The following is a 72,089-nucleotide window of genomic DNA, read 5'->3' on the forward strand; positions in this document are numbered from 1 at the left end:
AATCTGGCAACTTTATAAATTGTTATGATGCTTCTAGTTATAAATAACAGAAACCCCAACTCTAGGTGGCATAAACAATAAAGGACATTTATTCACTCATATAATTGGAAAACATAGATACAGGTTTCAGGTAAAGCTGGATCCCATGGCTCACGGATGTCATTAAACACCAAATTTCTTCTTTGGGTTTGCAAGATGGCTTTCAGTGGCCCTTGAGGCTTCAGCTTCATTATTTGTTTTGAAGGAGGAAGAGAGAGTACCTTGCTCCTGGCACTTCCAGACTGTGATCTACTTTAAGACTGGCTTAAGCAGCTTGAGGCTTAAATATGAGCTTAAACCAATCGCTGTAGCCAGAGGGGAGGGAATATGCTAATTGCAAAGGTCATAAGTTTCACTCTTAGAAGTGAGGGGTGAAGTTGGCTTCTTTAGAACAGCATGGATTTATTTCCAAGTGGAAACTGGGAAGGGGAAAGTAGGAAAGTATGCTAGAGAGGAAACCAAGCAATGTGCGACAGTGGGCTGCTTGGGGGAATCAGAAGTGCTGATTTGGGCTGCTTCGTTTCATGTGATTAAGAGGGAAAAATACTTAGCCATCACAGTGGTGGCAAAATGCACACACCAGGAAACTATAAATTTGCTCCAGCCTGGAGTGATCTTTTATTCTGGTAGATGTTTATTTGGTAGATGGTTTGCAATCTCTCTTTGCCAGCACTTGGGCAGGTACACGGTTGGACTGAGAACAGATGCATGCAGGTGACTGTGCAATGCACTGTGTTGGAAGAATTGAACTCTAGAGCCAAGAGCTGGCACCTTGCTCAGCCACTCCTGTGGCCAGTTTCCCATTGTCCCTGTGGCAGGTGTGGCAGCATGAGTGTCTCTCCCATTACATTTCCTTGTAATCTGGACATTAATCCATGCTCTGCGAGTGTAATGCTAACCCACACAATGGACCTATAACAAATGTCTGGCCTTCTTGTTGTCACAGGTTACAGTGCACAATCCCATGTAAGAACTTGTTTACTTATATGCAGTACACAGGTTTAACTTGGTTCAATGTACTGTGTTACAACAACCTAGCAATTTGCATGTTCTTCCTGATTATCTGGTAATTAAACCCAGTAAGTACAAACATACTGTAATTATCATGTAACCGACCATCTGGACGGAGAGTTGGAAATAACTATGTATTTACGCTATAGCTCTATGATAATTATGACGTAATGGAATGATCAGCCATGAAGGGGAAAGATTTGCAAGAGTCATGATTATGCTTTAACATGTTTTTAGCATTAATTCTAGCATTAATTTTCTAGAAACAGCCGGAAATGTATGGCAACTTGACTGATGAATCCCATCCGGGTGGAGGCACTGAAGGTGTTAAGAACAGTCAATAAGGACTGATGCCTGAGCAGGAAGTAAATGTGCCCACTCATTTATTTGGATTTTGTTTACACTTCATTGGATAACACTAAGCATTTGTTTATTTGAACTGTTCTCCCTTTTGCATGAGAGTTGTCAGTGCCTGTAAGTAAATGATAATGGGTTTAGGTTTTCTTAGTATGTTTTTTTTTTATAGATCTTAGATTCTCGGAGGATGAAATAGGGTATTCGACCACAGAAAAAGTTTTAATATAGTAGCATTTGTACTGTTGTAAAATTATTTGTAAAAATGCACTTACCCCGGCCGGGCATGGTGGCTCACGCCTATAATCCCAGCACTTTGGGAGGCCGAGGCGGGTGGATCATGAGGTCAAGCGTTCGAGACCAGCCTGGCCAACATAGTGAAACCCTGTCTCTACTAAAAATACTAAAAATTAGCCGGGCATGGTGTCGGGTGCTTATAATCCCAGCTACTTGGGAGGCTGAGGCAGGAGAATGGCTTGAACCTAGGAGGCGGAGCTTGCAGTGAGCCGAGATCGCGCCACTGCACTCCAGCCCGGACGATAGTGCAAGACTCTGTCTCAAGAAAAAAAAAAAAAATGCACTTGCCCTTTTGGATAGAACCACAAACAATATCTTGGCCAGTGAATGTGCTAAACATGAAGGCTCATTGTACTTCAGCTGTGATGCATACATACGAGGATAAAAAGAAAATAGTGTTTGGTGTGTAAGAGAGTGGCCAATAGCAGCTAAAAATAACAATAGGAAATAATAATACAGTAGGGTTGCATCATGTGAGCTCTTATATTATGAGACTTGAACTACAGTGTTTATATCAAATCCAGGATGTTATCAAGGTAAGGTGATCATTTCATATACCACAAGGAAGAAAAAATATGCCCCCAAATAAGTGTCATGCTATGTTTTCCTATTATTAGAATTTTAAAATTAAGTTTATCCAAAGAGTTCTTACACTTATATTTAGACATGTATTTTATATATATAAATCCCTGTTGTACAAACATAAAGAAGAAATAAATTGATAAGGCATTTTTTATCTTCACATTCAGAAAACATCTGAATGTGAATAACATCTTCACATTCAGAGGCTACCTTTTTCAAATTACTTATGAATTGAGTTTTCCGTGCCTGTATTCTCCATACAATATTGTCCCCTATGCCAGGGTGCACTGGTAATTCAGCAATTCTTAAGAGTGCTTAGCTATTGTCTCTGGCATTTTCTTCCCAGGCAAGTACACCCATCGCACAGATTACACAGCATTATTTGTGGCTTAATCATTTGTGGCAGTTCACAAATTAAGATTTTTAAAGATTTCCTTCACTTGAAAATATTTATATAAATATTTATATGAATAAAAGGTATCTAGTAAAACATAATAACCTTTTTTTTGGTCACAATGACTCAAGATTCCTTCAATATGAGTTAGGCAACAGAATCTTGATTGAAATGGATTATAAGTTAATGAAGCATTATGAAATATATAGGATTGGTATTTTAAATATTTTCTATTACTCCTCATAATTTTACTTAGTACCATTCTTTTAGATCTTGTTTATAATTTACTGTTGATCCTAATAACTGTATTTTTGTTAAATTTGTGTAGAGGTAAGAATCTTAATCAAGGCTATCTAAACCTCTCTTCATCACCCCAAATGGGCGAGATTTGGATTTCCTTCTTCTCCACTTAAACTGGGCAAGAGTTTCCCAAGAGCTTCCCAGGAATGTTTTAGAATAAATTAATGAAAAGTTTAAAATTAACTCAAGAAAGATTAAGCAAAGAAGAAACATTTATTGAAGCCATAAGACATAGTGCACATGTGTTGGTTGCTTTTGAGATGTGTATCCCTTGCCTCCTACTCCCACCAAAAATGCCTGATTGTTCTTTGGGGACAGTTTCTCTCTCCCATCTTTAATCATATGATGTGGGAGGGATAGACTCCACCTCTGCTTCAAGGGAAAGTCCTGATTGGTTCCATCTAAACAGTATATCCTATCTCCTTATCCAGTGATTGGCTCAGAGTTGGGCAAGTAGCCTAGTTTAGACGAATGAAAGTGAATCCCAGGACTTTTGCAAAACCAACTGGAAGGGAGTCTCTCTTTGTTTGGATAATGTCGGTTATGGTGTGAGGTCTGGAGCTGATGAAACCCTTTTGCTACCACCACAGAAATGCCTAGAGTTGCAAATAACTCTGCGGTCCCTGAGAATAAATTCTACATCACAAAAGGAAGGAGAGAGGAGAGTCGAAAGAGGAGAGGAGAGGGGAGGGGGAGAGAAAGAGATAGAGAGAAACTGGGTACTTGATCGCATTATTTCAACCACCAAATCAGCGCTATCTAAAGAAAGAATTACCTCTGGACTTTTCAGCAATATGAATGACATTCATTAACATTTATGTTATATAAAGCCACCTGGGAACTTTTCTTTCACTTATAGCAAAGCTCAAAACAAAACAAAAACTTTACTCTGTTTTATATTTTAAAGAATTTATTTCATTTTAAACTTTTTAAATGTTTTACAATGTATATATATATTCTCTTATATATTTTATATATATACATTTATATATAAAAATATATACATTTATATATTTATAAATGTATATATAAGTATATATTTATATAGTTATACATATAACTTTTAAAATATATATTTATATAAAGTTATATATATAACTTAAAAAAAATCTTAAAAATATATAAGAGAATCCAAGGACAGGGATGGAGTGGGGTCCCAGGAACTGACTGGAAACAGGAACTTTGAAGCTCCAGCCTGCTGGTCCTCATGTCTGCTGCTTCTGCGTGCAGGCTTTATTCTTCTCCCTTCTCACCCTGGCATCCTCTGGTCCACACTTGGTGACTCAGTCTCTCAGCAGTGATTCTAAGTTTCCAGGAGGCAGATGCTAATTGGACCATCTCAGGTCAGGAGTCAACCTCTGATCGAACACCTCTGGCCAGAATGTCAGGGTTGCAAAGCACCAAGTTGACATCTAGGCAACCCCTGAGGGTGGGAAGGCAGCTCTGGGTGGGGAGCGTGTTGGGAGATGCTCAGGCACCCCAGAAAGTGTCCACTCCTGGTGGCTTCTGGAAGTCCCCTCATAACTTAGAGCCAAGTTTCCTTCTGTAAAATGGGGCTACCAAACCCAAGGATTGTCTTGAGTGGAAAATGAGAAAATGAATTGGAGCAGCTGCCGTTGTGGAGTGGTGAGATCATTTCAGCTGCTCTCTTGTTCGGCAGGCCCTCCAATAGCATCATTCCATTCAGCATAATTTCATTATAACTTTGATGAAAAAAGAAGATTCCTTCAGGGGCCCCTGTTTGTGTGGAGTCTGCACATGCTCCCCATGTCTGCATGGGTTTTCTGCAGGTACTGCAGTTTCCTCCCACATCCTAAAGCTGTGCATCTGAGTTTCATTGGCATGTCTACACAGTCCTAGTGTGAGCAAGTATGGGTGTATGTGTGAGTGTTCTCTGCAATGGGATGACATCCTGGCCAGCGTGTATGCTCACCACCCACAACCCTGAACCAGAATAAATAAGCAGGGCTGGATGGTACTGGTATCAAAGCAGACATATAGACCAACGGAACAGAATAGAGACCTCAGAAACAAGACCACACATCTACAACCATCTAATCTTCAACAAACCTGACAAAAACAAGCAATGGGGAAAGGATTCCCTATTTAATAAATGGTGCTGAGCAAACTGGCTAGCCATATGCAGAAAACTGAAACTGGACCCCTTCTTTATATCTTATTCAAAAGTTAAGTCAAGATGGATTAAAGACTTAAATGTAAAATCCAAAACCATAAAAACTCTAGAAGAAAACTTAGGCAATACCATTCAGGACATAGGCATGGGCAAAGGTTTTATGATGAAATCGCCAAAAGCAATTGCAGCAGAAGCTAAAGTTGACAAATGGGATCTAATTAAACTAAAGAGCTTCTGCACAGCTAAAGAAACTATCATCAAAGCAAACAGGCAACCTACAGAATGGGAGAAAATTTTTGCAAGCTACCCATCTGACAAAGGTCTAATACCTAGAATTTACAAGGAACTTAAACAAATTTACAAGAAACAAACAAACAAACCCATCAAAGAGTGGGCAAAGGATATGAAGAGACACTTCTCAAAAGAAGACATTTATGCAGCCAACAAACATATGAAGAAAAGCTCAACATCACTGATCATTACAGAAATGCAAAATAAAACCACAATGAGATACCATTTCATACCAGTCAGAATGGTGATTATTAAAAAGTCAAGAAACAACAGATCATGGCGAGGCTGTGGAGAAATAGGAATACTTTTACATTGTTGGTGGGAATGTAAATTAGTTCAACCATTGTGGAAGACAGTGTGGTGATTCCTCAAGGATCTAGAACCAGAAATACCATTTGGCCCAGCAATTCCATTACTGGGTATAAGCTAATCATTCTATTATAAAGATACACGCACATGTATGTTGATTGCAGCACTATTCACAATAGCAAAGACATGGAACCAACCCAAATGCCCATCAATGATAGACTGGATAAAGAAAATGTGGTACATACACACCATGGAATACTATGCAGCCATAAAAAGAAATGAGATCATGTCCTTTACAGGGACATGGGTGAATCTGGAAGCCATCACCCTCAGGAAATTAATACAGGAACAGAAAACCAAACACCACATGTTCTCACTCATAAGTGGGAGTTGAACAGTGAGAAGACATGGACACAGGGAGGGGAACATTACACATCAGGGGCTGCTTGGGGACGGAAAAAGGGGAAGGAGAGCATTAGGACAAATAGCTAATGCATGTGGGGCTTAAAACCTAGGTGACGGTTTATAGGTGCAGCAAACCACCATGGCACGTGTATATGTATGTTACAAACCTGCACGTTCTGCACATGTATCCCAGAATTTAAAGTAAAAAAAGAAAAAAGGAAAAGAAAAGAAAAAGTGAAAGAAAAGAAAGGGAAGTGAATGAAGACAAATTACTGTAAAATAAAAATTCGTAAAGTCTACAATAATCCTACAAATGCACACAGTAAAAGCTGTGGACGGAAGTGCCCAGCGAGCCCTCTGTATCCGTGCTTGATTTTTTAACTGCCTGGTGGCAGGAGGCAATCCTTACAATTTTTGTTTTGCGAACATTTTTTTTTTTAATTTAACCCACCACCACTACAACTGCCATCACTCACAGATGCACCAAAAATTGGGTAAATAATTTTCTTACTTGTCTTTTTCAATCTCTCTTAAAAGAATGTGGAGTTCACATTTATTAAAATGACTAATGTTAGAAGCATTTATTTAGAAGTTTGGCAATGTTTGTGTGAACAGGAATATGCTGTAGCAACTTAACTTTTGTTTGTATCAATTGGCCTGTGGTAAAATTTGTTTCATTATGTGTCGGTTTGCCTAAAGTCTCAGTTTCTGAGAAGCTACCCATGACATTAAGGAAGGACTCACTATATTCTCAGCAGTGCTGAGCATAGCAGAGAGGTTCAATAAATGCGTCACTTGTGATTATGCAGCTGCACGCCAGCTTCATGCTGGGAAACTTGCATTAGCATTATTATGAACAACTCACATTTTGATGGTGCAATTTGGTGTATAGCACTCTCACACTCACAAAGGTAATTGACACTCAGGCCATCTCATGAGCCACGGTCACTACTCCCATTTTACAGAAGAAACTGTAAATGGCTTGTTTTAAGCCAATGTGATTTTTTTTGTTTGTTTCATTTTTCTTGAGGTAGGGTGTTGCTTTGTCATCCAGGCTGGAGTGCTGTGGCACAATCACAGCCCACTGCAGCCTTCAATTCTTAGGCTCAAGCAATCCTCCTGCCTTAGCCTCCTGAGTAGCTGGAACAACAGGAGCAGGCCACCATGCTCAGTTGATTTTTTTGTTGTTGTTTTGCCACAGGGTCTTGCTTTGTCACCCAGGTTGGAGTACAGGGGCGTGATCTCTGTTCACTGCAAACTCTGCCTCCTCAGTTCAATTGATTCTCATGCCTCAGTCACCCCAGTAGCTGAGATTACAGGCACGCACCTCCACATCTGGCTAATTTTTGTATTTTTTTTAGTAGAGATGGCATTTTGCCATGTTGGCCCGTCTGGTCTTGGACTCCTGGACTCATGTGACCTGCCCGCCTTGGCCTCTCAAAGTGCTGAGATTACAGACATGAGCCACCACACCCAGCCCCAGCTGATTTTTAAAAATTTTTTTGTAAAGATGAAGTCTTGCTATGTTGCCCAGGCTGGGCTTTAACTCCTGGGCTCAAGTGACCCTCCTACCTTAGCATCCAGAGTACCTGGGACTACAGGTATGCTCCACCATGCCCAGAGACTAAAAATAAATAAATAAATGTAGTAGACACAAGATCTTGTTATGTTCCTCAGGCTGGTCTCAAACTCCTGGCCTCAAGCAATCATCTCACCTCAGTCTCCCAAAGTGTTGGGATTGCAGGCATGAGCCACTGCATCTAGACATCAGTGGTTCTTAAAGTGTGAGCATCACCTGAGAACTTGCTAGAAGGAAAACAGAAAGTTCTAAATCAGAAACTCTAAGGTGGGGTCCTGTCATCTGATTTTCACAGGACTTTCAGGTGATTCTGATGCCCACCCTAGGTGCTGTGTCTAATAAGTGAATCCATCCCTCCCAACTCCTTCAGCACTAGTTCCACATGGCAGTTTTGCAGTCTCAAAAGGCAGGGTGATTCGTGATCTCTGCATGTCTGTGGCTCCTAGTCTGTGCCAGTCAGTATCCAGGCTCTAGTGGATACCGAAGAAGTGAGTTTTAGCCAAAGGTGTTGATTTTTATTTACCAACAACACCTTCGTTCCTTGAAACTGGTTTGGCTTCCTCTTCCTCCAGTGGGCTTTCTCAGGGAAGGGCTCAGGCTGTATTTGGCAAACTTCTGTGCCCTCACACAGGTTTGTGTTTGATTCTAGTGGAGTAAACCTACTGCTGCCAGGAATATCTTGCTTTTCCTCTTTTCCTCTCATTTCTTGCTCTTCTCCAGGGAGTTTCCTCACTTCCTCTCATTTCTTGCTCTTCCCTAGGGAGTTCAGGTAGCACCCTAGAGTGGTGAGTGCTGGGCAAAGCAGACATTTCAAGATCTTTGTCACAGCCTTGGCTGCATATGGATCTGCAGACATCTGAGTAAGGGGTGGGGGGTACACCCGTTAACGCCAACTGCAAAGCCACTCGGGCTTAGTCATGGTGGAAGAGGCTTCTTTATAAGGTCAGTAATTTAACAGAATCAAAACTCAAATCCTTCCAGAACTTGGAGGAAGATTTCTGCCTTGCCTTACTGTATCGGGAAGGTTCTTAGCTGCAAGGAACAGAAAAAGATACTGGCTGCCTTACACAGGAAAGAAATGAATTCAAGAGTATGGGTGGCTGACTGCATTGTGAGGAGGGCTGGAGAGCCAGGCTCAGAGGCCACGCAGCCAGGGGGATGCCCCAGTCATCTCACAGGAAGGTCTGGTGAGGGCACTGTTGACATCATTCTTATGTGTTGGGTGCGTGTCCTCTCTCCTAGCCCTGCCATGGCTGTCCTGGGGATTTGGTCTTGCTGCAATGGCTACTGCTGCTCCATGAATGCTACCCAATCCCCAACTTTTTGTACCACAGAGATCCAATGAATAACCTGGGCTGGATGCTTCTGATTGGTGGAAGACAGTCACATGCCTCTGCTTCAGGTGCAAGGGATCCTGGGGAGATGGGTATCCCCCATTTTTATCGTCTGCTGAGGGAGGTGGACTCAGCTCCTCCCAAGACTCAGAAAGTGGAAAATTTCTTCCAAATAAGCAGGAAGTTAACAAGCTGTGTAACCAAAAGAATAACTATCCCAAACTATCTATTATAAAATCATAATCATAAAAGCTAACAATTCTATGCTCTTGTTATATGCTCTGTGCTGTTATGACTCATATATATTACCTTATCTAATCTTCACAGAAGTTCTATAAAGTCATTCTAAGTTGTTACCACTACCATATGAACAAATAAGGAAACTGAGGCCCAGAGAGCTGAGCTATTCATTCAAGATCCTGTAGCTCTAAAGTGGCAGAGCCAGGCTTTGAACACAGGGCATGAGCTGTCTCTCAAACCCTAAGGCTGAAGTGACAGCAGAACCCAGATTTCTGACCTGAGCACCTCTCAGTTCCATAAGCCAGTAAATCCCCTACTTTTATTTAAAAGACAGTGACTGGTGTGATGGACGGTGGTGGGGAGGGTGCAGTCTGAAAAATAATGATAATAATATTAATAACAGGTGATATTGATTGAGTGCCTATACTTTTTACAGTTGAGTTAAGGTTATTCCTTTTAATCATCCCATCTGTCCTGTGATTTAAGATACAACTATTATCCTCATTTTATGGATGAGGAAATGAGGCTGAAAAGGATTAAGAAATGTGACAAACTTGATACAACTTGTAGAAGACAAACAGGGTTCGAATCCAGGGCTGTTACTAGTATGGGCTATTAACTTTTGGCCAAAGTCCCTGTTTTTCCACCCTCAACTGGTGGCTGATTTTACCTGGGCCTTTATATGCAATTCTATTAGAATTGTCCTCCCTACACCATGGAAAAATGCCTAATCTATAATGACAGCAGACATTCCTAGTTGACCAGCCTGCACTCTCCTACTTAATGTAAGCATGGCCTCAGATTCCTTCTTAACACAAATGTTTTCAGCAGCATCTTCCAACTGATCAGAATTGGCATGTGGGAGGCAAATGGTATCTCCTCCATTATCTAAAGGGTTTGCGTGGATTCCAAGCGACTTGAGCCAGAGATTCCTTTATAGAGAATCAAAGAAGCAGGCACTTGGCTTTTTTCCCCCTGAACATCCATAATAAATGGTTACAAAAGAGTGTGATCACAGTAGCTATTCTCTTACAGTTTAGTTTTGTTAGAATTTATTCCTAATTGAACATAATTTAAGGTTGCTTATAATAAAAAGCACACAACCTTTAACTGGACATTTATAAAAATCATATTAAACTGAGAACTGGGAGAAGAGAGATGATTTTGCCGAGAATTTTATGCAGTATTGTTATAATGCCTTAAAATTAAAATTATCCCCGAGTTCTCTGGCACCCAGATAATAAAGGGCAAGAAGATGTATGACTTGTGTGAGTTCTCCTTGCTTGGTAAGGTGGAGGTATATATAATAGCTTGTGGGTGAATCTGGCCACAAGTATGCTTTGTTTAACTGTACATGATTTAAAATAAGGATAGTCCACTTGAAAATCCAGCCTTGCTTTAAAGATGATAAGACATGGTCACTCCATGCTCATCTCTCTCAAGTTCAACCATCAGCAGGAGCTGAGCAGTGCCTGCCCCTTTAGACCAGCAGGCCGACTCCAGCTCGCTCTTCCCTTTCTCACCTGCCTACGCTAACTCAACTCATAGATCAGATCCCCACCCCCTTATCTGTGCCTCTCAGAGCTCATCTTGGACTTTGTTCCCTTTCGCTCACTGTTCCTGCCTCTTCAGATCTTTTTTTTTTTTTTTTTTTTTTTTTCCGGACAGGGTCTCCCTCTGTCGCCCAGGCTGGAGTGCAGTGGCTCAGTCCTTGCTCACTGTAACCTCTGCCTGCGGGGTTCAAACAATTCTCCTGCCTCAGCCACCCGAGTAGCGGGGATTACAGGTGTGTGCCACCACATCTGGCTAATTTTTGTATTTTTAGTAGAGACGGGGTTTGCCATGTTGGCCAGGCCAGTCTTGAATTCCTAAGCTCAAGTGATCTGCCGTGCTCGGCCTCCCAAAGTGCTGGGATTACAGGCGTGAGCCACTGCGCCCAGCCTCTTAGGAGCTTTCTCTGCTTCTAATCCACCAAGCATGTTCCTGCCTCCAGGCCTTTGCACTTGCTGTGCCCTCTGTCTGGAACAGCGTGGCCCCTGCACAGCTGCCTGCTCAGGTCTTTGCTCAATTGTCACCTTATCAGTGAGACCTTCCCTACCCACCCCATAGAAAACAGCAGCACCCCCCACCACTCTCTACCCTCTAAACCTGCTCCATTTTTTCCATGGCATTCATTACTATCTAATCTATTTCTATTAGTACATATTTGTTGAGTTTTTTCTCTTACATCTGGCAATGTAATTCTCTGGGGAATGAAAGTGGGGACTGGGGCCGGGGTTCTCATTTGTTCCCTGCTCTATACCCAGCACTAGAGCAGTGCCTGGCACATCGGAGACATTGAATGTAGGAAATGAATGCATAAAAATCTATGTCCAGTCAACGTTAATCTGTGAGACATACATATCTAATCTTTCCAAATAAAGATATCTTTATATAAATATAAAGATTAGAGGCATAAAGATGCATTGTTTTATCTTGGGCTGTAAAGATACAATGCTATAAAGACAGCTATATTTATATCTATAGTGCTTGCAGATTAAAGGCCAAACAATGACCAGTAGTCACAGAAGGCAAAGACAATGGCAATGCTGTTTACGGTTTCCTTGCATACTGTTTCTGTGAGCTCCTTTTCTTTATAAGTGCTATTAACCCTTTGTGGGATTGTCAGATTCTTTCTTGAAATAGCCCCAGTTGGCCAACTCTTCTGACAGGTTAGAATCCAAACATGGATGTTTGGATTTACAAACCTCCCTTACAAATAGAGAGGTGAACTTGGGTTCAAGCAGCGTCTCTCCTTTCCCTAGCTGCATCTCTGTTTGGGTGGCTGGGTGGGGATAATCCAGCCTGTACATGCCTGGCCTTCTTTACTCCGTCAAAATTCCCCATAGACATGCTCTGTGTCTACCCCGTGTGTCTCCATGGCCCTATGCCACGCCATGCATTTCCTCTCCAGCTCACCCTAACCGGAGTCCTCTTGGATCCAGCAAAATCTTATTTCAACACCCGTCAACCCAGAAATGTGTCCTTCTCCAAGGCAGGGCTGGCACTGCTCACAGCTCTGGAAAGTCCACTGTGGTCAGGACACCCACTCTGATCTGAGCTCACTTTCTGTGCCTGGAGAAGCCTTTTCATTCAATGCATCCCAGCACAGGCATAGTGCAGGCACTTCAGCTCCTGGTTGTAGATGAAATGAATGGAGAGAGGGAATCTTGCTGGATCCTGGACAGTGGTGCTGAAAGAGCTGTCAGCAGGTACAGGACCACTGTGTCAGTCTTGCTACCCCCAGAAGCTCATCTCCCTTTCCCCAAGCTCCTTGTCTCCTTCCACCTGCAGCAAGATGCCTCCCAGGGGGGTCCCACTCACCTCCCACCTCCCAGGCCCTCACTCCCTCACTGGTGAAGGCCAGAAGAGGATGGAGGTGGGGTTCTCCTGTTTAGAGGCCACCCTCCAGTGCCAAGAAGTTTGGGGTATCCTTGGGCAGTGGGGTCATTTTATTCCCAAACCCTGCAAGATCCTCCTGCCAGGGAAAGGTTTCTTTTCCTCCCTTAGGAAGCCACTTCCGGAGGCAAGCTTCAGGAGAAAAGGAAAAGCAGATGTCAGCCTGTGACACAGAATAATCGATTTGCTCAGTGCTTGTATTTTCCTACCAATTTTGTATTTTTCAAAAAGGACAATAAAACAATTGTACTCTCGGCTAATTAATGACAAGCTGGTAAAAGCATCTCCTCATTGTTCCATTTATTTCTCCATTTCTCCCAGTTAACAGCCCTGTCTCTGAAATGAATCAATGTCGTTTACACAATGCTGTCACCCCATTGTTCCTTTATCATCCTCCATTTTCATAAATCGGGGTGTTAATCCCTTAATGGCTTTTCTCAGTGCTTAAAAAAAATGAAAGGAAAAAAAAAAAAAAAGGAAAGAAAAAAAGCCCAGCTCCTGCTCACTCTTAATCCGCCTGTAGACAATGGGTGTTTACACAGGCGGCCCTGTGAGGTGTTTACTCAAACAAGCAGGTCCAGTTGGGTATTTAGCCCTTTCTGTTTGTTGGCTAAACAGGAGGCCAACTGGGGATACACCCCTTCCTCAGGTAGGGTCTGCCCCAGCACCCCCCCAGGCCTTTCTGCTGGACTCTTTGAGGAGGTCTCCCACATTTGCCCTGATGGTCCAGGAAAGCCTTGATGCCAGGTGGGGGTACAGGATGGGAGAAGATGGGATAGGGACTTCCCGGTCTTCCCAATTCACAATTCCTGTGCCTTCTCACTCATCTCTCATGAGAGCAGTGGTGGTCCACTGATGCACTCAGAAATTTCAGAACAACTATACTAAGGGGTTTCATTTTAAGGTTAAAAAGTAAATATCTAGAATTAAAGCTCATTTCACTTAACAAATACGGGCTGACTTTTGGTCTTTGTTTGGCAGACTGGAATTTTAGCATTGAGTGAACTGGTGCCTGCTGCCATGAAGTTCAGTCTACTGAGCAGGCTACCCCCAGCTGGACCCCTGCCCTGACCACCTCTTCACTTCTCAGGCCCTGCACAATGACTGGCACAATAATAATAATAACAATAATAGTATTATTATTACCCAAGACTGGGGCATCAGAAACTGCCTTCTAAACAGCTCAGTGCTTGTGTGGGGGCACAGAAAGAGGGGCATGCCCATGCCAGCATGGGAGATGAGGATCAAAGGCATCCAGAAATACTGAGTCAGTAGGGGTGTGGAGGGGGCCAAGAACTCTGCCTCAGCCTGCTTTGCAGGAATCTAGGTTTTCCAGAATCTCATGTGCCCTCACTCATTGAACACATCCTGGCTGAGCTTTTTCTCTGTACCAGCCCATGTGCAAGCGGCTCGGAGGCTTTGAGGTAAATCAGAAAGTCCCTGCCCTCAAGCAGCTCACAATCTAGTGAGAGCACAGAAAATTTGCACAAACAACTTGCAAAGACCCCTGGAGAATGTTGCAATAGCCCTTCTGAAATGTCACAAAGAAGGCACGATCACCCCAGTGCAGGTGGTTGTGCTTGTCATGGAGATGGTGGTAGATATGGTGGTGCTCGTGGTAGTGGTGAAGATGGAGTTGGTGGTGATGGAGATGGTGATGGTGGTGGAGGTGATGGTGATGGTGATGGTGGTGGTGGTGATGATGATGGTGATGGTGGTGCTGGTGGTAGAGGTGGTGATGATGGTGGAGATGGTGGTGGTGGTAAAGATGGTGATAGAGATAGTTGGTAGTGATGGTGGCAGTAGTGGTAGTGGTGTTGGAGGTGGTGGTGATGGTGATGATAGTGGTGGGTGAGGTGAAGATGATGGTGGAGATGGTGATAGAGATGGTGATGATAGTGGTGGATGTGGTGGTGATGGTGGTGGTGATGTGGAGATGGTAATGAAGACGGTGGTGGTGGTACTGGTGGTGGAGGTGAAGATGGTGGTAGAGTTGGTGATGAAGATGGTGGTGGTGGTGAATGTTGTGAGGTGAAGATTGTGGTGGAGATGGTGGAAATGGTGGTGATGGTGGAGGTGATGGGATGGTGGTGGAGGTGGAGGTGGTGGTGATGGCAGTGCTGGTGTTGGAGGTGGTAATGATTGTGGTGGAGGTGGTGGTGATGGTGGTGGAGATGATAATGGAGATGGTGGTGGCAGTGGTGGTGGTGGTGTTGGAAGTGAAAATGGTTGTGGAGATGAGGTGGTGGTGATGGTGGTGAAGGTGGTAACGGAGATGCTGGCAGTAGTGGTGGTGGAGGCAAAGACGGTGGTAAACATGGTGGTGGTGATGCGGGTAGTGGTGGAAGTGGTAGAGGTGAAGACAGTCATGGAAATAGTGGTGGTGGTTGAGGTGGTGGTGGTGGCAGTGGAAATGGTGATGGAGGTGGTGGAGGTAAAGATGGTGGTGGAGATGGTGATGAAAATTGTGGTGGTGGAGGTGAAGTTGGTAGAAGTAGAGATGGTGGTGGAGGTGATGGGGGTGATGGTAGTGATGGTGATGAACAAGGAGGAGGTGGTGATTTGCTGGCAGCTTAACAGAGAAGATCCTCTCTTTGAACCTTTCAGTCTGAGACAAAGTTCCCCAGGTGGACTTGAGCTAAAGGAGAACATTCAGGGGAGAATAATAATACTGGTAGTGGGATCATGGGTAATTTTTCTTTGTTTTTCCTTTTGGCTGGGTGGCAATAGAGCAGAGACACAGAAAGACAGACCCGCATTCGAATCCTGGTTTTCCTGCTTCAAAGTTGAGGACTTGGGCTGAGCATTTTGTCCCCTCTCCACTTCAGAGTCAGCAGCTGTAAAATAGGTTTCCGCATGCCTTCCTAACATTCGCTGATTGGCATAGAGTGGTAGATGTTATTACAATTATTGCTTCTATTGGCTAGCTTAGGATGAACAGGTATCATTTCTATGAGAACCTAAGCCATCTACCCCACATGGCTTACTTTTATAATAACATGATTTTACTATTCCTGTTTTTATTAGCATAACTTTACTATTCCAGCAATATTCTTGCCCTGTCAATTAACTTTATGGTTCATTACCAGAATATCCCGGAAAAAAAAATCAATTCTCCAATATAAAGCATTCAATGCTTTACCCTCTAAGACTTTTTGAAGTAGCCCCCTCAAAACCCTCACTTTGCTGTTTCTGCCAATCCTAACCTATCATAGCATGGTACTTACCTGATTCTAACCAACTCCTCCTCCCTTTGAAAATACTCTTTAAACCAGACTTGAGAATCTCAGTAAAAATAACCTTGCCCTTCCGCATTTAAGATGCTGCCTGTCTTAGTCTGTTTGCATTGCTGTAAAGAAATACCTGAGGCTGGGTAATTTACAAAGGAAAGAGATTTATCTGGCTTACACTTCTGTAGGCTGTACAGGAAACACAGTGCCAGTATCTTCTTCTGGTGGGGACCTCAGGCTGTTTCTACTCATGGTGGAAGGCAGTTGGGAGCTGGCATGTGCAGAGATCACACAGTGAGAGAGGAAGCAAGAGAAATAGGGAGGAGGAGGGGAGATGCCAGGCTCTTTTTAACAACCAGTTCTTGCAGGAACTAATACAGTGAGAACTCATTCTTGTTGCAACAAGTGAACCAAGCCATTTATGAGGGATCCACCCCATGACCCAAACACTTCCCATTAGTCCACACCTCCCACAGTGAGGATCATATTTTGCCATGAGGTTTGGAGGCATCAAACATCCAAACTATAGCACTGCCAAAGCTCTTTTGAGGTGGTGTTCTCCCTCATTGCGGTGACCAATCAATTCAGCTTTGCTTTATCAACAGGCTGTTAGTGGTATTTGGGGAGCCAGCATTCAACACCTGTGATTAAAATGTTATAGAACGGCCAGGCATGGTGGCTCATGCCTGTAATCCCAGCACTTTGGGAGGCCGAGGCAGGTGGATCATGAGGTCAGGAGATTGAGACCATCCTGGCTAACACGATGAAACCCCGTCTCTACTAAAAAACAAAAAATTAGCTGGGTGTAGTGGTGGGCGCCTGTAGTCCCAGCTACTCAGGAGGCTGAGGCAGGAGAATGGCATGAACCCAGGAGGCAGAGCTTGCAGTGAGCCGAGATCACACCACTGCACTCCGGCCCAGGCAACAGCAAGACTCTGTCTCAAAAAAAAATGTTATAGAACAACATAACTACCTCTTCCATGATCTTATTGAGAGGGCACATGGAGGCTTTTACTACTATAGGAAACTTCACCTTGTTGATTTAGGAAATAGAAGCAGGGGAGGTGAGTTGGAAATACACTTGCTATGGGTCTTGAGAAAATTTTAAAATCTTCCCTATGACTTTAAATTATCTATTTGCTTGTGATCATTTGTTTAATGTCTTTCTCCTGCCAAAACTATAACTCCATGTAGGATAGTACTGTGTCTTCATCACCCTTTGTCTCCAGCTTCCAGTAAAGTGCCTGGCACATGGTAGGTTCAGTTGTTGAATGAATGAATGGGTGGATGTATAGAGGAAGGGATCTGGGTTACAGTCCTGGATCTGCTACTGATTTGCTATGTGCCTTTGGCCAAGTCCATTCTCTTTCTAGGCCTCAGTTTCCCCACAGGCTCAATGCTGGGTGAAATCACTCCTGGAATTCCACATTTATGTTTTAGGTCGTTATGATTCCTAGGACAGCAGCCACATCTCAGGCTTCAAAGGAGGCTAGGTAAGACAGCTGAAGACCATGCTGTTGGAAACCTGAGACTGACAGTTCCAGGATTCACGGCAATTAATTTGAAATTCTCAGATCTGGTTCTTTTCCCAACCCCTGAGACTTAGTAGGATAGGCAGAGGCCAGGATGTTTCCTATTTGTTAGCCACTGCATTTATGTGAAGTGCTGCCTTCTCCTGCTTCCCTTCCTTTCCCTTTAGGGTGTGTGTGGGTATCTGGGTGCACATTCTGGGAGTGGTTCTCTGTGGCATGTGGTACATGCCCCTTTCCTTGTTTTCCTCCTGATCATGTTAGCTGTCCTCCTCAAACCCTGGCACAGCCTGCTCTTGGCAAGGCAACACTGTCAGTCATTTACACCTCCCTGGAGACTGACATTTCTCCTTTCCCTTCCAGAGATATTTATAATTAGCATGTACCATGATGAAGCACAAGGGTTGGCTGGTTCTAACCTTATAGGTGGTTCCTGACTTACCAGTTGTGTGATGTTGGGCAAGTTATGTAACCCCTTTATGGTTTAATTTCCTAATCTGCAAAATGGATATAATGCTAGTAATCACCCCATTAGGTTGTTGAGAGGTTAAATGAGTTAGTACAGTAAAACACTAGGACAGAGCGTGGTGCACACAGCACACACATCACAGCCATTAGCCACTGTCCTCATCCTGTAAGTACCTGGTGATGCCTGACTTGAGGTCTGGGCTCTGTGATGGAATACTGCTCAGCAACAAAGAGGACTGAACTGTAGATACAGACAAGGGCTTGGATGGATCTCAAAGGCACTATGCTGAGAGAAAGAATCCAGTCTCAAAAGGTGACAAACTGTATAAACCCATTTATATGACACTCTCAAAAAACAGAGTTATTGGGGTGGAGAACAGATCAGTGGGGATTAGGGGTTAGGGACCAAGGGAAGGTTTGACTTTTTTTTTGAGGGTGGACAGGGTCTCTCTGTCACCCAGGTTGGAGTGCAGTGGTGTGATCATCATTCACTGAAGCCTCAAAGTCCTGAGCTCAAGCCATCCTCCCACCTCAGCCTCTTGAGTAGTTGGAATTACAGGTGTGCACCACCATGGCTGGCTAAATTTTTAATTTTTGTAGACATGGGGGTCTTGCTTTGTTGCCCATACTGGTCTCAAACTCCTGGGCTCAAGCAATCCACCCACCTCAGCCTCCCAAAATGTTAGGATTACAGGCATGAACTACCACCCCTGGCTGGGGGTTTACTTTTTAATGGGAGATTTGGAGGTGATGGAATTGTTCTGTATCCTGATTGTGATGGTGGTTACATGATTCTATGTATGTGTTAAAATTCATAAAGCTGTGATCCCCCAAAAGTTAATTTTTTGTATGAATATTAAAAAAAATTATAAATGGGTAAATGTTCTTGGCCTTTATTCAGCAGAACATTGTTACCTCCTTTCTCCTGGCAAGATAAAAAAAGAACACATCCTTAGATGTGTCAGAAAACAGAAAGCTCTCGACGTAAAGTGCCTCCCAGTAGAGAAACAAACCTCCACGTTTGAAATCTGCTCCAAACCACTCCTGGGCTCTGTGAAAAGGCCCAGGCAAATGAGAACTCCAGATCAGAACCTGGGTGTGGGGGAGCTATTTAGAACTCCAGCAAGCTATTTAAAGAGATTTAAATGCGCCGTTTCCTAGTTATTCTGAGGTGCAGCTATAATTGCTGTTCTTTCCAAATAAATCCTTCAGATTAAATGGATATCGAGTGTGTAAGTTCAATGATTGCTCACGGCACGCGAACCTTGTCAAAGTTCAGAGTGAGTCAGTCTAGATTAACAGGAGGAAGTTGGCAAACATTGTTTTAGTCTTAACACTATCATTTGGTGCTGGTGTTGAATGTTTACATTTTGGGGAGAGAAAACTCAGGCCAGATAAGGCAGCCTGGGGCCACACTTGGGAGTCAGGAATCTTGGCTTGGCAACAAGGTTTTGTAATTTAGGGGGAGTCCCTGCTCTCCTCTGAACCTCAATTTTGCCACCTGCTTTTTGGGAGTAGTGTGGTTGAACTCGATCTTTTCCAAGGATATTTTCTATCTGGTTTATGACTGAGAATGTCTCCCTTCTTTCTACTTTTGGGGACATAGTTGCCCCTCTTCTTCTGCTAGCACCTGCCAGTGTGTGGCCTATGTTTTAGGGACACCCCACCACGTCACTAAGACAAGGCTAACTAGGTCTGTTTTGAATTTGACAAGCCTTCACCCATCTGCCTACCCAAAAGCACTTCTCTCAGCAAACTTGTGTACAAATGTCAACAGGCACCACAGAGCATCCGAGAAACATGCCCAGAGGTGCCGTTAGGAGGTTGGAATTATGAGGTGAGCAGTAAGAAGCCAAAAAATAAGGGAGCCACTTGAGCAGAGAGTATAAACATAAATATCCCCAAGCAGGCCCCAGCACTGGGTTTTTTATGTTGATGTTCTAATGTGTTATCCACTAAGGGCTTATTTACGCCGTTTTGGTATTCCCTGCAATTCATTTATCTGCATAAGGAAGAGGCGCTAACAGGACAGTTCCTCATGAACAACATCCCTATGTGATCCTTCATGCCCAGATCTATAATTCATGAGCTGATGGCCTGGTGGCAGTTTCCATAAAGGCCACGCCGGGCACCCAGTCGTTAACGTCCTCACTGTCATGCATGGAATCGAAATAAGCCCACTCTCCTTCTATTCATCACGACGTCCCCGACGTGTGGGCAATGATATTATCCAAATATTATTAAAACTTTGAACCCTGTCCCCATAAATTATGACCGAATGGCTCCATGGCCATTAGGAGAGGGGAATGTATAGGCTTCAGTTGCTGCCGAGTAATTGTGTGCTTAAAAGGAAGCGTGGCTGAGCATCTCCCTAGTAAAAAAGAGAGAAGCTAGGATCATTTGTTACTGCTGCAGCGCTCGAAGCTGGACCGTTCAGGCAGGTCAAGTCAACCTTACAGAAGGACAATTATCTGCCTAGAGAGACCAAACATCTGTTATTAAGTATGTACAGGCATCAAGGCAACATGCTAGAAACCTTGTCCACTTCAAACACTTGGCGTATTCCACACAACACCCCCTTCGCGTTTTGTTACTGCAGCAGTCAGCTTTGAAATATGCCCTATCTTCCCTCCCCCGGCCCCTGGCTTTCATGTACCCTGCAGCTGCTAACGATGGTGTTGTAACTTTAGAAGAACCTTGCTATCTTTCTCTGGCTCTTTAAGTAATAATAATAATTTTTTGTAACTTTTTTCCTCCCAAACTTTCTTTTGCATTTATTAGCTATTCAAGGGGTTTTGCTGTGGCAGAGATAACATAGCATTTGGAAGCGCAAGGGAAGCCTGTGTTCACATGAGCAGCCGAATGGCTCTTTGATGCATGTATCTGCAGCAATTTGTAGGCTGGTATGGTGCATGGCAGAGAGACTGCTCTGTGTTGGGATTATAAAATGGGAAATAGAGTTTTTTCAGGCTATTGTTGTTCTCTGGACTGTGTGTATGTTAGAATGCTAGAAGAATGGGGAAAGGGACCCTAGAAATCAGGTAAGAGGAGGCAGGGGGCAGGTCAGAAAACAAGGCTACAGGCAAAGTGGGTTGAAATGGGGTCGGGGACAACAGCAGGATGAGGACAATGGGGATGCCCAGGGAGATAACACTGCAATCACTCCAGCTGAGCACTTCCAGACAAGAATAAACAAAGTGCAGTTTTCCACTCATAAAGACTCAAAGTATAATATCAAGTAAGGAGAGTTGGGCCATGTTTATGGAGGAGGAAAGGCAAGACTCTCCTCTGCTAAGTGACGTACAATAACAGGCCAGATTCCTTTCTTCTCAAGGAGAATGGAATCTCTAGCTCTTGTAGGGCCTTGCAATCTGAGCATCTTAAAGATATATGATGTCTGGATTTGCTTCAAAGTAATCCATGGTGGAGTGGGGATGGGCAGGGCTATAGATGAAATAAAATTGGCCCTGAGTTAATCATTGTTGAAGCTGAGGAACAGACACAGATTATTTTCAACACTTTTGATTATATCTGAAAATTTCCCATAATTAAAAATAAAATCCCAAGGAACAGAACTCTTTTCTGATGTGAATGATCAAGAGAGTCAGGAAAGAACCCATCTTCCCAGGACTGAAGTCTATAAACACAAACCAGGGAAGAGGAGCCAAGACTGGCTTGTTGGCATAGTACATGCTCAATGCTCTAATCCATCCCGTAAACATTTTTCCCAGAAAAACCTTCTTAAAACACGATTTTTAGGTGTTTAAAATGCTGAGAAAGGCATCCCAAGTTTCCTTTGGAGAGCCAGCCCTTTTCCACCACAGGCTGCTAGATGGCGAGTGAGATTAATCTCCATCCCCATCTCCCCATTTCATTACAGGGGCAAACATGGGACCCAGGCCTGGCCCACTGGACCATCCCTTGGCCATGATGATTGGCTTAGGGGAGGTCATGTGATCCAACTTAAGCCAGTGAAACTCAACTCTGGAGCTTCTGTTGAAACTATAGCTGAAAGACCAGCTTGTCAGTCCTGGTAGCCGTTTTTGCCATATTTGCTATCCTGAGAGGGGAATTTGCATGAGAATGAAGTTGTTCCAGAAGAAAGCATACATGAGAGATGGAGAAGTTGAGAAATCTGCCCCGGCATAATTCAGTTAAGTAAGTTATTTCTCCTTTTTCGCATGTTCAGGTAGAGCTGGATTTCTGTCACTTGCAATCAGAAGAGTCCTGACTGAGATAGTAGCAGAACAGTCTGAAGGTTACAAGGAGAAAACACTCAGCCCAGCTTGGGCAGAGGACTGTGAGCATCAGCCATGGGCTTGAGTGAAATGCTATGCCAGTGGCCGATAACCTGTTTCCTATGCCCATGAGGAAATCACCGATGGACAAGGGTGTCTTTCCTGGTTAGCCCAGATGTGACCCCAAGTTCTTTTCCATTCAGTATTGCAGGCAGCCACTACGGATCAGTTGCATTTGGCACAAGGACAGACCTTGGCCACTGGAGAGGAGCGGGGCAGGGACCCTTTCTAGGAGGCCCCAGGGTGGCCAGTGCCACCACAGACCCAAGGACACTTCACAGATCTGGGTAGAAGAATTGAGGCCTCTAGGCTTAGGGGGCACCTGACAAAGTCCTGGGGGTTGGGTGGGGAGGCCCTTAAACTGGGCTTCTTGAATCAAGGCAGAGGCTGAGTACCACACCCCGGCTCTGAATACCATCTCAGCAGTTTCCCACCTGAGCTAATGGCTGTAGATGGGTGTGACTGGTACCAGGCTCCTTGAGGCTTCAGGCGACGTTTTAGCCTCCTTAATAGAGAAGCAATGTGGATTCTCAGAGCCACAATGCCTGGGTTCAAAGCCTGGGTTCAAAAACTGTCTTGGCTACTTTTTAGCTATGTGACTTGTCCAAGGTACTAAACCTCTCTGTTTAGGTTTCTTATCTGTAAAATGGGGATAATAATAACACCTCCTTGGATTATAGTGAATATTAAGCTGGCGTTTTTTAGGTGAAGCACTGAGAATAATGCCTGGCACAAATTAAGTGCCATGTATTTGTTAAACAAATACATAAATAAATAAAATCTCCTTTATTCTCAGGGGTTCAACTGGGGATTTTGCTGAGAGGTAAGAGAGTCAGTCCCGAATCACTTCTGCTATTTACCCCATTCATTCTCTTGCTTACTTTCCCATTTGTTCAGCACTGACCTTGGGCCAAACATAGGAATAGTTTTATGTTCAGACAACCTCTTCAGATTCATTTTACTTAGATGGCACAAATCTCAATAGGGATTCTAGAAATCCACCTAAGGACATCGGTGCATACCCTCAGGCGGCTTCAAAACAGTGCCCTGGGCCTTTCTTTCCCTGTGAGCCACACTGCCCCACTTCCCCTGCCTTGTGGATCTTCAGAGAAATGAGGGCTGTACTTCTTAGATCTAGGAAATGGAATTTCCGGGAAACAATATAACTTGTTCAAAGACCATCAAGTGGGACGTGGAAGTCTGGGGTTGCATTCTGGGTCTTTCTGACCTTTCCCTTTCCCTTTCCCTTTCCCTTTCCCTTTCCCTTTCCCTTACCCTCCCTCCCTCCCTCCCTCCCTCCCTCCCTCCCTCCCTCCCTCCCTCCCTCCCTCCCTCCCTCCCTCCCTCCCGTCCTTCCTTCCTCCCTTCCTTCCTTCCTTCCTTCCTTCCTTCCTTCCTTCCTTCCTTCCTTCCTTCCTTCCTTCCTTCTTTCCTTTCCTCTTTCTTTTCTTTTTTATGAAGCAGAGCCTCACTCTGTCACCCAGATGCAGTGCAGGTTGGGATCTCAGCTCACTACAACCTCTGCCTCCTGGGCTCAAGTGATCCTCTTACCTCAGCCTACTGAGTAGCTGGGACTACAGACATGTACCAGGCCTGGCAAATTTGTGTTTTTGTAGAGACAGGGTTTCGCCATGTTGCCCAGGCTGATCTCAAACTCCTGGGTTCAAGCGATCTGCCTGCCTTGGCCTCCTAAAGTTCTGGGACTACAAGCGTGAGCTACCACGCCTGCTCTATCTGACTTATTTTATTTATTTATTTATTTTTTTGTTATCGGTGATATTTTCTTTTCTTTTTTTTTATTATACTTTAAGTTTTAGGGTACATGTGCACAACATGCAGGTTTGTTACATATATATACATGTGCCATGTTGGTGTGCTGCACCCATTAACTCGTCATTTAACATCAGGTATATCTCCTAATGCTATCCCTCCCTCCTCCCCCAACCCCATAACAGGCCCTGGTGTGTGATGTTCCCCTTCCTGTGTCCATGTGTTCTCATTGTTCAATTCCCACCTATGAGTGAGAATATGCAGTGTTTGGTTTTTTCTTCTTGCGATAGTTTACTGAGAATGATGATTTCCAATTTCATCCATGTCCCTACAAAGGACAGGAACTCATCCTTTTTTATGGCTGCATAGTATTCCACGGTGTATATGTGCCACATTTTCTTAATCCAGTCTATCATTGTTAGACATTTGGATTGGTTCCAAGTCTTTGCTATTGTGAATAGTGCCACAATAAACGTACGTGTGCATGTGTCTTTATAGCAGCATGATTTATAATCCTTTGGATATATACCCAGTAATGAGATGGCTGGGTCAAATGGTATTTCTCATTCTAGATCCCTGAGGAATCATCACACTGACTTCCACAATGGTTGAACTAGTTTACAGTCCCACCAACAGTGTAAAAGTGTTCCTATTTCTCCACATCCTCTCCAGCACCTGTTGTTTCCTGACTTTTTAATGATCGCCATTCTAACTCGTGTGAGATGGTATCTCATTGTGGTTTTGATTTGCATTTCTCAGACGGCCAGTGATGATGAGCATTTTTTCCTGTGTCTGTTGGGTGCATAAATGTCTTCTTTTGAGATGTGTCTGTTCATATACTTTGCCCAGCTTTTGATGGGGTTGTTTGTTTTTTTCTCATAAATTTGTTTGGGTTCATTGTAGATTCTGGATATTAGCCCTTTGTCAGATGAGTAGATTGCAAAAATTTTCTCCCATTCTGTAGGTTGCCTGTTCACTCTGATGGTGGTTTCTTTTGCTGTGCAGAAGCTCCTTAGGTTAATGAGATCCCATTTGTCAATTTTGTCTTTTGTTGCCATTGCTTTTGGTGTTTTAGACATGAAGTCCTTGCCCATGCCTATGTCCTGAATGGTATTGCCTAGGTTTCTTCTAGAGTTTTTACTGTTTTAGGTCTAACATTTAAGTCTTTAATCCATCTGGAATTAATTTTTGTATAAGGTGTAAGGAAGGGATCCAGTTTCAGCTTTCTGCATATGGCTAGCCAGTTCTCCCAGCACCATTTATTAAATAGGGAATCGTTTCCCCATTTCTTGTTTTTGTCAGGTTTGTCAAAGATCAGATAGTTTTAGATATGTGGCATTATTTCTGAGGGCTCTGTTCTGTTACATTGGTCTATATCTCTCTTTTGGTACCAGTACTATGCTGTTTTGGTTACTGTAGCCTTGTAGTATAGTGTGAAGTCAGGTAGCATGATGCCTCCAGCTTTGTTCTTTTGGCTTAGGATTGACTTGGCAATGTGGGCTCTTTTTTGGTTCCATATGAACTTTAAAGTAGTGTTTTCCAATTCTGTGAAGAAAGTCATTGGTAGCTTGATGGGGATGGCATTGAATCTATAAATTACCTTGGGCAGTATGTCCATTTTCACGATATTGATTCTTCCTACCCATGAGCATGGAATGTTCTTCCATTTGTTTGTATCCTCTTTTATTTCATTGTGCAGTGGTTTGTAGTTCTCCTTGAAGAGGTCCTTCACATCCCTCGTAAGTTGGATTCCTAGGTATTTTATTCTCTTTGAAGCAATTGTGAACGGGAGTTCACCATGATTTGGCTCTCTGTTTGTCTGTTATTGGTGTATAAGAATGCTTGTGATTTTTGCACATTGATTTTGTATCCTGAGACTTTGCTGAAGTTGTTTATCAGCTTAAGGAGATTTTAGTCTGAGAAGATGGGGTTTTCTAGATACACAATCATGTCATCTGCAAACAGGGACAATTTGACTTCCTCTTTTCCTAATTGAATATCCTTTATTTCTTTCTCCTGCCTGATTGCCCTGGCCAGAACTTCCAACACTATGTTGAATAGGAGTGGTGAGAGAGGGCATCCCTGTCTTGTGCCAGTTTTCAAAGGGAATGCTTCCAGTTTTTGTCCATTCAGTATGATATTGGCTGTGGGTTTGTCATAGATAGCTCTTATTGAGATACGTCCCATCAATACCTAATTTATTGAGAGTTTTTAGTATGAAGGGCTGTTGAATTTTGTCAAAGGCCTTTTCTGCATCTATTGAGATAATCATGTGGTTTTTGTCATTGGTTCTGTTTATAGTCTGGATTACATTTATTGATTTGCGTATGTTGAACCAACCTTGGATTCCAGGGATGAAGCCCACTTGATCGTGGTGCATAAGCTTTTTGATGTGCTGCTGGATTCGGTTTGCCAGTATTTTATTGAGGATTTTTGCATCGATGTTCATCAAGGATATTGGTCTAAAATTCTCTTTTTTTGTTGTGTCTCTGCCAGGCTTTGGTATCAGGATGATGCTGGCCACATAAAATGAGTTAGGGAGGATTCCCTCTTTTTCTATTGATTGGAATAGTTTCAGAAGGAATGGTACCAGCTCCTCCTTGTACTTCTGGTAGAATTCAGCTGTGAATCCATCTGGTCCTGGACTTTTTTTGGTTGGTAAGCTATTAACTATTGCCTCAATTTCAGAGCCTGTTATTGGTCTATTCAGAGATTCAACTTCTTCCTGGTTTAGGCTTGGGAGAGTGTATGTGTCGAGGAATTTATCCATTTCTTCTAGATTTTCTACTTTATCTGCATAGAGGTGTTTATAGTATTCTTTGATGGTAGTTCGTATTTCTGTGGGATCAGTGATGTTATCCCCTTTATCATTTTTTATTGCGTCTGTTTGATTCTGCTCACTTTTCTTCTTTATTAATCTTGCTAGTGGTGTATCAATTTTGTTGATCTTTTCAAAAAACCAGCTCCTGGATTCATCGATTTTTTGAAGGGTGTTTTGTGTCTCTATTTCCTTCAGTTCTGCTCTGATCTTAGTTATTTCTTGCCTTCTGCTAGTTTTTGAATGTGTTTGCTCTTGCTTCTCTAGTTCTTTTAATTGTGATGTTAGGGTGTCAATCTTGGATCTTTCCTGCTTTCTCTTGTGGGCGTTTAGTGCTGTACATTTGCCTCCACACACTGCTTTGAATGTGTCCCAGAAATTCTGGTATGTTGTGTCTCTGTTCTCATTGATTTCAAAGAACATCTTTATTTCTGCCTTTATATCGTTATGTACCCAGTAGTCATTCAGGAGCAGGTTGTTCAGTTTCCATTTTGTTGAGTTGTTTTGAGTGTGTGTCTTAATCCTGAGTTCTAGTTTGATTGCACTGTGGTCTGAGAGACAGTTTGTTATAATTTCCGTTCTTTTACATTTGCTGAGGAGTGCTTTATTTCCAACTATGTCGTCAATTTTGGAATAGGTGTGGTGTGGTCCTGAAGAGAATGTATATTCTGTTGATTTGGGGAGGAGAGTTCTGTAGATGTCTATTAGGTCCACTTGGTGCAGAGCTGAGTTCAATTCCTGTATATCCTTGTTAACTTTCTGTCTCGTTGATCTGTCTAATGTTGACAGTGGGGTGTTAAAGTCTCCAATTATTATTGTGTGGGAGTCTAAGTCTCTTTGTAGGTCTCTAAGGACTTGCTTTATGAATCCGGGTGCTCCTGTATTGGGTGCATATATATTTAGGATAGTTAGCTCTTCTTGTTGAATTGATCCCTTTACCATTATGTAATGGCCTTCTTTGTCTCTTTTGATCTTTGTTGGTTTAAAGTCTGTTTTATCAGAGACTAGGATTGCAACCCCTGCCTTTTTTGGTTTTCCATTTGCTTGGTGGATCTTCCTCCATTCCTTTATTTTGAGCCCATGTGTGTCTCTGCACATGAGATGGGTTTCCTGAATACAGCACACTGAAGTGTCTTGACTCTTTATCCAATTTGCCAGTCTGTGTCTTTTAATTGGAGCATTTATCCCATTTACATTTAAGGTTAATATTGTTATGTGTAAATTTGATCCTGTCATTATGATGTTAGCTGGTTATTTTGCTCGTTAGTTGATGCAGTGTCTTCCTAACCTCAATGGTCTTTACAATTTGGCATGTTTTTTTTTTTTTGGCATGTTTACAATTTGGCATGTTTACAATTTGGCTGGTACTGGTTGTTCTTTTCCATATTTAGTGCTTTCTTCAGGAGCTCTTGTAGGGCAGGCCTGGTGGTGACAAAATCTCTCAGCATTTGCTTGTCTGTAAAGGATTTTATTTCTCCTTCATTATGAAGCTTAGTTTGGCTGGATATGAAATTCTGTGTTGAAAATTCTTTTCTTTATGAATGTTGAATATTGGCCCTCACTCTCTTCTGGCTTGTAGAGTTTCTGCTGAGAGATCAGCTGTTAGTCTGATGGGCTTCCCTTTGTGGGTAACCCGACCTTCTCTCTGGCTGCCCTTAACATTTTTTCATTCATTTCAACTGTGGTGAATCTCACAGTTATGTGTCTTTGAGTTGCTCTTCTTCAGAAGTATCTTTGTGGTGTTCTCTGTATTTCCTGAAGTTGAATGTTGGCCTGCCTTGCTAGATTGGGAAAGTTCTCCTGGATAATATCCTGAAGAGTGTTTTCCAACTTGGTTCCATTCTCCCCGTCACTTTCGGGTACACCAGTCAGACTTAGGTTTGGTCTTTTCACATAGTTCCATATTTCTTGGAGGCTTTGTTCGTTTCTTTTTACTCTTTTTTCTCTAAACTTCTCTTCTTGCTGTGTTTCATTCATTTGATCTTCCATCACTGATACCCTTTCTAACAGTTGATTGAATTGGCTACTGAGGCTTGTGCATTCGTCACGTAGTTCTCGTGCCATGGTTTTCAGCTCCGTCAGGTCCTTTGAGGACTTCTCTGCATTGGTTATTCTAGTTAGCCATTTGTCTAATCTTTTTTCAAGGTTTTTAACTTCTTTGCCATGGGTTTGAAGTTCCTCCTTTAGCTCGGAGTACTTTGATTGTCTGAAGCCTTCTTCTCTCAACTCGTCAAAGTCATTCTCTGTCCAGCTTTGTTCTGTTGCTGGTGAGGAGCTACGTTCCTTTGGAGGAGGAGAGGTGCTCTGATTTTTAGAATTTTCAGTTTTTCTGCTCTGTTTTTTCTCCATCTTTGTGGTTTTATCTACCTTTTGTCTTTGATGATGGTGACGTACAGATGGGGTTTTGGTGTGGATGTCCTTTCTGTTTGTTAGTTTTCCTTCTAACAGTGAGGACCCTCAGCTGCAGGTCTGTTGGAATTTGCCGGAGGTCCACTCCAGACCGTGTTTGCATGGGTATCAGCAGCGGAGGCTGCAGAACAGCAGATATTGGTGAACAGTAAATGTTGCTGCCTGATCGCTCCTCTGGAAGTTTTGTCTCAGAGGAGTACCCAGCCGTTGAGGTGTCAGTTTGCCCCTACTGGGGGGTGCCTCCCAGTTAGGCTACTCAGGTGTTGGGGATGCACTTGAGGCGGCAGTCTGTCCATTCTCAGATCTGAAGCTGTGTGCTGGGAGAACCACTACTCTCTTCAAAGCTGTCTGACAGGGACATTTAAGTCTGCAGAAGTTTCTGCTGCCTTTTGTTTGGCTATGCCCTGCCCCCAGAGGTGGAGTCTACAGAGGCAAGCAGGCCTCCTTGAGCTGCATTGGGCTCCACCCAGATCAAGCTTCCTGGCTGCTTTGTTTACCTATCTAAGCCTCAGCAATGGCAGGCGCCCCTCCCCCAGCTTCACTGCTGCCTTGCAGTTTGATCTCAGACTGCTGTGCTAGCAATGAGCAAGGCTCTGTGGGTGTAGGACCCTCCGAGCCATGCGCGGGATATAATCTCCTGGTGTGCTGTTTGCTAAGACCGTTGGAAAAGCACAGTATTAGGGTGGGAGTGACCCGATTTTCCAGATGCCGTCTGTCACCCCTTTCCTTGGCTAAGCAAGGGAATTCCCTGACACTTTGTGCTTCCCGGGTGAGAGGATGCCTCGCCCTGCTTTGGCTCAGGCTCAGTGCACTGCACCCACTGTCCTGCACCCACTTTCTGACACTCCCTAGTGAGATGAACCCAGTACCTCAGTTGGAAATGCAGAAAACCTTTGTCTTCTGTGTCGTTCATGCTGGGAGCTGTAGACTGGAGCTGTTCCTATTTGGCCGTCTTGGCTCCACCCCGACTTATTTTTATGTCATACTGATGTAGATCAATTCATCACCAACCGCCTTGCTTGATATTATGCTTTGTTGTCAATGTGTCTGTCTCTCCCATTACACTGGGTGGCTCTAGAGCCATGTTTCATTCATCTCAGCCTTTCTCGCCCCTACAAAACACTTGACTCAGGGCCCTCAGAACAGCTATAGACTTGTATTGCCAGGGAGTTTATGCAATTGCCCAAAGGTGTAAATCCTGTTATCATCTGGAGAAATGCTAGAAATATATCCTGTCTTTGAAAAGTCCCACTAGAACCTGCACCATGCATCCCTTTTTGGGTTGCAAGAGGATGCCCACTTCCAACTGGGATCTTTGTCCCTTTCTCTGATGTAAAATATCTATGCCTAGGACTGTGCTTCTGGGGACAATTAGAGAATTCAGTGAAGGGCAGCCTCAGAATATCCCCTCTGGGCCAGACTCCTCTGACAGTGGTGCAGCAGCCAGCCAGCCCCAGTGATCAGTATCTCCATGAAAGGCTGCTGAATGTCATTGCCCAACCAAATCTCCTTATTTCCTGGGAACAGGCCTCTCCTCTCTTGATTTCCTGTTCCCTGACCTCTCTCTAATTTATTGCTTCTGTTTATGATTCAAAGTTAAATGTTTTCAGTTCCATTTTCCTAAAGCTGCAGATTTCATTCCCCTCATTCCCTGCCCCCAAGTGATCGACTGCTGGTCTCTAAACAGCAGGCTCCTGGAAGGGAGAGAAAGTCCAGCCTAATGAGATCTCTCACTCCTGCAAGTGCTGGGTAGGCCAGTCTCAGTTCAGCCATTTCCAAGTTGCTTCTGAAGAGCTTATACATATCTGGCTTCCAGAAGCCACAGTATACATTTCTTTGATCCATATAGTGTTAACATTTTAGACACACTCCTAAGACAAGAGGGCATTGACAGTGGGGAGTGGGGGAACACATCTGGGCCGGGCAGGGTGCAAGGGCCTGGAGGAGCAGAACAGCTATGGAGGGAATAGGTGGAGTCTGGAGACAGAGCTCTGGGGACAGGGCTGGCTGCAGGTTGGCACCTGCAGTAAACCCAGGCATCCTCAAAACTCCCTCACCTGAAGTAACCTTTTCCCAAATAACAGATTCTGTTGAGCAATTGGGGCTATTTCTGGATCTCAATGTCAAGATCTACCTCTGGTCATTATTTGCCTTCTGGTCAAGAAAAGGCTTTGGCCCAAGACAGGAGGAGTGCTGGGAAAAATACACTTTGGGCAATATCCACAAGAATTTGGCAAATGCTTTTTAAAATAATGACTCTTCAATAGCAAAGACATGGAATCAATCTAAGTACCCATCAATAATGGATTGGATAAAGAAAATGCAATATATATACACCATGGAATACTATTTAGCCATAAAAATGAACAAAATCATGTTCTTTGCAGCAACATGGATGCAGCTGGAGGCCATTTTCCTAAGCAAATTAATGCAGGAACAGAAAACCAAATAGCGAATGTTCTCACTTATAAGTGAGAGCTAGACATTGAGTACACATGGACATAAAGATGGCAACAACAGACATCAGGGCCTACTAGAAAAGGGAGAGGTGGGTATGTGCTGAAAAACTACTCATTGGGTACTATGTTCACTACGTGGGTTGCAGAATCATTCATACCCCAAACCTCAGTGTCATGCAATATACCTATGTAACAAACCTGCGCATGTACCCCCTGAAGCCAAAATAAAAGCTGAAAAATAAAATAAAATAATGACTCCTTCTGTCAAGCAAACAATTTACCAAAACCACCTCCTGATGCCATTTTGTTGATGTTTAGAGACTGTTTGCTGAAGGCAGGTCAACACTATCAGTCAGAAGGGCCTTCTTGGCTTTTTTCTCTATCTGGGGTAATGGACACCACCTGCAAACATCCTCTCCCCAGAGCTGATCTGGAGATCTGGGGTTCAGTCAGGCTGAGGTCCAGGCTGCTGTTGTCTTTCCAGTTGTGATGAACTGGGTGGGCTTACAAACCCGGGGACTCCCTCAGCTCCACCCTGTCCTTACCTCTTCTCGTCCTCTCCGGCCTCCATCCTATCTGTGTAAATTCTGAGTCATTCAGTTTGATGGGTGCCAGTGCCTGGCATGATGCCTCTCTCTCAATTTGGAATTCCAGAATATTTCATGCATCTCCTGTTTACCCTGTCTCAGGTGATAATTCAAGAAAATCAAATAGAGTTTTATAGAAGAGTCCACCAGTGACTGATGGCTGCTCTTCACTGAACTAATTAATGAGCACAGAGGAGCCCAACTAGGGAGAAGAGAATGCATGCCAACGTTGGGCATGATGATAATATTTTCCAGGGCTCATCTCCTGCACTTGCAGTGATGCTTTAAATTTTCTGTAATTCCTGCTGTAAAGAGAAAATATAGGTGAGGCGCGTTGGTTCAGGCCTGTAATCCTAACACTTTGGGAGGCCGAGGTAGGTGGATGACTTGAGGTAGGGAGTTCGAGACCAGCCTGATCAACATGGAGAAATTCTGTCTGTATTAAAAATACAAAATTAGCCAGGCATGGTGGCACATGCCTGTAATACCAGCTACTTGGGAGGCTAAGGCAGGAGAATCACTTGAACCAGGGAGGCGGAGTTTGCGGTGAGCCGAGATCATGCCATTGCCCTCCAGCCTGGGCAACAAGAGCTAAACTCTGTCTCAAAAGAAAAAAAAAAAAAAAGAGAGGCTGGGCGCGGTGGCTCATGCCTGTAATCCCAGCACTTTGGGAGGCCAAGGTGGGTGGATCACGAGGTGAGGAGTTCAAGACCAGCCTGGCCAAGATGGTGAAACCCTGTCTCTACTAAAAATACAAAAATTAGCCAGGTGCTGTGGCAGGCACCTATAATCCCAGCTACTTGGGAGGCTTGGGCAGGAGAATCACTTGAACTCAGGGGGTGGAGGTTGCAGTGAGCCGAGATTGCGCCACTGCACTCCAGCCTGAGTGACAGAGTGAGACTCCGTCTCAAAAAAAAAAAAAAAAAAAAAAAGAGAAAATATAATATCATGGGTTAATATAAAACATTAGAGTATGTCAAGATTTAGAGTTTCGGGGGAACAGAGAGGAATGAAAGGAGATGTAAATCCAGGTGGAAGATCGCAGTGGATGAGAGAATGGCATGCAAACTCCCTGCATTTCTCTGCAAGCTGTTTTCCTTCCTGTTACAGGCTGAATTGTGCCCCTCAGTGCACATTTTGAAGCCTTAACCCCGAGTCCTGAAGAATGTGACTGTATTTGTAGATAGGGCCTTTAAAGAAGTAATTGAGATAACACAAGGGTGGGCTCTCATCCAATCTCACTGGTGTCCTTAGAAGAGGAGATTAGGACACAGACACACACAGAGGAAAGACCCTGTGGGGACACAGGGAGCAGATGGCCAGCTATAAGCCAAGGAGAGAGGCCGCAGAAGAAACCGACTTTGCCAACACCTGTTTTTTTTTTTTTTTGAAACGGAGTCTCACTCTGTCACCCAGGCTGAGTGCAGTGGCTCGATCTTGGCTCACTGCAACCTCTGTCTCCTGGGTTCAAGCGATTCTCCTGCCTCAGCCTCCTGAGTAGCTAGGATTATAAGCACTTGCCACCAAGCCCGGCAAATTTTTGTATTTTTAGTAGAGATGAGGTTTCCCCATGTTGGCCATGCTGGTCTCGAACTCCTGACCTGACACCTTGATCTTGGACTTCCAGCTTCCAGAACTGTGAGGAAGAAATTCAGTGGTTTAAGCCACCCGATCTGTGGTATTTGTTATGGTAGCCTGAGCTGACTAACACACCTCCCTTGGACCTAGAACATGCAATCTGCCTGGGCATCTTGTGGTCCAGACAAATAAGTGAACATGACTTTGAAAATGAGCCTGGCTGCAGATGGGATGATTTTAGGGAAAGGGAGGGAGGGTGTCTGGGGGCCAGAGTAGAGTGGAGCTGATGTAGATCCTTGGCTTGTGAAACTCTAAAGGGTAATTTCTCCCTGTGTGACCTGATTGCTAACCAATGTTTCCAGGGGCAGGGGGTGGGGTGGGGAGTTAAGTTTTGGGGGCATAATTCTGTTCTCTGCCAGAAAAGCTGACATCTCCATCGCCTCCTGCTCCTACTACAAGATGGAATTCTGTAATTCTATCATTAGAACTTTCTATAGCTTAAGGCCATGTGTACTAAATCTGTAAGACCATCAGAATCAGCTCGGGGTATTTTATAGAGTGTCTACATCTGGGCTCAGACATTGAAACAGAACATCAGACGTATAGGAAGAGGCTTCCAGATCAGATGGTGATGTGCCCTAGATTTGGAAGGTAGTGGGCTTTGGGTGGTAGTGGTGATATGGTGGTGGTGCTGGTGGAGTTAGTCACTCTGTGTTGCTTGTTTCCAAGAGCCAGCAATTAGGAGTGGATGAGCGATGAGGGGATCCCCTAGATGACCAGGGATGGGGCTTAGGGTTAGGTCTTGCTAGCCGCCTGGTGGGAGACCTAACAGCCATGCTCATCCTCATCTCTGAAGATTCATAAAGTCATGAAGAGCCTTTTGGGTTCTCAGGAAAGTCATGTAACACTCCTAGGTGCCTGTTTTAGAAATTTTAATGCTCTCAAAGCCCGGATCGCTGGGCCTTGGCTGGTTAGAGAAGGCTGTACTGGGTGCTGGGTGCTGGATGCTAGGTGCTGTGTGTGCCATTTCTGCCCAGAGTGTTTCTGGGATATAAGGAAGCAAAGGGACCCTGCCCACCTCCCCGCCTTTGGAGCGGATGCCTGGGTGAGGTCATTGACAGGTCAATGGTGAGGTAGAGAAGATGGCATGTTTGTGGCAGTTCACTTTAGTGGAGCTCAGTTGGTTACTTACCTCCCCCTGCCCATTTCCTCTGCTGTCACCTGGGCACATGCATAGTTGTTTCCTTGTAAAGACCTTGCCATAAGTCCATAAGAAAATGCAGGTGAAACTCTTAGCAGAGTTTCTGGCTCAGAGTAAGCATTTGACGATGATGATGATGATGACAATGATGGTAGTATTGGCTGGGCTTTTGTTTAAGTGTCCCAGGGGAGACATTCATCATGCTTTACCACTGGCCTGAACACAAGAACCTTCCAAAATATTATACTCTCTTCTTGAGTATTTCCACAGCCTAGGAGTAATGTACTCTGTGCTGCCTGTGATGCAATCCCCGCCCCACCCCACCCCATCATCAGGCCAGTTTTGAGGGAGCTGGTCCATGATCCAGTCTCCTGTCTGATTCTTCCCTAGAGAGTCTGGATTCAGGGGACAGAGAGGAAGAATCAAGGTCCACCCTCCCCACGACTCTGATAATGAATAGAACATCTGGCGAGTGGCAGGTGCCTCCTTGGTCGGTCTTATGCCTACTTGATAATAGATGATCTAATCTGTCTCTCCATAGCACTTCCTTCTCTCTGCAGGTGACAGAGATGGAGTGATCCCATCCTTCACCTGGAGAAAACACGGCTTCCCAGGGAACATGCTCTGAGTTGCAGCAGGCTGGAGGTGGCATCCCGGGAGGTTTACGATGCTTGCTGCTTACAGGCATTGCTGTGTGCAGCTGTATCATGGGCTGGACCACCTGCCAAGGGCAGGGCACCTCCAACCAGGCCAGGAGAAATTAGAAGCTTTATCCAGGTTCACAAATAGTCTGGCCACTTCTCAGCCCTGCTATCCCCCAGTAGCATTTCTTATAGAAAGCAAAACACTTAGTCTTCCTCTTCCTCTTTTAAAATTGCATTATGTTGAAGTATTTTGGGAATACAAAAAAAACTTATAGAGAATATTTCATAAATGTTAACATACCCATCGCTCAGCTTAAGAATGAAAACATTGCAAACACAGTTGAAGCCTTTTCACTGTACAATTCCCTTCTTCCTTCTCTCCCTCAGTGGTAACTGCTGTCCTAAATTTTCCCATATATGATTTTAAATTTTATTTCATTTGTATGTGTCCATGTGCTTTTACACTTTTAGAGAATCAGTGTGGTCACACTGTTGGTCGTCTCCGATAGCTATTTCTTTTTTTTCAGTATTGATTTGATAGTTCTCCATGTTGTTGCCAGGAGTTCTGGGTTTCCAGTTTGCTTCAACTTCCAGCCAAACTGTCACAGCATCATGATCTCCCTTTATTTATCCGTTTTCCTGTTAACCGATACGTGGTATCTTTCCAAATCCAACAAGTTTAATTTTGTTAGATTTCATGCACTATAGCAATGAATATTCTTCCATGTGACTCCTTATGTAAATGTGTGAAAATTCCTGTCTATACAGGTGGGTCTGGAAATGCTGGGTCATGGGAGTCACATGGCTTCAGCTTTTCTAGAAATCAGCAAATTGCATTCTTGAATGATTTTTAGCAGTTTATATCTACACCAGAGGGGTAAGAAAGTTCTCACTGCTCCACTACCTCACCAGGATTGACTTGTCAAACTTTTAAAATGCTTGCCAACTGATCTTTTTGGAAATGAGGTACCTCATTATGGTTTACATGGTATTTTAAAGTGATTTCATATTGCACACATGGGCACATGCACACACGCACAGAGAGAAGGATTAAGCCTTCTGCACTTGCATTATTCCATGGAAGGATCCTCTGCCTGAAGGAAATTCAGAGCGATAAGATCTAGAAGCGATGTGGTCTGATCGTGATGGAGGAGGAATGTGCTATTCCATTCAGCTATGACTTGGATTTTATACCCTGCACATATGGTCTTGCCACTTTGAGTAGGTAGCTTTACTGCTCCAAACCTCAACTCAGTTAATCTGCAAAATGGAAATAATAATAAATACCTATCTCAGAGGGTGGCTGGCAGATTAAAAGATGAAGTATGTATAACATTTAGCACAAATGCCTGGCACACTAAGCACTGGGCAAATGGCAGCTGCAAGTCCTCCCCTTCTTCCCTCTCTCCCTTCTTTCTTTTTTCCTTCCATCCCTCCTTCTCTCCTTCTTTCTTTACCTCCTTCCCTCTCTTTTTGCCTTCCTTCCTTCCTTCTTGTTCCCTCCCTCTCTTCCTTCCCTTCTTCCTTTCCTCCTTCCCTCCCTCCTTCTCTTCCTTCTCCCCTCACCTCCCCTCTCCTCCCCTCCTCCTTTCCCTACCTCCCTCCTTCCTTCCCCCCTTCCCTCCTTCCCTCCTTCTCCCCCGCTTTCTTCCTTCCTTCCTCCCTGTCTTCTTCCTACTTTCCTCCTTTCCTCCTTTCCTTCCCTTTCTCTCCTCCCTTTCTTTCACTCTAATGTACTGGAGAGGCAGTTGTGTTGCCTTTCAACACAGACAGAAACTCTAATAAGGCTACTGCATTATATAGAGGAACATCCTTCGGAGTCCCCTGCTTTAAGGAATAGTAAAGAATGCTTTATAATTAATATATTGTTTGTATGTAAATAGATTCCTCTATGTTGGTATGGGCTACCTCTATTTCCTAAATAATTTGACCTGCTTCCTTGATATTTCATGATTTTTGTTCATTTGCTTAGAAAACTTTCCTTTTGGAGGGTTCAGAGTCAACGTTAGCCAGCCAACATCAGAGTTGTGTAATCATGAATTACCAAGAAGGAGAATTCTAGATCCAGAGTTTGCCAGGTAAATGGCTGCTGGCAAACAGCTCACAGGAGAAAAATCTGCCTAGAAATTACTGGCTTGTTTTTGTTTTGTTTTTGAGACAGTGTTGCTGTGTCGCTCAGGCTGGAATGAACTGGTGCAATCTCAGGTCACTGCAGCCTTGACCTCCCAGATTCAAGCAATTCTCCTGCCTCAGCCTCCCAAGTAGCTGGAATACAGGCATATGTCACCACACCTGGCTAATTTTTGTAGTTTTAGCAGAGATAGTGTTTCACCATGTTGGCCAGACTGGTCTTGAACTCTTGACCTAAAGTCATCTGCCCACCTCGGCCTCCCAAAGCGCTGGGATTACAGGCTACTGGCTTGTATTTCCATAACTCCATTCTGGTCTATGCACAAGACCAATTGTCACCTGAAGGAGTTATGCCTGGTTCCAGACCTGTTCTAAGTGATGTCTGTATTTCATAAATGTGCTTGCATTCTATGCTTTTCATTGCAAACTGGGATGCCACCATTTACTATACCTTCCCCTGTGCTAGCGTCTCTGACCAAGGCAGCAGGCCTTCAGCAGACAAATAATTAACTTTCAGAATTAAAGTATACAAAAGCACAATTAATTAATTTGATACTTTTTAAATCTATGCTGTACATTAACTCATCTTAGTCTTTAGCCATAACACAAACACACACGTGCACACAGGGGCACACACAACCACGCACACACACCAACTAATTAGATGAGTTTCCACTGGGTGCCCACTCTGCCAGGCTTCATCAAGTACTGGACAAACAGACCCTTTTCTAGCCTCTCAGAGCTCATGATATAAGAGGGGAGACAGACATTAATCAGATCATCTACAAAGAAAAATACAATCTCAAATTGTGCTAAATGTCAGAAAGTACCGAGAAAGAGGCACTGAGTGAGAAAAACAGCATGGACACACTTTGGAGGGGATGGTAGCGAAAGTCTCTGTGGGGAGTGGTTGAGATGGAGAGGGTGAGAAGGGAGCATCCATGGGAGGGATGAGGGAGAAAGCTTCCAGGCAGAGTGAAGGGATGAGCCAAGGCCCTAACTGGGGAACCGCAAACTCAGTGGGGTCACAGATGGAAGGCCCACGTGGCTGGGCCACTGTAAGTGAGAGGAAATGGGGAGATGGGTGGGGTCAGGTCATGAGGGACTGCTGTGATTTGGGGTAATTTCCCAGTGCTCAGTGTTTGTTCCCACTGTTGTTCATCTCTGAATGTTCACATTCTGTCCACTCTGTGTCTTTGCCTGAGCTGTCCCTTCCACCTAAAAATTACGCTCTACAACAGTCTTCCCCCAACAGCTAAGTGTGATGCATCCTTCAAAGGTTCTGCTACGTCCTGGATCCCCTCCACCACCTCTAGGAGAAAGGGTCTCTCCTAAGACCTGTAGCATTTAGCTGTCTCGCATCTGGGCTGCTTGCTCTACCTGTTCTTAGCTTCTTTTCAGCAGTGACTCCTACTTGAAGACAAGCATCCTGAGTGTGAGGACCACGTTGAGGACCATGTCCCATTATCCTCATGTTCACTCTTCCCCTTCCCTGTGTAGTTCCCAGCCCCAGGAGGTCAGTATGTTTTAAATATCTTCTCCAGATAGAGCAGCCTGTGCAAAAGCCTGAAGCAGGAGAGAGAGAGATCATAGAACATTTGAACAACTAGAAGAAACATACAAGGGCAAGGAAGAGAAGATCAGATTGTGAAGGCCTTGGAGACCATGAAAATTATGTAGTTTTTTTCTGAAGCACCAGGAAGACACTGGAAGGTTTTAAATTGCAAACTGCAATGTATTAAGTTATTAACAACTAGAATTGGCTTCTTAGTGATATTTGACTCTAAATTGGTCCATGCTTGAGCTCACCAAAGGAATAAATCTCTAACAGTGGAACTTATAGTTCTGATAGTGAAGGTATTTCAAAGATGGGTAGTCCAGGAGTACCCTTGGAAACATATCATGAATATGGTTAAGGCCAGCCTTGCCTCAACCCAAGGACAATTATCAAAGGTGCATGGATATAGCTAATTCTTTGATTGCCTTTGTCAAAAATAGTGTTCTTTTTAGTGAATTGGGTGAAATAAATATCCCACTTGGCCTCATTGTTATGGATGTCACCTTTCTGGCTTGAGCACCAGTTTGCTTTACATTGGCATCAACGTTTTCTGCAAACTGTTTGAAGTCAGGAGAAATTAACCCTCAATGATCTGAGCTCATGAAGTTTACAAATAGCACTGCCTGGCAAATTAAGGGGTTTGCAGAGGATATGAGTACAGTCTACAGTGCCCCAAGAAACTGCTTGATGACTCTGACAATAGCCCCTGGAAAGTCAATGGAGGTGTAACAATAAAAATTAAGCAAAAAAGTAACCTTCACTGATCATCAGTGGTGACATGCCAGCGTCTGGTTTATGTGTGTCTTGTCATGTAATCATTCAACAATGTAGTGAGGAGGTTGGTTATTCTTACTTTTCTAATGAAGAAACTGAGGTTCAGAGAGGGTCACACAACTAGGAAGTAGCCACACAGGAGCTAGAACACCACCGGCCAATGGCCAATCTTTCTATGATACTTTCCATGTCTCTTGGGGGCCTCTTCAGCCTTGGAAAGTCCTCTTTGGGTAGAGTGGAGCCACCAGCAGGAATCTCCTGATGCGTTAGTTTCCTAAAGCTGCGGTAACAAATTTCTACACACTTAGTTTCTTAAAATAATGAAAATTTATTCTCTTATAGTTCTGGAGGCCAGAGGCCTCGAGTCAGTTTTACTAGACCAAAATTAAGGTATTAGCAGGGCCATAGTCCCTCCAGAGGCTCTAGGGAGAATCTAGTGGCTTCTGGCAAGCCTTGGCTTGTGGCTGCATCACTCTAAGCTCTGTCTTCTTCTTTTGTCTGTGTCAAATCTCCCTCCACCTTTCTCTTATAAGGACAGTTGTGATTGCATTTAAGGCTCACCCAAATAACCGAGCATAAACTCCCTAATGCAGTAAAATCTATGAATACCCTTTTTTCCAAATAAGGTAACATTTACAGGTTACAGGATCAGTACCAGATACTTCTGGGAATCGTTATCCAGGTTGTAATGCCTGGTTCTATGCCCAAATTGGCTCCCCTCATCCACGAGCTCCATGAGTAGCCAGAATCTGTAACAGGGAACATTCTCTGTCCCTCAGCTTCCTTCTGGGCCAACCAGAGCATAACTGGGCTGAGGCCTGGGTAAGCATTTCTCCCCAACATAACATAATGTTTGTCTGAAGGTAATTCTGCCTCTAAATTATTTGCAAATGCTCCTCACATTCCCCCCCAACTTTTTAGGATTCAGAGCCAATTTGTAATAAGCAAGAGCAGTTTGACCCAGATTAAAAGATACAATTAGTCTGTCTGCTTGGTAAACCTAAAAAAGTACCACTTACAACAAGTTATTGTGTTTTTGACAAAGGGAGATGTCCTGGCAGAACAATAAAGCCCCCACCACTGATAAGAGCCTTGTAATTTACTCAAAACACTCAAGTGGGAAGAGAGAGCAGCCCCTTGGAACCTGGGATCGCAGCCTGTCCTGCTCTTGTGGGAAGTGGCCCCCAGGAGAGGAGGTGGATTCCATTACTGCCCAGAAGAGAAGAGATTGCCAAGTGAGGGCTGGGGAGCCCACTCCTCCACCTTTCCCTTGGAGCTGCTAAAGGTTGCTTTCCTGGAAATGGGAGCTCTGTGGGACCAAGTATATGAGGCCACCCTGGATTATAGACGAAAGTCCCACCAACTCAGGTGGCCAGCTGTCCTGAGCAGCCGAGGATGGGGCCATCTTGGATCATGAGGGCCAGCTAGTCAGTTGTCAGGTCATGTCTGTCCCACTGGGGACACGGGTAAACTCTAGGGGCTGGGAACTGATGGGACTCTCTCCTTCTTGGCCTCATCTTCCTTCCATTGGCCCTGACCTTGGCCTCAGCCTCAGAGGTGCGGAGCCCCAGGAACCATGCACAGCAGCTGTGTATTGGGTCCTCACTCTGGGCCAGCGTTGATGGGAGTTCCTTATGTGGATCACCCTGTGTAAGTCTTACAACCAGCGTGGGGCAGGAACTCTTGTTATACTCATTTTATGGATTAAGAAACGGGACTGTTATGGGTTGAACCATGTCCCCCTCAAATTTATATGTTGACTTTCTAGCCCCCAGTATCTCAGAATGTGACCTTATCTGGAGGCAGGGTCTTTACAGAGATAATGAAGTTAAGTGGGGTCATTAGGGTGGGCTGTAATCCAATAAGACTGGAGTCCGGATGAAGAGGGGAAATGTGGAAGCAGACACAAACCTGGGGAGAACACCATGTGATGATGAAGGCAGGAGTCAGGGTGATGCTTCTCCAAGCCAAGGAATGCCAAAGATGGCCAGCCAGCCCTGAAGCTGGAGCAGGGGCTGGGAGCAGATCCTCCCTCTCAGCCCTCAGAAGGAACCAACATTGTCAACACCAGTCTTGGACTTCTTGCCTCTGGAACTGTGAGGCAAAAAACTTCTGTTTTTAAAGCCACTCAAAGTTTGCAGTCTTTTGTTCCGGAATCTCTGGGAAACTAGTGCATGGGGCTAAGAAGGTAACTTCCTGGAGCAGACACGGACACCTGGCTGACCTGTGGTTGTTCCCAATACTTTTTTCACTGTTGTCTTCCACTATGAAGACTGGAGAAGCAAAATATCTGTTTTCCCTGTTTCTTTTGATCTGGCCAATGAGATCTAAGCCTGTTGGAAGTTTCTGGGAAAGGTTTTGCTCTCCTGATAAAAAGAGACAGACAAGACATGTCCCACTGCCTTTGTCCCACCCTAAACCCCTCTTCGGTGCTCATCTGCTGACAGATGCAATGCCTAGCACTACAGAGACCAGCTTGCAAAATGAAAAGGTCCAAAGAGTTTCAGAGTTGGTGGGCCTTTGGTGGTTGAGCCACTAAAGCCGAACTTCTTGTTTGTATGAAAAATAAACCCTGATTTGTTTTTGTCACTGCAGTCCTATTTTAATGCAACGTACTGCCCAGTGCATTCCCAGTTGCTCTAACATCCCAGGCTAGCCAGCTTGTGAGAGACAGGGCTCTGGTTAGACTTAGTTCCTTCTCGCTTCAGGGCCTACTGCACAGTGCTGACTGTGGACAGAGCCTGTAGTTTGTTCTCACACTGTTAGTAGTTCATTCTCACACTGTATTAGTTCTCACACAGTATTAGTTCATTCTTACACTGCTATAAAGAAATGCCTGAGACTGGGTAATTTATAAACAAAGGAGCTTTAATGGACTTACAGTTCCGCATGGCTGGGGAGGCCTCAGGAAACTCATAATCATGGCAGAAGGGGAAGCAGTCACCTTCTTCACAAGGCAGCAAGAGAGAGAAGAGTGAGCAAAGGAGGAGCTTTCCATACACTTATAAAACCATCAGATCTCATGAGAACTCACTCACTATCATGAGAACAGCTTGGGGGAAACTGCCTCCATGATCCAATCACCTCCCTCCCTCTACACATGGGGGATTACAATTCCAGATGAGATTTAGGTGGGGACACAAAGCCAAACCATATCAAAGCCAGGCCACACTTCCTAGAGCCAAGTGGCTTCTTCATCTCTGTCACTCTGAGGCACTCAGGGAAGAGGCAAGGGCTGTAGCAGCTGCCCAACCCTGTAAACACAGAAGAGGAGACAGAAATCACGAGAACAGAGTGTACGGGCAGAGCATTGTCGAGGGAGCTGCAAGATGCCTCACAGAGTCCCATTCATTCTCATCCAGCTTGGCTGTCAGGCTGAGGAGTGAGTGGCGTTGATTTTTAGCTCTTTGGGGGCTGTGCTGGGAGGGGAGCAGAGCTTTCTGGTGGAGAGACATTCCAGGGCAGGGCAGCCCAGAGGGAGTGTCTGTGCAGTAGGGGCTGGACTCAGTCTGGGCTTTACTTTTTCCTTGCCTCTGCCTCCTCAACTCCCATTACCACTTCTGCTTCTATGTCTTCTATATTCCTCCACAGTGCCAAGCACAGAGTCTTCCATACAGCAGTAAGTACTCTATAAATGATTGCATTAAACTTATAAAAATGGGGAGCCTGCCTGACTCACGATGACTCTGACTCTGTTCTTCCTAGAACAGATACTGTTCTTTTTGGACCAAATTTTGGCTGGGCTATTCAATTGGATTTTACCCAGAGACCACAATGATTGATTGGTTTGAGAAAAGACATGTGACTTCAACTGAGCCAATAGGAAGTCTTCCCTGGGATTTAAAAAATGTGAGCTGAGAAGGATGCATGCTCTTCTCTGATCATGAGGCTCTAAGAATATAAGGCCACAGCTACTAATGTTCATGCCCTCTGGAGTATAAAGAAAGACCATAGGCAGTATGATGTGCTCCACTCTCACTCACCTGTAAGCCATTCCCCAAACACAACTGGACTAGAATGATAATAGTGATTGTAATACTCATTGTTATTTACCCAGCATTTAGGGTCGGTCTGTGCTCAAGATGCTCTCATTCTGGAGCTTAAAGCTGAGCTCTCCCTTCTCTGAGCTCTCAGGACGCCAGATTTGCCCTTCTTTTATGGCAATTACCACATCCTGTGGTGAATTGTTCATTCGCAATCATTTACTGGTACTTACCACATGGAAGCTACTGTACTTAGCACTGGAGAGAAATATGGAAATCTACAACATGGTTTCATGTTAGATTAGGGCAAGGGCATGGATGACTGCTGTTAGTCAGACAAGCTTATGCTGAAACAGTCTGAAACAAACAACCTGAAATTATTAGGCGGTTTTTGCACCCATTGGGAAGGGCTGAGGACTCTGCTTCCCAGGGCCTGTATTCCAGGACCCTCGCTAAAGAAGCAGCAGTGGGTGGCAATAGGAAAAGAGAGCATGGCACACCGAGGCTTGAATCTTCTGCCTGGAAATGACGAGTCACTCATGCTCACATTTCATTGGCTAAAACAAGTCACCTGGCCATGCCTGAGCTCAATAGGTGAGGTAAGGACCATTCTTCCAAAGGAGAGATACCAAAGCTTTCTGAGCACAATACTGTCTACTACACTTTCTTCTCTTGGCAGCTGGACAACATCTTATCACTGTAACCTTCCCAGTGGCCACCCTTGCACTTTGCACCTAATGAGTACTATGTTAGTTTGTTCTTGCATACTATAAAGGAACACCTGAGACTGGGTAATTTATAAAGAAAAGTGGTTTATTTGGGCTCACAGTTCTGCAATCTGTACAGGAAGCATAGTGCTGGCATCTGCTTCTGGTGAGGCCTCAGAAAGCTTCCAATCATGGTGAAAGGCAAAGGGAGAGCCAGAGTATCACAGGGTGAGAGGAGGAGCCAGACAGAGAGGGGGAGGTGCCACATTCTTTTAAACAACCAGATCTTGTGTGAACTCAGAGCCAGAACTCACTCATTATCTGAGGACAGCACCCAAATTCATGAGGGATTTGTCCCCGTGACCCAAACACTTAGCATGAGACCCACCTCCAACACTGGAGATTACATTGAACGTGAGATCTGGAGGGGACAAAACATCCAAACCACATCAAACACTGAAGGATTACGTGCCCTCTTTCCTTTGTACCACTTATTGCAATTGTAATAAACACTCAGGCCACTGTATGTTTAATGTCTGTCTCACCCACTGGACTATAAATGGCCTCAGGGAAGGTTAATGTCTGTCTGCTGTTAAAGTAGTTTAACTATATTTAAACAAAGTACTGCTTAATTGTTGTAACCCAGCACTTAGTATCTGATGCATACTAATACCAATGAATGATTGTTCACAAATGTGTGAATGAATAGAGAAAGAACCCATGAAGGCATTGACACCTGCTTCATTCATTTGCTATTCCAGCTGTGGCATATGCCAGGTCCTGTTTCAGGTGCAGAGATGGAGAAGTGATTTGCACCCTATTGTCCCATCCTCCTGGAGCTGGTGGCTTGCTCAGGATCAAATCCAGCCTGCACCTCATGTAACCAAATGAAATTGTCAATAATGAGCTGCCTTTGGCCAATAAAAATGGCAATTTCATATGCTTCATCCCAATCCGAAACAGATGACAGCTCTGTTTGAAGCTGGGAGCCCACCTATTATTCAGTGTTTCCCTATCTTCACAGCATCCTCCTAGCCCCCAGTGCACATTCATGGAATTCTAGAATATAAAAATCTCTGGACAAAATATCCTCCAAGTCCTAAAATTCTATATCCCTGAATCAAGCTGTCATGCAGGACTCTCAGGCACTATAATATATGGACTAGAACATCTGAGGGCAAGTCCCCTTCCCCCAAAGCTGACCTTGGCACCTGATGCATCTGGGAGCCCCAAAAGGGGGTCCCAGGCCCCAGGGCCTGCACATGCTGCCGCACGCAGTGTCTTCTACGGGGCCTGTGCCGGTGGCATTGATCCCTCTGCTAACTAGATGAGAAATTGCAGCAGGCTTTCCTTGCATGGCTTTTCCATGCATCTTTGTCAATGATGGTTTACATTCTGGGATTGAACTAATTTGTTTCCGTTTGCTCCTGGCTGCAGGCTTCAGGCAGCTCAGCTTTGTTGTCCTGGGTTTGCAACTTGCCATCCTCCCTCCTCTTGCCTTTCCCCTCCCTAGCTAACCAGATCTGAGGGCAAAAAGGATTAGCAAGCTCAGTGTGATGTGATTCTGGCACTTGTAGCCTGGATTCTTCTGCTACCTCAGAGAGCTGGGGTGGGGAGAGTGATGACTTAGTTGCCGCATGGAAGAAAGAGGTGGGGAGAATGAACCTTCAGTGCCCACTTGGGTGCTGCACAGCTGGGAACATCCCCACTCTGACAGCTAGCAAATACAAATGACCACAGCGATGATGCTGATTGCAGTTAATGTTTTCTGAGAATTAGGCGCTAGCCCTATGCTAATTCCTTTTCATGCATTTCAGACAGTCCTTTCCATAATCTCTCTCAGTGAGAAGAACTGTTATTTTGTCCATTTTGTGGATGAAGAAACCAGAACCCAAGAGCGTAAATAATTCATCCAAGATCACTCGCTAGGATTCAAGCTTTAATACCTGGTGTGTCTGAATCAAGAATTCACATCCTTACAACTGCTCCATATCCCCCTACTCCCCAAATCTTGATGCTTACAGGTATCTACTGAACAATAAACATCTTCCCTGAGCCTGAAAATAGTGGAGATGAGGTGTGGATTTCTGGAAATTGGAGCGGAGAGACACCTTTGGGGGGATAAAAGACGGCATTTGAGACACTTGCATTCCTCCAGCTGTCCCCCTTTGGCATGTTTTAATTTTAAAGTGGCATATGAGGAGGATGCTTCCTCAGGGGTTCCCCAAAGGCCTGGATATTGGCCGACAAGAGGGCCAATTTTCTCACTGACATTCTTCTTCTTAATAGAGTAAGTCACTTCAGCTGTAAAAATATTTATTTTTAACCCCACATGGGACTGTCTACAAACTATTTTCATGTTGAGTATAAAACAGTCAAACCTGTAACTATTTTCTTTGTTTCAGAATTGGCCTGCAAAACATCTGCTAATTATTTTCCAAAGCTGAATCTATGCAAACTCTACAATCCAGCAATTCCACTCCTGGTGTTACCAGTGGAGGGTCTTGACTACAAGTCATCCAAATTCTTGGCGTTTTGAACAAAAAATTGGACAAAATGCACAAAGAAAGCAATGAAAGAATGAAGCAATGGAAGCACAGATATATGTAAACAAAAATTCACTCCACAGAGTAGGAGCTGGCTCGAGCAAGTGGCTCAAGAGCGTTGGTTACAGAATTTTCTGGAGTTTAAAATACCCTCCAGAGTTTCCCATTGGTTACTTGGTTACACCCTATGTAAATGAAGACTTGGCCTGCAACCAGTCTGATTGGTCACAAGAAGTGACCAATCAGAGGGTGAAGTGAAGTTACAAAGTTAAACATGAAGACTTGGCCCCATGACCAGCCTGAATGATTGTGGGAGGGGACCAATTATAGGCACTCTTCATTTTTCATCTGCAAGGCAGTGCAAAGGGAGTAGCCTCTTATCCTTTTGTTACTTGAGTGTAGAAAGGTGGGGTTTTCCTTTGGATTCAGTTCTAGGAAGTCAGCACAAATCAGCCTTAGGTTCCCTGTCTCCAGACCCTATTCTGCCTCACTGAGTAAATACCAAATAGAAATGAGCATGTGTTCATCTAAGGGAGACCTTCAGAGTGGTGCTTACAGCCCCAAATCAGAAACAATGCAAAGGCCCTGGGCTGGGAAGTGAATTATGGTAGAGTCACATGGTGGACTACTGCGCTGCAATGGGAAGGAGCAATCTTCAGACCAATCCAGGGACATGGAAGGATCTCACACCCATTATGCTGACTGAGCAGAAAGGGTAGGACAAAGTAGGACATACATATATCCTGTATGATTTGATGCTTATGATGTTTAAAAACAGGCTAACTCTAACCGTAACCCTCTGCTCATTAATGCTTTTTGTTTGTTTGTTTATTTGAGACAGGGTTTTGCTCTGTCGTCCAGGCTGGAGTGCTATGGTGCAATCTTGGCTTACTACAACCTCTGTCTCCCAAGCTCAGGGGATCCTCCCACCTCAACCTCCCAAGTAGCTAGGACTACAGGCGTGCACCACAGTGTCCAGCTAATGTTTTTTATTTTTAGTAGCGATGGAGTTTGGTCATGTTGCCCAGGCTACCGATGTGTTTTTAATTATCTTTCTCTTCCCTGCCTTGCCTCCCCATCCCTCTTCCTCACCTGTGCTTCCTAGAATGACCTCCCAGGTAATATCCCTGCACCAGCTCTTGTCTCAGAGTCTGCTTGCGGGGTCTCGGGAACTGAGACAATGCACAATTTTTGTCTTTGTTATGTCAGGGATCATCATTTGGCTCCATCTAGCACCTCCATGAGCCTGGGGACTTTGTCTTGTTCACTGATGTGACCCAAGTGCCTAGAACAGTGCCAGGCAGATTATTGACACTCATTAAGTACTCCTTAGACATTGAAGAAAATATGCAGACATAGCCAGGAGGCCAAGATTCTAGAAAGCATCAAGCTGCCCAGAAGCTGTTTCACTCAAACAAAAGGGAGCAAGGTCATGTTGATGGAGGCCTGTGGTGTGTATATGAGTGTGTATGTGTATATGTATATATATATATGTATATATATATTCTGATCTCACAATAGCTCTTACAATAGTTATTGTCTTAACAACACAAATAGGGTAACTGCTTAGTTCTTCGCTGTTGAAGCTTAGTAGAGGCAGAGCATGTCTGTCTTATTTCTGCTGTAGCCCCAGGGCTTAGCACCTAGTCAGGCCATAGTAGGGGCTCAACAGATATTTGCTGAGTAAATAAATGAGTGAGTTCAAACATCTTGCCCAAAGTCACGGCTGGGAAGTGTTGGAGCTTAGATTTGCACCCAGTTTAGTGTGAGTTCAAAGCCCAAGTTCTCTGGCTATTCCAGGTTGCTGCTCCAGTGTGGATACACACAGAGTCTTTAACTGCTGTCCTTGTCCCCACTGGCTTTCTCATGAGCTATTCAGATGAAAATGACTATTATGTAAAAATACAAAAGAAAAATCTTCATTGACTGGTTTTATGAAGAAAACTTTATAAAATTATATATATATATATAAAATATGTATAATATATATGTTATATAAGGTTTTATACAGAAAGCGTTATAAAGACAACTTCTTCGTGTAGGGTGGGCCCAGCCAGAATGTGGCCAAAGGGTGGACCCCATAACTCTCTTGCCCTTCATCTTTAAACTCCTGATGGGTATCAGTGAAACTCACCAAACCGTTTACCTGGATCAACAGACAAAGAAAATGGTGCTTAGCTAGGTGATCTGCAGTCCAGCTTTGCATTCTGGTTTAAATCCACAGACTTAAACAAATGGGACTTAAGAAGGATGGGCAGGCTGGGCACAGTGGCTCATATCTGTAATCCCAGCACTTTGGGAGGCTGAGGCAAGCGGATCGCCTGAGGTCAGGGGTTTGTGACCAGCCTGGCCAACATGGTGAAACCACTTCTCTACTAAAAATATAAAAAAATTAGCCAGGCATGGTGGCGGGCGCCTGTAACCCTAGCTACTTGGGAAGCTGAGACAGGAGAATTGCCTGAACCCAGGAGGCAGACATTGCAGTGAGCTGAGATTGCGCCACTGCACTCCAGCCTGGGTGGGTGACCGAGCTAAAAAAAAAAAGAAAGAAGGATGGACAGAGGGCAGTGATGGGGATCTCACTGGCCAGAGACATCTCTCTAGTGCTCTATGCTGACTTGACTCAGTTCCAAACTCCCTCAATTGTTCAAAGAGTTGGGCAATAACAGATGTGAGTGGGCACTGGCCACCCATGGCTTGTCTTCTCCAGAGTCAGTAAATGCACCTGACACAATTGGCTGTGACCTACGAGTGTGGTTTCATATAGGTAGGAAAGAGTGTCTTCCCTAGGGCTGTGAGCAGAGCCAGCTAGTGCTAGGGGACTAGGCTGAGTGTAGCAGGATGTTGGATGACATCTTCAAATTAGGTTATCGTGCTCAGATATGGTTTTCTAGGTTTATACGGTCAGAATAACATCCCTGGGAGTGAGAGACCTCATGGAGACCATGAGAAGTGTTTTGAGGGAAGATGAGATTGGAAGTGGGGAAGAAAGTTAAAAATTAGGTGATAAAACAAAAGTGCCTAAGAGGAAGGGAGCAAGATGTTAAGCAGACGTGTTGGGAAATGAAGGAAGTATAAGTGGGAGGGCAGATCTGCCTGAGAGAACCCCGTGAGCAGGTGAGGAGATGGCCTAAGCCCATGGGGAAGCAGATGAGGGGCCCTGAGAACCCCTCAGCTATTGCATATTCTCAGTCTTTGCCCACCAGGTGACGTTTCCTCCTCTCAGGTGAACGCTGCATGCTGGAACGCCCTCTCTGGCCTGATTTGTTGCAAAGGCCCCTGTCCTGAGATGGGCTCACTTTACATCCTGATTCCCATCAAAGCTTCCCATCTCCTCTGCATCTTGCTTGCTGTGTCACTCAGGGTCTGCTCCACTGAGGTGACACTTACACCTAGGGAGGGCCCGGGGAACTCGAAATCAGCCAAGAAGACAGAAGAGGCATGGATCAGCCAGCTGTTTTCCTCTGCTATCTAGTCTAGCTGAATTCAAGAGTCCATCTGAGGAAGGGAATTGGAATCTTGGAAGGGAGCATCCCATGCTTCTCCTGTCTCCAACTGGTCAGGGATGCGCCAGTGCACTCCACTCCCAATCCTATACAGACACACAAAGGACTCTATCACCCAAACCCACGCGGCATATTGTATACGCACACACGCTCACGTATTGCACTAGCATCTTCAGCTCCACCCTGCTTTCTGTGATGGGAGGCTCAGCTGTGTCAACTACATCCATGGGTACCTTTGCCTTCTGGCTTCCAGGTTGGTTTGGACAATTAGAAACTGGAAGGACTCAGATGGTTCCTAAAATTCTCCAAATCAGCAGAAGTAGGGTGCCTGAAGTCAGAAGTGATTCTAAAAATCAGAGGACTCTTGAAGGTCACAGACATTCCATAGCCTGACCCACTCTTAGCTAGATTATAAGAAGCAGAGGGACCCTACTGATATCTGTACTGCCCATCAGTCTATCTATATAGTAAAAGTGGCCAAGACATACTTGGGATACTTCCTTTTTAGGTTTATGTCTATTCATCAGAAACAAAGGAAAAAATTATATCAAGGGTAGACACACAGGGAACAGCTACATTATTTATTGAAAGTGTGTGTGTGTGTGTGTGTGTGTGTGTGTGGTAATTACCTGGTTGTCTCCTTTTACTACTTCTCTAAGTCACTAGACCGTGGACTTCCTCCAGCTGGGACAAGGCTGTTGACCAACAGTCATGTGCTCATGAGTAACACCATTGTCAGCAACAGCTCATGCCTGTCACTCCAGCTAATAACTAGGATAATGGAGGACACAGAGCATTATAATGTTTGGAATATTATAAGAAAAAATTTCTATGGAGAGAGCCTTGCTTATCATCCTTATGCTGATAATTGACTCTCCCCTGGCCCTTACATTTACATGAACACCTCATGTTCATGGCTATAGTTGTCCAGACATTTACTGCATTGTCTGACCCAGAAGCAACGGGAGCACTGGAAGCAACTACACAGAAAAAGTGAAAGTAGCTTTTGTTGAGCCTTACTCTGTGCCAAGATTAAAGTTCGGACAATTAGTTTTTTTAAAAAAATCTTCAAATGACCCATTCGTGGAATAGGCCTTGGCAGAATTTCCATCTTACAGCAGAGAAACTGAGGTTCAGAGAGGTTACGCAACTTGCCTAATGTCCCCCAAATTAGGCCAGCCTTGGAGTGCACTAAGGCCCCTGGAAATCTCTGCTGCTGTCAGACATTGGTGCTAGTGGCTGATGACAACTGCAGGAATTGATACGAATGTTTAGTGACAGAAATGAGGACAGTTTGTCCTGTGATGTAGAGAAATAGTTTTCTCCAACCCCAATTGAAAACTTTGTCAACAGCTTAGTAAAATGTGGCTAATGTTTGACTCCTGTCTTAGGGTTTTCCAGAGAAAAGGAACCAGTACAGGAACTGGCTCACATGATTACAGAGGCTGGGAAGTCCCACAGCCTGCCGTCTGCGCCACTGGCAAGCTGGAGAAGCAGGAAACTTCATGGTGCAGTTTGCCCAAGTCTGCAGGCTTCAGAAACAAGGGTGGGAGTGGGGAGGGGCTGACAGTGTCAGTTCCCATTTGAGCGGGACCCAGAACCAGAAGTGCTGACCTCTGAGGGCAGGAGAAGTTGGGTGTTCTGGCTCAAGCAGAGAGCAAACTCACCTTTCCTCTGCTTTTTTGCTCTCTCTGGGCCCTTGATGAATTGTGTGACACCCACCTGCATTGGTGAAGGCCATCTGCTTTACGCTGTCCACCAACCGAAATGCAGATCTCTTCCAGAAACACCTGCACAGACATTAAGGGATGCCCAGAAATAATGTTTCATCAGCTATGTGGGCATCCCTTAGCCCAGTCAAGATGACGTAAAATAAACCATCACAACCTCCAAATCACAGTGAAATAATGTGAGACCCAGATACAAATATGCAGCTAATTAAAAAAAAAATTGAATTGCTGAATGCTACAGCCAGTGGAAGCCTCGTGGGTCCCTGGGCTGTGTATTTGCTCCCTCCTCAGCTCTGGGATGAACAGCCAGAAGATAGTCTACTGCTTCCTTTCTCCCAGTCTGGCTGGGAAGTCTCTTTCCCACAGTCCCAAGCCAGCTGACCTGGGGACTGGAGTGGTGGCTGTAGCTTAAGAGAACTGAGATGCAGAGGCCCACCCCATCAAGAAAGCCAGGGCCAGGCAGGATGAGCCCAGCATGCTGTTCTCCTCACTGCTGAGCACTGAGTAGTTGGTTCACATCTAAAGGAGGAAGACCAGGGCACTTCCCAGACTCATGGGCCAACACAGACTCATGGTCCACAACTACCCATGGGTTTTAGTGAGAGCTGGAAGAAGTACCTCAGTGCAGTTCAGGGAAAAGTATTTTATAAAAGTAATGAGATTTGTGCAGAATAAAGCAGACATTACATTGTTTATTCACCCCCACACCAAGTTTTCACCTAGACCCATATGTGTGACATAAGAGATGGGAAGGTTCTAATTCCCAGACAGGATCCATATCATGGACCCAGTCAAGCTCACAGGCTCTGCTTTCACGTACAAAGACATGTTCCACCTCCACCCAGCTCAGAAAGTGTTTAAAAATTGTTGTCTGCAGACATAGATGGTTTTGCTCACCTTCAGCATGGAGATTTATCTGGGTGGGCCAAACAAGGGGTTCTTTTACTCAATGCTGTCTCACTATTCTGGCCCATCAAGCCAGTTCTCATAAGGAGAGAGGCTGGGAGCAACTCACTGACGCAGTTGTGTCCTGGCTAAATCAGAACTCGATCTGGCTTGTCTTCTTGCTCTGGGGCTCTTATGCTCAGAAGAAGGGCAGTGCCATGGATAGGAAACAGCACCACATTCTGCAGCTGGCTCATCCCTCCCTGTTTTCTGCATATAGAGGTTCTTTGGATGTAGACACTTTTCTTTCTTTCTTTTTTTTTGAAATGGAGTCTTGCTCTTTCACCCAGGCTGAAGTGTATTGGCACAATCTCGGCTCACTGCAACCTCCACCTCCCAGGTTCAAGTGATTCTACTGCCTCAGCCTCCCGAGTAGCTGGGATTACAGGTGCGCACCACCATGCCCAGTTAATTTTTTGTATTTTTAGTAAAGACCGGGTTTCACCATGATGACCAAGCTGGTTTTGAACTCCTGACCTCAAGTGATCTGCCCACGTTCACCTCCCAAAGTGCTAGGATTACAGGTGTGAGCCACCAGACCCGACCGGATGTAGACACTTTTCTAAAACCAATGAGCTGTCTCAGAAGTCCGGCAAGAAGTCCATCGACTGGAAGGAGCTGTGATCCTCAACCTAAGGGGTGGTCTTTCTCCATTGGTGGTTTTTGAGAAGCTGCTGTTGAAGTATTTGCCAGTTATGAAGGCGAATGGAAAATTTCCCCATTAATTCTTAAGTACTCTGCATAAGGGAGCAAAGCTTCCATAAAGCAGCCTTGAACCAGGATGCCCAGAAATGGCAGCTTTATCCAGACAGATACAGCAAAGACAACTCTTTGGCCAAATGTCTTTCTCTGCGTCATGGCTTTGGCCTAAAATATGCAAGCTTCTCGGAAGACAGATGAGGTCAAATACTCACTCGGCTCTCCTCACCACCCTTACCTTTATGGTTAAATGTTGGAGAGGTGCACCTTTTTGGTACAGCTGTAGTTCGGTGCATGCTGTTCCTTGGTTTTGCCTGGTGGGTTAGACTTTCAGTAATAAGGTGTTGGGGTGATTTTGCTGAAAAAGGGATCCCCTGGGCCCAACCCAGCAGGCATTCCAGTTGCAGCCAGATACACCGTCCCCTTGATATTTCAAGGATCCCTCAGGCTTCTCCTTGAAGGAAGCAGGAGAATGTTTTTTGCGTTTCTAGAACTCTGGCCCAGAAATTAAGGATCAATTTTCTGATTGTAGTAGAAGTGAAGGTTCCTAAGGAATAGTCCTGAGTGTGAGCCTTAAGAGATAGGGAATGAGAGAAGTGGGCTGGGTGTTGTTCATCCTGTTATTCTTTGAGTGTTTCATGGAATCTGAACAAGGACAAGGAAAAAAGGGATTTTTTTTAATGGAGGAAGGATGATTTTCTCCTAGGGTTATTCTAAGTTGGGGTTTTTAAGGCAGCACGGACTGCCAAATGCTGTTTCTCGTGGACTGAAATCACTTTGGGATATTTTTTCTGCCACACTGGGAAGTTTTAGTTTTTAAAACAATGCTTATGCAGATAATGCATTTTTTCTTAATGCTTGTTTTAAGAGACAGTCTTCATTGGGTTTGCACTTTCCACCCTTGATCTTGTTAGAGATGTCATTTTTGCTGTTCTCCAGGTGAAAGCGTTAACCTTGCACAAGTTTGGTAATAAACGATTGTTGAAGTTTCAAAAAAATTTTTGGATAGTGCTGTTCCTCTGCTCAAAGCCATCAATAGTTTTTTATGACGTGTGGTGATTTCCTATTGCTGCTGTCACAAATGACCACAAACTTAGTTTAACGCAGCACGAATTTATTATCTTACGGTTCTGGAGTCAGAAGTCTGACCTGGTCTCAGTGGGCTACAAACAAGATGTTCTCAGAGCTTCATTTCTTTCTGGAGGCTCTATAGGAGAAAGCTGTTTCCTTCCTTTTCCAAGGGTTCCATTCCATGGAACAGAAGTGATGTCATTTTGTCAGGCAAACATCTAACTTTCTAAGTTGACAGAACTCAACCTAACTATACCTAACTACTACATTATGTCATACATGTTTTTTTAAAATACATGTTTGGCTTTGTTTCTTATTATACTTGGTTATATTTCCAGCTTCTAGAGGACACCCTCTTCCTTGGCTCTGTTCCATGTCTTCATCTTCAAAGCCATCAAAGTCACTTCTTCCTGACTCTTTTTTGTAGTCACATTTTTCTCTGTGACCATGGCTGAAAAAGTCTCTGATTTTAAGGACTTAGGTGATTAAACTGGGTGCAACTGCATACTCTCACCTGTCAAGGTCCACGGTACCTTTAATCACATAGTGAAGTCCCTTTGCCACATGAGGTAATATGTTTACAGACACTTTGGGGGCCATTTTCTGCCTACCAGAAATTAAAAAACTCACAAAGCATGACCTTACTGTTTCTAACCTAACTACACCATCTCTACAGGTTTTGCTTCCAGGCACAGAGTCTACTAGGCTCCATTTGGGTTTTGGGGCAGGTGCATACCTACTGTCCCTCTGCCTGACACCTGCCTTTGATCTTCTCTCTGTCCTCCCAACACCACTTACTTCCAACTCATCCTCAAATTTCAGCTGCTACATCCCTTCCTCAGAGATGCCTTCCCTCACTATAGTCATTGAACAAGACTGAGCTCCTTATAAGATCCTAAAACTTATCCATCATCATATTAACCATAATTTGTAATTATTTTTCATGTGATATTCCACAAATGGATTAGTAGCACAATGTAATGATTCTTTTTGTTAGTTTGTTTGTTTTTGATTTTGAAGATTTGTCTGCTATTGAATAGTGTAGTGATTCTGAGGCCTAGGTTAAGGTCCTTTCTCTTCTAATAACTAGTTGTATGATATTAGGAAAGTCATTTGATAGCTTATTGCCTTAATTTCTTCATCTATAAAATGTATTTATCGTATTATATTAAGTACCCCAAAAATATATACACCTACTATGTACTCACGAAATTTAAAATTATAAACTAAAAAGAAAGAAAAAGAAGATAGATTGTTAAGAAAATGAAAAAAAGATTAAAAGAGTTTTTATGTGCAGAGTTCTTAGAACAGTGCCTGTCAAATAATAAGCACTGATACATATGTCATAGATCAAATATATATTTATAATTTATTTATATATAAATATCTATTTTGTATATTTATATTACATTGTAGATGTATATTTAGACAAGATGCTATATTATTATAGTTATAGTTATATATAATATTAGGGGAATTTTAGAAATATTACTGTATGTCTGGTGCCTGGGGTGTAATAGTTGCTCAGTAAGTCTTTGCTGAAAGAAGGAGAAAGGGAGGGAAGAAAGATACAGAGATCTCTGCTCTTTAGCAGATTTTCTGATATCTCCTTAGTCAATATTATGCAGGCAAAGTAGCCATAGCAACAGCAGGAGTAACATAACATGTCATTTTTCGTGCTTTGAAGACCTGTTTTCATAAACACAGTGCAATGTCATTGCTCTTGAACCCACTTGCTTGATAAGCAAAATCTAATTGCTAGGAAATACAGAAGTCTTAAACCACCTTGGATTGCAGGATGAAATTCTAATAGGTACAAGAATATTGCCACAAAGCTCACCAATTAATTGTTTGAAAGTGGGCTTGGGTAAAGAAAATAGCATAGAGAAAAAGAATATGTTGGAAAATAGCTATTCTGAGATAGCTGCAGACACAAAAGAAGCTCACCAGAGCAGACATTCTGCTCCTGCTCCTTGATAAAGCTAACAAAACAGCGGACCTTATTGATGTAGCTGTTTCCTGCAGCAGAAGCATCACAAAAATCTGTCCAGACAAAACAAACAAGTATGCAGCCCTGGCAGAAGAGCTGACGTTAAGTGTGGAAACTGAGGAACATCAAAGTCAAGGCAGCTATCATCTTGGCAAGAGGGATGTTGTTCTCTGCATAAGCTGCACATCTGGTGGGTAAGGGGCTCGGTTCAGAGTTGTATGGGAAATAGCTCTGGCTTTTACCTGCCCTGCATTCACTGTCCATTTTGGCAAAAACACCCTCATTTCTCCTGGGGTGCCAACACTCTATTCACAATCATCACGGGAGCAGGGGAAACTGACCCTACCCAGGGCTATAGGAATTAGCCATGACCTGGGTCTGGCTTATGAAAATGCTACATCTCCTTGGCCACAGCAATTGGTCCAGAAATGAGGATGTGGCACAGCTGGGGCCAATGAGGCTATTTCCCTTGAGATTTCATGGAAACTAATAGGGAAGGGAAACTCTATCTAGATCTCTATAAGATCCCCATGGCCATCTTTGTAATCACTTGGGAAAACTTGGCTGAAAAACAAAGGCAAAAGGAGGAATGAGGACACCAGAGATGGACAAAGGGCTCTGGAGCCATGATACCCACTCGATTTTCTGGGAACGTGAGCCAATCATTCATGTCTCTTGGGGGAGGATGTGCCACACATAGCCTACACAGTACTGACAGACTCAGGAAGCCTCCAAGCACAGGTGACCTTCAGGTGGTCCCCGTAACTCAGCATGGAAACTTGAGTTTTGGCCCAGGAACCAAGACGTCCCTGTAGTCCCCCAGACATCCCTTGTGACCTCCCGTCTCACTGAAGTCCTCATGTCCCAAGCAGCGTTGAGCCTCTCCGTCTGTGTTCAAGCCATTCTCTCTACTGGACTGTTTTCCTTCCCCTCCTCCTGCCCTCAGTGAACTGCTCCTCAGTCTTGAAGATCTTTGATTTGAAGGCCTTCCTTCCCGTCCCCAAATGAGCTGATCACCCCTTTCTTTTTGTCATCTCTGAATCCTCACAACACTTATGAGGTAGCTCTGTAAACTGTTTGTCCCCTGTCTGTCTCCCTACTGAACAGTGAGCTTCTTGAGGGCAGGCACCAGGTCTGGTTGATCTCCAATCCCCCCACCAGCTTAGTCAAGGCCCAGCCCAGCAGTCAGAGAGCCTGTGGACAGACAATGAGGAACAAATGAAGTTCTGTGAGGCCAACCAGACCAGTGGTCTTGAAAAGCTCTGTTTGGGGGTTTAGGCTTTATCTTGAGAGCAACAGGGAGCCTTTGAGGGGGTTAAGTAGAGGAGAGGCAGAACCTTGCTTGGGATGAGACTCCCTGGCATGTTGACATGGCCTCCTTCTTTGCCCCCATGAGAAAGCCCTATACCTGAGTTCCATTCACAGCTCTAGTTCTGATGTTCTGAGGTTTCTCCTTAGGCTGTGCTGGTCCCTCCAGTGGGGCTCCATGCCACACCTATGCTTTATATTCCATGCTGGGACCGCCTGCTGTGGCATCTTGACTCTCCCTATTTATAGGATGTTTACCTGGAAAATAACCTAAGAGTACCTCCACTCTCTGACCCTGTGTTTTGCTGCATCGCTTCCTCTTGTTGGCTGGAGCGGCCAGGCTGCTGTGGATTCCAAGCTCGGAGCTTCTGCTACAAAGCAGATTTGGGACAGAAGTGTGTGCACTGGTAATTTTAAGACCTTGTTGCCACCTGTTCACACAAGGCCAAACCCAGAAGAGGAACAAGGAAGTCATGGGGGCCAATGACTCAGTTGTCCTAAGAACACAAACTTCTCAAAGTCACTTACATTCAATGGTCTGCCCTTCTTTAGTTGGTGAAAAATCAGAGATGAAGCAAAAAAAAAAAAAAAAAAAAAAAAAAAAAAATGAAGTTTTCTAATGTCTGGCTTTTAGAGATATTTAGGCACGTTACCTGGACAATGGAATGAATTTCTCCCTTATCCTACACATTGACCCTTTCACAGCCATAGCAAAAGGATACTGGCAAAAGTTCAATTCCATGGAACAGAAGTGATGGCATTTTTCAGGTAAACCTCTAATTTTCTAAGGTGACAGAATTCAAATGTTATACCTCACTACCACAGTAGGTCACACATGCTCTTTTAAACACATATTTAGATTTGTTTTATTATAGTTGGTTATATTATGAGGCTGACAATGGTACCATGTAGTACTTTGATATGAAAAAAAAGTGAATTAATGCAATTTGAGAAGTCTTTGAGGGGTACAAAGGACTCCTCCACACAAAAAGAAAAATAACTCATGAATAGTAATAGTGGTAGGGTTTGGGGAAGGAGGAGGATGGGAATTATTTTTGAGAGTTCGTCTCCTCAAGGGAAACATCAAAACCATTCAAGTGGGCTACGCAGGAGCCCACCATGAACTGAAGGCAACAGGGAATCTCATTGGTCTGGTTTCCTGTTGAACGTGAATAAAGTGCAGGGAGCTTATGCAGATGACTGCAGATCAGGGAAATCTCTTCTGCTGTAAAAATAGAGAGCAACTATCATAAAAATCTGAAATTAAAAAGAATAAAAAGAAGCATAGTTGCCCAAATCTTGGGGAGTTTCTCTATTAGATTTCAGGAAGAAATTAAACGGAATGCAAGAAAAATGCTTGATCTGTTGTCTACAGCTCTTTAGAAAATGCCTACGATGAAATAGAAATCTTCAGTTCAAAAAACCAATTGCCTATAGGGACCAGGAAACTGACCTGAAAGAACAAAGCTGGACCTGGTGGGGACCATAGGGAAGAGGAGAGAACAGGCTTCTCTAAAAGTGGCGGCTGCTTCCAGCTCCTGCTCAGAACTGCCATGCGTGGATATCAGATTTTCTGATTTTTAATAGAATAAGAATCTTTATTTTTTTTATCTTTGTTTAAAATATCCTTAATTAAACATTCTGGTAAAGAAAATACATTTTTGGCCGGGGACAGTGGCTCATGCCTATAATCCCAGCACTTTGGGAGGCCCAGGCAGGCGGATCATGAGGTCAGGAGATTGAGACCATCCTGGCCAACATGGTGAAACCCCTTCTCTACTAAAATACAAAAAATTAGCCAGGCATGGTGGTGGGTGCCTGTGGTCCCAGCTACTAGGGAGGCTGGGGCAGGGGAATCGCATGAACCCGGGGGACGGAGGTTGCAGTGAGCCGAGATCACGCCACTGCACTCTAGCCTGGCAACAGAGCAAGACTCTGTCTTAAAAAAAAAACAAAAAAAACCCACTTTTTTTTAAAGGGAGACATTCAATAGACCTCAATGTTCTTCACAAAGAGAGAAGACACTGGTAAGTATCTTGGGTTTGGTTTCCCCAGAAGTGGACTCTGAGACAAGGATTTGCAAGCGAGCAATTTATTTAGACAGTGATCTCCGGAATTGCTGGCAGGGCAGTGGGGAGATAAAGTGGGGCAGGGAAGGCATCCACTAAATCTTGTGCTAAGGAGCAGCATACGCCTGTGAATGTCAGGGTTCAATCCCACTGGGGAACCCTGGGAGACCCAGAGTCCATGTCTTGGAGTTGTTCCCTTTGAGGGAGGAGGAAGCCGGGGTATTTATTCACCGCCTCTTTCCTTCTTTGGTAGAGTGCTGCTCCCAGAGTGTTCACTCATTGGCATTTCTGTTCAGCTTTATGAGGGCTGAGCATCTCTCATGCACAGTCCCAGGTTCTGGCAGGACACAAGAATGGTGGGTGCTGGGGAGTTACAGATGGCACACTAACAACGTCCTCATATTATGGGCTGATCTTGAAGGCTTGATTGACCAAGCCTGACTGTGTGCCAAAATAACATGTTTCTCCTCCTTCGGTACCTGGGAAAGACATCCCACTTTGCGAACCCCACTAAATAAGAATTTTCTTTCTGCTGGACTATGACTGGTGATGTGCTGTGACTCTTTGGTAATCATCCTTAGTGGGATCAGTTGGGGCTATTTCTTGCATGGCATTTGAATGAGAACTCTACCTCCAAATGGCATGATTTCCCAGGGCATCAATGTTGCCAGACAGTAACAGACCTGAGTATGGAGTCAAGGGACCTGGCTCTGGCACTAGCTTGCCATGTGATGTCGGCCTGCCTGTGAGCCTCTGTTTCTCTGTCTACAAAAGGCAGCGATCAGACAGCATCTCTAATTCTGACCCCAGGCCTTCAGATTTTGCTTTGCCTAGGGGAAGAGAACCCAGCTTGAGGTGGGATGATGCTGTCACAGGGACAGCACCTGGCAGTCATCCAGTGAGTGCACACTTAGCTTTGCTACCCAGATCCTGAGAACCACCTGGACAGCGTAGCCACAGGCAACCCAATCTCTTGCTTTGCTTATTCACAGGGAAGTCAATGACTTTCTGAGCTATAGGAAGTGCCATAATCTGGGAGGTTAAGACAGAGAATCTGGGCATATGCTTCTCTTTCCTAGGGAGATGTTGGTCTGGAAGGGGCTTGGTTCATAATGTCATGAAGTCAGCAGCTCGCACCAGGTACATGTCACATCTCAAGGTTTGAACAAGGGTCGGTGATGGATAAGGGAACTTCTCACTCACTTTTATCCACAATGTCAGGGCACCCTGGCGACCCTGCCTGAGTGTTTCATTTTCCTCACCCTCCTGCCTCCCCCATGTCTTTCATCAAGGCCTTGGAGGTAATTGCTCCATGCACAAACAGCTTGCGGCCTAGTGTGCAAGTAACAATTAGTTTAGAGGCTGTGATCTATAAATTTTGAGGAGAGGGAAAGAGGACTTGGTGCACTTGGGCTATCATTTCTAATGAAGAAAAATAGCACACCGGAAGGGATCCAGAGTGTTATTGAAGCAACTTAATATCATCTGGTCATGATTTGCAGGCCTTGATAATGTCTTGTGATCTTGGGGGAAAGAGAGAAAAGGGGGTGGGGGAGTGAGTTGTTGTTGTTTGTGTTTCTTAGGAAAAAAAAAAACCCTCACTCCGTGTTTATGAGATTTACGACATGCGGACCACCATCTGTATAAACCCCACCAATCTTCCATCACTGTCTCTTTAGCTCTGTAAACTAGGCTGTCCAGAGAGAGACACCATAGGAATGTCGTCCTATTTATTGTTTGTAAAAATAAACTGGCCAGCCGGAGATGTATGTGAGGAATTTACACACAGCAGCTGCACAAGCAAGTGTGCGAGGGACGCGGGGGCTGAGGAAGTCGGGAGGGGAGGCAATGTGACCCCCAGCACAGCGCACGCCCTCTCCCATCAGCCCGGAGAGGACCACTTTGGGAGATAAAAGGAAAGGCGGGGAGGTGGGAGGGAGGGAGAGAGCCAGATTCAATATCCAACCAGGTCAAACCCCTTTTCTCTTTGTCAAACCAAAGCATTGCTGCATTTGGAATGCTGGCCTTCAAGGAGCACATCTTCCTTCCAAGAGGAGACACTGGGATGAGCTCCGAGGGGTGGCCATGTGTTCCTTTTGGGGATCAAAGAGCAAAACAAGAAACGAAGCCCCATCAGAGTCTTCCTGATGAGTCGCTGTTTTAAAAGCAGGGTGCGGTCTGTTTTTGGCTTTGCCTAAGGAGCAGAATCGAGTAGGGGTTGTCCCCTCTCATGAAGCACGTAGGTAGCGTGTGCTTGGCTTCTGTCAGCCAGCCCCTGCCACAGAGCCTCATATCGCTGGCCTGAGCTTTGTTACCTGTGTGTTAGCGGGGCTGTCTCTGGAAGGTTCAGGTAGGCAGAGGGCAGATCTGCTGTCTTTAGATTTGTCTCTGAATCCAAATGACAAAGACAAGACTAAGATTCAGAAGTTTAATAATGTCATGGTTGAAATAGCAGCAATAGGCCAGGTGCAGTGGTTCACGCCTATAATCCCAGCACTTTGGGGGCTAAGGCGGGCAGATCACGAGGTCAGGAGATTGAGACAATCCTGGCCAACATGGTGAAACCACGTCTCTACTAAAAATACAAAAAATAATAATAATAATAACTGGGCGTGGTGGTATGCACCTGTAGTCCCAGCTATTCAGGAGGCTGAGGCAGGAGAATAGCTTGAACCCAGGAGGTGGAGGTTGCAGTGAGCTGAGATTGTGCCACCGCATTCCAGCCTGGGTGACAGAGCAAGACTCCATTAAAAAAAGAAAGAAGGAAAGAAAGAAAGAAAAAGAAAGAAAGAAAGAAAGAAAGAAAGAAAGAAAGAAAGAAAGAAAGAAAGAAAGAAGGAAGGAAGGAAGGAAAGAAGGAAAGAAAAGAAAAGGAAAGAAAAGAAAAGAAAAGAAAAAGCAGCAATAGATAGCCCCATGAGACCTTTTATTTTATAAGTGGGAAAATGGAGGCCCAGGTAGTAGAGCGACACCCATCCTGCAAGTGGTCAGGACAAGGCTGAGATTAGGCCTTAGGTCCCCTGGCTCATGGGAGCCATCCTTCCACCAGCCTTCCAGCCAGTCTGCATCCCTTTGTTTATGCCCTGGGGCTCTCTGTCCCCTACAGTTCATTCTCCAGACAGAAGCCAGAGTGATCTTTTAAAATGTTGGGTCAACCCCCTATTTAAAGCTATTCTGTGACTTTATTCAGAATAAAACCCAACGTTCTTATACTGCATGATACAGCCCCTGCCAGTGTCCCCAAACTTCTCATCAGAGCTCTCAGTGGAACCTGTTAGCTCTAGGCACAATGGCCTTCTTTTTGCTCCTTCGCCATGCCAAGCACCCACTTCAGGGCCTTTGCACCTGCTGTTCTCTCCATCCGGAACCTTATTCTCTGGAATCTTCTTATTGCTACATCTTTCTCACCACTCGATCTAGGCTTCAATGCCCCTTCCTCAGAGAGAGCTCCCAGACTGCTTATCCCAGACAGCATCCCCCTGCCACAAGCCACTCTCAAGCTCATTGACAAGTTTTAGTTTAGAGGAAAGAAATCTTTCTTTAGAGCATTTAATACAGTTGGAAATAAAATATTTACCTGTTTATTTATAGTTCTTCTTTGCTCACTATTTGTCTGCCTTAAGAGTGAAAGAGCTTTCTTATCTTTTTGTTCTCTTCTGCATGGAGTCATCATTCATTCATTCATTCACTCACTTATTCAGCTATATTTACTGGATTCACTTGTAACTGACAATTCCAAAGAAACCTACATTCCAGTAAAGAAAGTAAAATAATAAACACATGGGCAAATAAATGATAGGTTATATCTCTTAGGATTGTGAAAAGTATTAAGTTTTTAAAATTTAAAACAGTTTATTAGTGTAAGGTTCTGAGCCCAATGCCTGGTACTTAGTATCTGCTTTGCAAACATTGAAGTTTTGTGCTAACTCAGCACCAGAGACTCTTAGGTAAACCTGTCTTCAATGAATTTATAGTCAAATGCAGGAGACTGATGTGTTTAAAGATAAATTATATTAGATGGGGCTACTATCTCTTTAGAGAGGTTAACTGAGGCCAAGAGGCCATTGATAAGATCATTGAGCCCGTTGGAGATGTTTGGACGAGCAGTCATGCCCAGCAAGAGGTTAGAGTAGATGACCTTTTAAGGCCTCCTGCTTGCCTGACCCTGTTTTGCTTGCTCCATGAGGTGGCTCCCATTTAGCCAGAGCTGTTTAAATGGGTGTAGACCATACAAGGGGAAAATTACATGCAGTTACTCCTGCAACACTCATTTGCCTGCTAACTTGGTGCCATTTACAAATGGTTTTCACATAGTCTTTAAAGTAGGGCTTCTCAACCTGGGGGAAGAAATCTTGAAATTGCACGCATCATACTTTGTGGATATACAAGAAAATATATATACATTTTTTTTTTCCTGAGGAGAAGGACAATAGCTTCATCAGTGTTTCCAAGGCATTTTGTGTCACAAGCACCACTTTTAAGTTGACAACACTTAGGGTATTTCAGAATTATGAACCTATTTTCTAATTTTTTTAAAAATACAAGACTTTCCTCCTAATTTGGGGTGAGATTTATAAACCTACTAAATTCATATAGCTTTATATTTGCTGATTCAATAAATATTTATTGAGCAACAGGTAAGGCCCAGCATTGCTGAAGATTCTGCAAAAACAGCAAGGCCGTGTCAAAGGAAGTTCCTGCTCTAAGGTTCCCTTCTGGGAAGCAAGGAGAGAAGAGACTAAACAAGTAAAGAAACACAAGATAACCTCAGTTGGTGCTAAGTGCTCTGGAGAAATGAAAGCTGAGTGATGCCATAGAGAAGGAAGAGGGCATTGCTTTCTATTGAATAGTCAGGGAAGGTCTCTTTGCCAAGGGAGCATTATAGCAGACACCTGAATTGACAAGATGGAGTCAGCTAAACAAAGACTCAGGAGAAGAATATTTCAGGCATTTTAAGCAAAGACAATGGCTTATGCAAATGTTCTGAGGCAGAAATCAGCATGGTGGATTTCAAGGATGCAATGAGGCAGTGTGGCTCTAGAGTCATGAATAGGGGGAGAGGTGATATAAGATGAAGCAGAAACATAGGTGGAGGCAGGATCTCCTAGGGCCTGGTAAGACTTGATTAAGGGTTTGAATTGGATTTTCATGTCGTGGGAAATCACTGGAAGTTATTACCAAGGCCTCATAGTTTCCCATGGCATGCGATGCTTCTGACAATATGAATGGGTTCATCTATTTGGACAGAATAGCAACACACCCTTATTCTTTTAAGAAAAGATCTTGGGTGTGACCTTCCAAATTGAGTTTAGAATATCACTTTGTATCCCATAAATATGTACAATTTTGTGTCAGTTAAAAATAAAACAAACCAAAATACCCTCACCAACAAGCCCTGCAGTTGAAAGATACTCCGCTAAGGTATGCTGAGAGAATGCAAGGCCAGCTATGCTTCAAGAATGCAATCTTTTCTATTACAATGCAAAGCAGCTTAGCTCACCAGTGCCTTCAACCTCTGCATCATAGGTGGGGAAAGCTGGTGCCACTCTGCATAAGCAGACAGCCTCTTAGAGCATTTTTCTCAAAATAAAGTTTATCTTTCCTCAGATTTTAAATGAGCCTTTATTCTAGAAGAAAACAAATCAATAAAAGCATGCACATAGCTCTGTGCTTACATTTATAAAATTAACTTAGGAATGGTTTTTTTTAAAAAGTTAGTGTAAAACAGGTCTATCCCAAATTGGGTCCTTTAGGAAGCAGACTCTGAGATAGAGATTATCAAGTGGGAAGTTTATAAAGGAAGATTCTTGAGATCGACGCCTGTGAGGGAAAATGTGGAAGCAGAATTGGGGCTGAGGGAGTGGCTGGGCTGTGATGCTGTCACAGTAATGCAGTGATTCCATGGGGACCTCTGAAGCTGGGCTGGCTCTTCAGAATGGTCCTTAGTTGAGTGAGGAAACCAGGACTTTACATCATTGCTCTAGACTAAATATCTTATGTAGACTACCTCTAGAAGGAAGGGACTTGGGCAAGGCAGCTTTCTTTAGCTGAGGCACTATCTGAAGAAGGCTGATAGCTGAGGACTGTCTAGTACTGTAGGCAGTAGCCCAATAGCTGGGGCAACGTTTTTCTTCTCCAAAGGTGGATCTGAGGGGGGAAATATGGGTGTAAAGTAGAAAAGAAAAGCATCCCTTTTCCCTACCTTTTATACTCCATCTACTCCACAGAGGAACCATATTTGATTGTTTCTATTTTTAGTTTCTCCAAGTTGATTTCAAATGTCCACATGCAATGCACACAACTCTACTTCTTGGTCTATGAATTCTGAACAGTGTTTGTCAGCTTCCTAATAAGAAAGATGAGGGTCTGAACTAATTCTCCTCATGTCCTCCTTCCAACTTTGTTAGGTATATTATTTCAAGTTTTTCTGTTGGAGGGCTTTATATCTGTTAAATAATGTATTCCTATTTTCAAATTTATTAACATTACATTGTATCATCCCTCTTGACATTGCAAGATTAAGGAAATTAGCAATTCTACATAGCCCTCCAACTTTCTTTAATTCCTGTTAGTCATATGATTATTTTCACATCGTCAGGGTTTATAACACTTTATGTTCTGTAAGTATAATCAATAATCAATATTTTCCTGTAAGTTAAAACCTGATAGACTGCAGTGAAAATATTATGATTATGTAAATACATTTGTTACCACAGGGTTTATCCTGTTATATGACCATAGTAAGGTAACATATTCATAGATTAAGAGATCAATATGTGGTTATCTTTGATGGGGGGCATTATTCTCTCTACCACATATGGTGATCCTCTATTGATAGAATCCTGTGTCTTTTATTGGTCTTTTTTCATTTGCTGTAGTATATTGTTAAAAAAAAATTGAGGGAGAGATATGGAGGAAAAAACCTTGAGTCTTTATATGTCTGAAAAATATCTTTACCCCATCCTCTCATGATTTGTATAGTTGAACTGGGTATAAAAGTCTAGACTCAAACATTTTAAAAATAATGTTCAGATCCATCCATTTTCTTCCTGTATTCTGTATTATTTGTAACAAGTCAGATGAAGCTTTGTCTTTGTAGATAACCTGTTCTTACTCTCTGTAAGTTTTTATAAGAATATTTTGAAATGTGGGTTTTTTTTCCAATCCTGCACAGTATTTGGTGTTTCTGTTCAATATGAACTTTCATATGTAAAATATTTTCAGCTATATTTTTTATTTTTTAACAGCTTATTGAGATATAGTTTTCATATGGGCATATCTTAGAGACATTGAAGGTTCAGTTCCAGACTCATAATAAAGCAAATATCACAATAAAGTGAGTAAAAAAATTTTTGTTTTCCCAGTGCATAGAAAAGTAATGTTTATACTATATTGTAGTGTATTAAGTAAACAATAGTATTATTTTTAAAATGTCCATACCTTAATTAAAAATATGTTATTGCTAAACAATGCTAACACTCTTCTGAGACTTTAGTGAGTTGTAATTTTTTGCTGGTGAATTATCTTGCCTCAATGTTGTCAGTCAGATGGCTGCCTACTGATCAGGGTGGTGGTTGCTAAAGATTGGCGTGACCGTGGCAATTTTTTAAAATAAGACAACAGTGAAGTTTGCCACATCAGTGAACTTTTCCTTTCATGAAAGATTTCCCTGTAGCATGTGATGCTATTTGATAGTATTTTACCCATAGTAGTACTTGTTTCAAAATTAGAGTTAATCTCTTCAGACCCTGCCACTGCTTTATTGACCAAGTTTATGTATTATAATATTCTAAATCCTTTGTTGTCATTTCAACAATGTTTTTGGCATCATCACCAGGAGTAGATCCCATCTCAAGAAGCCACTTTCTTCACTCATACATAAGAAATAAGTTCTCATTCATTCGAGTTTGGTCATGAGATTGCAATTATTCAGTCACACATTTTTGGGTTCTATTTCTAATTCTAGTTTTTCCTTTCTTTTCTTTTCTTTTTTTTGTTGAAGCAGAGTCTCACTCTGTGGCCCAGGCTGGAGTGCAATGGCGCGATCTTGACTCACCGCAACCTCTGCCTCCCAGGTTCAAGCCATTCTCCTGCCTCAGCCTTCCGAGTAGCTGGGACCACAGGTGCCTGCCACCATGCCCAGCTAATTTTTTGTATTTTTAGTAGAGATGAGGTTTCACCATGTTGGGCAGGCTGGTCTTGAACTCCTGACTTCAGGTGATCCACCTGCCTCGGCCTCCCAAAGTGCTGGCATTACAGGCGTGAGCCTCCCTACTCATCTAATTCTAATTTTCTTAATATTTCCATGGCATCTGCAATTACGTCCTCCACTGAAGTCTTTAACCCCTAATACTCATCCACAAGCTTTGGAATAAACCTCTTCTAAACTGCTGTTAATGTTGGTATTCGTGAGTCATGAATGTCCTTAATGATATCTAGAATGGTGAATCCTTTGCATAAGGTTTTTAATTACTTTGCTCAGATCCATCAGAGGAATTACAATTTGCAGCAGCTACAGCTTTTTGAAACGTATTTCTTAAATAATAAGGCTTGAAAGTCAGAAGTACTCATTGATCCATGGGCTGCAGAGTACATGTTGTGTTAGCAGGCATGAAAACAACCTTAATCTCTTTGTATGTCCTAATCAGAGCTCCTAGGTGACCAGGTGCATTGTCAGTGAGTCATAATATGTTGAAAGGAATCTTTATGTTCTGAGCAGTAGGTCTTAACAGTGGGCTTAAAATATTCACTAAACCATGTGTAAACAATTGTACTGTCATCTAGCCTTTACTCCACTTAAAGAGCAGGCACAGCAGAATTAGCACAATTCCTAAGTGTCCTAAGATTTTTGGAATGGCAAATGAGCATTGGCTTCAACTTAAAGTCACCAGCTTCATTACTTCCTCACAGGAGAATCAGCCTGTCTTTTGAAACTTTGAAGCCAGGCATTGACTTCTCTTTAGCTGTGAAAGTCATAGGTGGCATCTTCTTCCAATAGAAGGCTGTTTCATCTACATTAACAATCTGCTGTTTAGTGTAGCCACCTTCATCAATGATCTTATCTAGACCTTCTGGATAATTTGCTGCAGCTTTTACATCAGCACTTACAGCTTCACCTTGCATCTTTATGTTATAAAGATGGCTTCTTTCTTCCTTCCTTAAACTTCATAAACCATTTTCTGCTAGCTTCAAACATTTCTTCTGCAGCTTCCTCACCTCTCTCAACCTTCATAGAATTTAAGAGAGTGAAGAATAGCTGCTAGGAGGAACTGGGTATATGTGCCTCTTTGTTAATGTCTTTCCAGAGAAGATCTCCAAAGACATCTTAGAAAACTAGCCAAGCTCTCTTTACATCTCCTTGACTTGAACTTTGCCATGTGCTCATTCCCAACCCAAGTGTTGAGAAAGAGGGAAATATGTTCTGAATAACTTGCAGTGTTTCTTAATTTGGGAACTATGGCCATTTTGGTTAAGTTAATTCTTGACTGTAAGCAACTGCTCATGCATCTCAGGACATTTAGTGTTCTTGGTATCTGTCCACTAAATGTCAATAACACCACTTGTATTGGTTGTATTATTGCCACTAAAACAACTTGCCACAAAGTTAATGGCTTAAAATGACACAAATTAATTCTCTTATAGATCTGGAGATCAGACATATTTAATGTAATTTAATGTAATTTAATTTAATTTTATTTTATTTTTGAGATGGAGTCTTTCCCTGTCACCCAGGCTGGAGTGCAGTGGTACAATCTCTGCTCATGGCAACCTCTGCCTCCTGGGTTCAAGCGATGATTCTCATGCCTCTGCCTCCTGAGTAGCTGGGACTATAGGCATGTGTCACCACACCTGGATAATTTTTGTATTTTTAGTAGAGACAGGGTTTCTCCATGTTGGCCAAACTGGTCTCAAATCCCTGACCTCAACTGATGCTCAAGATCAGACATTTAAAATCAAGATGTTGACAGGGGTATATCCCTTCTGCTGTTTTCACGGGGAGAATCCATTTTCTTGCCTTTTTCAGCCCCTAGAAGCCACCTGTGTTCCTTGGATTGTCACTCCTTCCTGACATCATTCCAACCTCTTGCTTCCACTGTCACCCCTCCTGTGACTACCCTGACCCTCCTGCCTTGCTACTCTATGGACTTGTGATCACATTGGGTCTAACCAGATAGTCCAGGACAGGTCTCCCCATCTTAAGATCCTAACTCAATCACATCTGCAAAGTCCCTTTCCCCGCGTAAGGTAACATATTCATAGGGTGAATGGGTGCTGAGTCTAACAGTGAAATAAGAATTTGGGCATGAATGAAGAGTGGGAGATGCCCTGCAGCCTCCTTCACTAGCGGAGGATGGATTTCTCATTCTTTCAAGATTAGGACTTGGGCATCTTTGCGGGGCCAGTACTCAGCCTACCACACCCTCATTCCTTTTAACCCCCATCTCCTTGTAACAACCAAAAGTCGCTTATTGAGTCACATACGCTTTCTAGGATGAGGGGACACCTCAACAAAATGGGTGCTGTTTTGGGAATGATTGAAGGAGCAATGAATGCTAAGTAGGTAAGCAGAAGTATTTACAATATTATCACATGTTTATTTTCAAAGTACTTTTTCTTATCTTCTGATTTGTTTCCTCAGTATATTTTGTCATAAATGTAATATTGCCTTAAATCTGAGTGTACTTACTTGATTTTTAAAATATTTTTCTCCTGTTTCCTATTTTCTGGGATCATTTTTTTGCTCACTTGTTAGTTTGGGGCTGCAAGTTATCCTCAATGGATTTTCCACCTGGCTCTTGATCTTCAGTTGCCCATTCTTGTGTGCCAGTTATGCACTTGGCTGGTTTACACAGTGGGCATTCTCCATTTTGGTTTTAGAATTCTGCTTCCCAACTCACCTTCCCTTCATGGTAGAATAAAGTGATTTGAACCTTGGCATATGGTGGTGAGAGTTTGGGGCGGCTGGGACAACTAGCAGGTTATCCCTTTATGTTGCAAGAGGCAATTGACAGCCATATCAGGAGCCCTAGTCCAGGTCTTGGGTATAAACTGTCATTTGTTCAGTGTGCTAAGAGTAGGGAATAAAACAGAGGAGGCTGAGAGAACTTTAATTTACTACCTTATTTATTCTCCCATTTCTGCTTCTGCTTTGCCTACCTACAGGTAAAAGGCTTATAGCTCTCCAGGGGTCTGCAAGGAAGAATGTCTTCCACCTTTGCAGGGGCCTTCTCTGGGTGCTCTGGACTCCAGTTTCCTCTTCTGTGACTCATGCATCGGTAGTAACCCATACACTTTCCACATTCCAGAAACAATACAGATTCTCTGCTCTACTTAAGGATCTCTTCCTCCTTATCTCAGCAATCTTTGGGTTCATA

General features: G+C 43.8%; 1 pseudogene; it reads left to right on the plus strand.

The window, feature by feature from the left end:
• The first annotated feature begins 14,958 nt into the window (after nucleotides 1-14,958).
• On the plus strand, nucleotides 14,959-54,490 carry LOC100988361 (uracil-DNA glycosylase-like; annotated as a pseudogene).
• The last annotated feature ends 17,599 nt before the right edge of the window (nucleotides 54,491-72,089 follow it).

The sequence above is a fragment of the Pan paniscus genome, chromosome 18 (genome assembly GCF_029289425.2).
Source record: "Pan paniscus chromosome 18, NHGRI_mPanPan1-v2.0_pri, whole genome shotgun sequence".
In the NCBI taxonomy this organism is placed as follows: Eukaryota; Metazoa; Chordata; class Mammalia; order Primates; family Hominidae; genus Pan; species Pan paniscus.